Genomic DNA, 72,089 nt, shown 5'->3' with positions numbered 1-72,089 from the left:
TTAGTAGCAAGAGGATTAGCCTCCGTATTCTGTGCTTCAACCTGATGGCGACGCCAAACCATGTTGCTGGGTTTTTTTTGCTGCGTAGTTTTCCTCGTCTGAGGGTCTGCGTTTTTCCTGCAGGCCGAGGAGGAGTGCCCTACAGAAGAGCAAATTCCGCATAGCGGAGGGAGATTCTCATATTCGAGAAATACCCATTGTTTCTGGTCATCAGTATCAACTCTTAGTCTATCCTGCAGCTCTAGAGATAACTCTACATCAATTAGCACCCTTGCATAGTGCCCAAATTCCCCATTAACAGTGTTTTTGTCAAATCTAATGGGAGTACCAACAGCTCTAGCAATACTAGCAATGATTCTGGTATCCCAGAATTCCCAAGGTAAATTATAAAACCTTACCCAGACTTGTGCCGACGTGGATTTGTGAAGATCCGGATTGAACCCTGGGGTCCAGGGTGAGAACCTGATAACTCCTGGCCTTAACGAAATGGTTCCCTGACTCCAGATAGCCTGCAGTGCTTGTTCATCCGGCATGACAATTTGATAGAAGCCCTTGCCCAGCGAAATTAATTTCCAGTCCATATTTCGCTTCCAGAATAGATTCAGTTTCTGCTTTAGATCAGAATGCTTCCATGGCATTTCGCCCTTGCTTAGCGATACCCGCCCAATCATTGAGTATTGGACCTCTTTGATTCTTTCCTCATATAACTTCTGTGAAATTCTAATTTCTTTGAATCCTCCCTCCTCGGTGACTTTCGGCAGAGAGGCGCTGGGAGCTGTCGTGGTCGAGGGAATAGTTGTCGCAGCGATGGATTTCTTTAGCACATCCGCAAAAGAAGTTGAGGGCTTTGCAGGATTTATTGCGGTGAGTTTTGTGAATGATTTCCTGTCAAATAGATGGGCGATAGCGCAGTCCGCAATCTCGCCGGCAATCGTCATCGTGAGGGTCGATGTCAGGCTAGGTCATCATCTTCATCTGGTACCAACTATATCATAAAATTAATTTTATTTATGTGTCATGTGTGGTTTTTGTATTGGTTATTGCTGTTAATTTTGCAACACATTTAATTTTTCATTCAATATGGGTTGGATTTTATCTAATTTGATAGATTAGGTGCCAAATGTGACCAAATAATAACTCAGAGGCCAAATGCACAAATTTTAAATAGGTCAATGGCCAAAAAATGCTTTAAGCCCTCAAAAAAATTAAAAAAATAAAAACTACAAATTTAAATCAGTAATTATGATTAAACCTTAATTAAAGTTTTACCTTAATGAAATTTAAAATTGTTGTGTAGGGTTGGTGGTATATAATTGGAAGAGAGATTTGTTTTAAAATAAGGGGAGGCATGTGTCTCACGTGCAGCGGTATAACAGCGAAAACTGCCGCACCCGCCGGCAGACTATCGCCATCGAAGACCGACAAAAGTAGCCGCGTGGTTGGGTGACGCGTATACTATACTCTCTTCTCTCTCTCTCCCCTATTTTGCTCCGCTGACATGGCGGTCAACTATCCCCACATGTCCCCTCTTTTCTTCCCCTTCTACGTGTACTGGGCCCCCACTTTGTCCCCCTTCTCCACTACATTTCTTCATCACCCTCTTGTTTTTTTTCTTTCTAGGATAAAATAAATTTGTACTCTGAAATTGTTTTGTAAATAGAATAATTTTAATCTGCATTACCGACAAATTCAATTAGGGTCAAAATGATTAGGCTAAATTTTTATTAGCCGTGTGTGGTGCAATTTTGGGAGATAAATAGGAAGGTCGGAGTAGTTAAAAATTATTTATAAAGGAGGGGTTGTTTTTTAACTCTGGTTAAGAAACGTAACCATTCCGGTGTTTGGAGCGCCGGAATGGATGACAACCCGTCGCTTTGCGCAGTGGAACAGTGACCATTCCGGCGCCACACGCGCCGGAATGGTTACTGTTCCAAAAAGTATTCCACTGTGCAAGTTTGATTTGCACAGTGGTACCCATTCCGGCGTATAGTGTGCCGGAATGGTATCAACTACACCTATCTCCCTATTTATCCTTCAAATCTACCACAAACAAAGGTTTAATCCTAACGTTTTTAAGTGTAGATTTGGTTTTAAAAGTATAAAGTGGACTAAATTTAACTAATATCAATTTTAGTTTTAATTTGATTGTTATTTAATCATTATATTGAGTTTTTAAAATATTAATTATATCTAATATATTTAACATTACTAATACAATTATAAAAAAAATCTGTTAGAATGCTCACAATTAAATTTGTGGCATATAAGGAGTGTTTGTTCCTATTTATCTCGGAAGAAGACTTTTAGATGTTTAGTTAGTAATTTGATGTTTGTATTTTATACTTAAAAAGTAGCCTTTTATAAAAATTAGGGAATCCCTATTTTTTGGAAAAATAGATTTTTTCAATAGCAAACAACAAACCATAACCGCAAACATCAACAACAAACAGTAGGTAAAACAAACGGATCCTAAATTACTCATAATTTTTTTAATAAAAATAGTTTTTTAAATTTTTTGGTAATTTATGCTAAAATTGCCTTGTTTGTACGGATTAAATTTACACTATTTCATATGTTATCACTAAGTTTGCACTTTTTCAAAAACGTTATAAGTTAAATTTGACCATTATCTTGCCATTATTTGAAGATCTCTTAAATTATAATAAAAAGTAAATTGTACAATTTGGTTCTTCATCTTCTTATTTAGGTATTCAGTCTAGTATAATAATTGGATAAATTACACCCATGGTCACTAAACTTTACTCATTTTAACATTAGAGTTACTGAATTTCAATTCTTAACGATATTATTACTGAAATTTACACTTTAACAACAATAACTTTGAAGCATTAAGCAGCTATCTATATTAAAAAAATGTAAAATTCTATAATAATTAAAGTTCAGTGTCCATAATATTAAAATAAGTAAAGTTTCAGTGGCCGCGACTGTAATTTACCCCAAATTTACAAGTAAGTGTTCAACTTTTTCTTCTCCTTTAATGATAATCCTAAATTCTTCTATTTCTCTTCTTCCTTATTTTCAAAAGATATTTACTATAAAACCACATTTTTTATTTTCCAAAATTACATTATTTGGAGCTTTCTCTCTCTAAAAATTCACTCTCTTTCCTAACTAAACAAATGACCTCAAAACAAAAAATTTCAAGAATTAAAGTTCATTAAAATATAATTAAATCTTCGAATTTTTTAGTTTTTGAGATATTGAGTGACCATCAGTATTAAAATAAGTGTAAAGTTCAATAGTCGTATAATTAAAAATTAAAATTTATTAGTCACAATGTTAAAATAAGTAAAGTTCAGTGGCCGCGGCTGTAATTTACCCCAAATTTACAAGTAAGAGTTCAACTTTTTCTTCTCCTTTAAAGATAATCCTGAATTCGTACGTTATCTTCTATTTATCTCTTCCTTCCTTCTATTTCTCTTCTTCCTTAACGTGGGCCCCACTCTTACATGGGCATATGACGTGGCATCATCTTCTTCCCCTATATAAACCCCCCTCTCCCCCCAACCCATCCAAACCACCATTAAAATCCTCTTTTTATTCTTCCATCCCTTTCTGAAACTTTTCAAATCATCACTTATTAAAATTCGTCACCGAGACAGAAAAAAAATTACTTATGGCGGTGGAGAATGCTCTTTCGTCGCCGTTGGGTCCTCCGGCGAGCGATAAAGATGCGAAAGCGCTGCAATTCATAGAAGAAATGACTAGAAATGCCGAGATTGTTCAAGAGAAAGTGTTGGCTGAAATCCTGAGCCGGAACAAAAACGTAGAGTACTTGAAAAGATTCAAACTCGACGGTGCTAATGATCGTAAAACTTTGAAAAGTAAGTTGCCGATTATTACGTATGAAGATCTTCAGCCGGAAATTCAACGTATTGCTAATGGTGATCGTTCTCCTATCTTGTCTGCTCATCCCATTTCTGAATTCCTCACTAGGTAATTCCCTCTTCTGAATAATAATCATACAAAGTTTCTCCGGTCCGTGTCTGTATCCGTGTCCGTTTGTAAGGTTATATTAAAAATAATGTTTGCTGTATCCGTTTCTATTTTCGTTTTCGTGCAACACAATCTACCGTTTATTCGGACCAACTGATACTAAATCACTCAGAAAATTATACTATATCACATTCCGAATGATCTAGAACCAGTTTTATCTCGAACTGTAAAAAAAATTCGAGATATAGATTGCACTTAATTAGAATAATAACAAATTCAGATCAATATATGGATATAAGATGTTTGTTGTTTGCTGTTGGGAAAAACTATTTTTTTAAAAAAATCTGTATTTCCTGCATTTGTAAGATGTTACTTTTCAAATGTAAAAGTCAAACAGTAGGGTGTTGTTTAATAAAATTGAAAATTAAGTACTAAAAAAATAAGTACTGAATTTTAAGTGCCGCATATTATAAATGCCGAATATATTGAGTGATATAATTATTATAAAAATGTTAGTTGATAATGTTTAACTTAAAATGTTAAAGTTAAATATTTTGACTTACCAAAATAAGTATTTTTTAATTTAATTTACTAATTTAAGTGGTGGAAAAATAATTGTTATCAAACGTACTTAAATTAAATAAGTGTTTAATATTTTAATTTAAATTATTAAGTGAGTTATCAAACAAGGCCTAAGTCACTAACCAATTACTTAAAACTCTTATTATCAAAGAAAAGAATTACTTAAAACTCTTATTTTTAAAGTGAAAATGCAAACTTAAGCCAGAAAATGAGAAACCAAATACCTTTAAATATTTATTCGACTCTCTTTTTCGTAGCTATTTTTATTCTTTTTTGCTCCAAATAACATATTAGAAAAAAATTGTATATATCTATTTTTATAAGAAAATGAATTAATTTATATAACAGTAAACAACTACGTGATTTTAAGAGCTTATTTATTTTTGATAATCTATAGATATTAAATGATTTTTCTTCTAAAATAGCTATTGAGTGATTTTGATAGCCGATAGATATTTTTTTAATTCAATTTTTGATAGTCGATAGATGTTACGTGATTTTTTTTTATCGTAACCGAAGACTTTATATCTATTAATTTGTTGCTAATTAATTGTTGAATTTTAATTAATACAGTTCAGGAACATCAGCAGGTGAAAGGAAGCTGATGCCAACAATAAAAGAAGAGCTGGATCGTCGCCAATTATTATATAGTCTACTCATGCCAGTCATGAACTTGTAAGTCCTTTCTTTACTAATTTATATCACATCATTTCATTAAATTCCATCCACATGCACCATGTTATATGTCAATTTTTTATAATCAATACTAATAATATTTAGAGTCCTAAAAAAGGACTAATTATAGTATACATTACCAAAAAAAAAACAATAATTAGGTTGTATCATTTTGTAAATCGTATTATCGTGTCAGAAATTAACAAAGTTATTGATATTTTTATTTATAGGTATGTGCCTGGATTAGACAAAGGGAAAGGGTTGTATTTCTTGTTTGTGAAATCTGAAACAAAAACTCAAGGTGGATTGTTGGCTCGTCCTGTACTGACTAGCTACTATAAAAGTGACCATTTCAAGACTCGTCCGTATGATCCTTACAATGTCTACACGAGTCCAAATGAGGCGATTCTTTGTGCTGATTCCTTCCAGAGTATGTACACTCAAATGCTCTGTGGCCTTCTGGATCGCCACCAGGTTCTTCGTGTTGGTGCGGTTTTTGCTTCCGGGTTGCTTCGTGCCATTAGGTTTCTTCAGCTGAATTGGGCACAACTTGCTGATGATATCGAGTTGGGAATGCTTAACAAGCGCGTTACTGACTCTTCGATTAAAGATTGTATGGCGAAAATCTTGAAACCGGATCCTGAGCTTGCGGAATTCATTCGATTTGAATGTGGGAAAGGCGAGTGGGGTGGAATAATCAAGAGAATTTGGCCTAATACTAAGTATCTTGATGTCATTGTGACTGGAGCCATGGCTCAATATATTCCTACTCTTGACTTCTATAGCGACGGATTACCGACGGCTTGCACTATGTATGCTTCATCAGAATGTTATTTTGGGTTAAACCTTAACCCTATGTGCAAACCTTCAGAGGTTTCGTATACCATCATGCCAAACATGGCCTACTTTGAGTTCCTGCCTCACCATCCCGACTCAACTCGGGACTCGCCACCAAAACTCGTTGACCTCGTCGACGTCGAGGTGGGAAAAGAGTATGAGCTCGTCATCACTACCTACGCAGGGTTATACAGATACAGAGTTGGTGACATTCTTCGAGTTACTGGTTTTCACAACTTAGCTCCCCAATTCCATTTTGTAAGGAGAAAGAACGTATTACTCAGTATTGACTCAGACAAAACCGACGAGGCCGAGCTACAAAAGGCAGTAGAGAATGCATCAGAGCTCCTCCGAGAATTCAACACAAGTGTGGTTGAGTACACGAGCTACGCAGATACAAAGACGATCCCTGGCCACTATGTGATATACTGGGAACTACTAGTGAAAGACTGGTCAAACTCGCCGAGTGAAAAGGTATTGAACCAATGTTGTCTCGCAATGGAAGAATCTTTAAACTCAGTGTATCGACAAGGCAGAGTCGCAGATAACTCGATCGGTCCACTTGTGATAAGGGTAGTGAAAAATGGTACATTTGAGGAGTTAATGGATTATGCAATATCAAGAGGGGCATCAATAAATCAATACAAGGTACCAAGATGTGTGAATTATACACCAATTATGGAATTGCTCGATTCAAGAGTAGTTTCTTCGCATTTTAGTCCGTCTTTGCCTAAGTGGACTCCAGAAAGAAGAAGATGATGGCCAAACAAAAAAAAAAAAATAAGACCAATATGTAAAAAAATTAGAACTTTTTTATGATATATATATTTTTTTTGGATTTGGGGATTTTAGTAGGTTTTGGGAAAAGGGTTAGTTTGATTTAGGATATATAAGTAGTTTTTGGTGTAATGTTTAACCAAGTGGAAATGATGTGGACCTTGAAGATGTTTGATCTAATTAGATGTTTCTTTCAATATAATGGAAACAAAACATAAAGAGTTTTTTGTGTGTACTTTTTATCATTAATCTTTTTGTTGTTTTTTATAGGCTTAGTACATCATTTGTCCACTGAATTTGTCTTATTGGTCCTTTAACTTTTAAAATATTCCGATAGTCCCCTCAATTTTCATAAGATATTCAGTTAGACCCATAAACTTGCGTAAAATGTAATCAATGGATCACTGGATGCAAAAAAGTAAGTTAAATGCCGAAGATGTATTCCACCAATATTAGAATGTTATTACATAATTCAAAAATGGATTAAAAAGAAAGTTATCACTTGTTCAATTATGAAACTTGTCTTCTCTAGTATTAGAACCGCATACCCTGATCTTGATCATTTTACTTTTTTTAAGACGTGTGCAATATATCTTCCACATTTAACTTACTTTTTTGCAATAGAGTGATCAATTGATTATATTTTGTGCAAGTTCAGGGGGCTAACTGAATGTTTTATTTCAAGTTGAGGGGACTATCAAGATACTTTGAAAGTTCAAGGGACCAATCAACCTTTTTGGACAAGTTCAGGGGGCAAATGATATATTAAGCATTTTTTATATTATTCTTTTATTGTATTTAGTTGTTACGGAATAAGCAAGTTCAAAAAATTAGTGAGACATTTGCAAAATGCAGGGAGCTAATCTACTTTTATGGACAAGTTTAAAGAGCTGATGATATAAATTAAGCAAGTTTAACGAGCTGGTAAGACACTAACAAAGTTTAGAGAGTCAATATAATTTTATGGAGAAGTTTAAGGCTCTAATGATGTATTAGGCCTTTAAATTAAGTCTCAAGTTGGATCCATAATATAAATAAATAAATAAAAAGTCTTCATCAAAAAATATTTGGTCAAATTTAAACCAATTGATCAGATTCAAATTAATACAATAGTATACTAACATTTAATTAGTGTCATCATTAATATATTACTCCAACTTAATTAATTACCTGCCGACGTAATGAGTAGCAAATAAACATTTCCCCACCTGAAATTATGGGTCAACAATATTAATCTTATTTAGGTTTTGATAATGGCATTATTGGCTTCCTAACTAGAGTTTCACACCAAAATTTTTTTTTTTATTTTTTTTTTTTTTTGGGTAAGATAGAGTAGCCTAAGGGCTACAAAGGGCACAACCTAGAGAAGGAGATGCCCAGGACATCTTGGAGGAGGATTTCATGAATTATATTGGGGGATTGATCAAGGATATGCAATCCCAACGTGAGATCATAGGTAAGGTTAGCCAAACGGTCCGTACTTCTGTTTCTTTCACGGTATGTGTGGGATATTACCACCATCCAATCTCGGTTCAGCAGCTCCTTAATGGCGTCAATCAAGTTACAAAACTCATTTGGACTGAGATCCTCTCCCTCCACAAGGCTGATCGTAGTTTGGCTATCAGATTCCACCTCCACAAATCTTAGACCCTTAGACCAAGCAAGCGGGAGACCTTCGTAAATTCCCCAAAGCTCGGCCTTAGTGATTGAACAAGATCCAATATTTTTGGCAAAGCCTGTGATCCACCTGTCATTGTGGTCTCGGATCAAACTACCCGCAGAACCACGGAGAGAAATTTATATTTAGTTGATGGATAAAATACACTTGTGGTCAATTTTACCATTACTTTCTTTATGGGTGTATAAACTTCAAAATGGGATATAAAACGTTTTCGTTTAGTAAAATAAAGTTTTTGTGTAAGTTTCTATTCAAATTGGATGAAATTTCATCGATTGGAAAAATTCAGGAGTTAAATGTGATTAAATAATAGATTAGAGACATATGATAAAATTTAGGTTAAGTCAAGGGCTCAATAACACTTTAAACCGTAAAATAAAAGTCCTTTAACCTTTAACCATTTTTTGTAACTGGTAATCATTTATTGTAGAGCTGATAGAATTAATATTCTAAATAATTTTTATTTAACTTTTCGTTTGAGATCATTTAGGTGGTGGAGATTGAGGTGGGGTTGGTTGCCGTTGTGGTTGAGGTTTAATAACCTCTTCCTACCTCTTCCTACCTCCGGTGAAGATTTCCAATCGGCGGCGAATGGATATTTCTAATCTCGAGTTTTAACTCCTCAAGAGAAATAGCGAATTCTTTTATATTTGCATTGTACCTTTCATTCTGCTCCATGAGAGCTTCTGAATCCCTTCATAGAAGAGTCTATCTCTTCAAATCTTTTATCGTTGGATTCCATCGTTTCTTACTGTGGGCGGGGTTGAATCATTTTCAAGAAGAAGTCTCCAAATGGAAAACGACTTGGCTCTGATACCAACTGATACGGATTAATATCGAAATGATGGTTTTGATCTTAAACCACACAAAAATTTCTTCTCCAGCTAAACTAGAAGGAGTTAATCCAAAGGTTTTACAGACTAAATCGTAGGAATAATGAAATCCACACGTTAAAAGTATGAAAACTTTAACAAACTTCAATATGAAGTTAATAGTTTTTTATTTTATAAAAAGTTAAAGATAAAGAAAGAAATGAATTTATAGCATCTCATGATCTAATTGGTAAATTACAGAAAAGGGTAAATATATACAATAAATGATAGAAACTTAAGGGATAAAATATGATTGACTCTAAAAGTATTACTCATGGCACTGTGAACAGTACTATGCAGGCGGCATGTCAGGTTTGTCCCCTTGGGTAGCAAGTAAGCCACGTCCAGTACGGATCGAGTTATGGTCTCCTTGAGGAGCAAGTAAACCGAAGCTAAATGATACTGAAGCAATTAGGCATATGGAGCCGAAGAGACTTCCCCTAGGTTGACCCAAACAACTTCAAGGAAGAGGAACCGAACTAATCCTACTGAGCTGTTACTTCTCTGTTCGAACTTGGGTTTTTATGAAGGATGTCCTCATCAGTTATGATTCTTTTTTGCCCTGTGTAGTTGTTTTCATCGTTCGTGGATCTTATATTAGTTTTAGCTTATATTCGTGTAAAGTTTTATTTCTTACTTTTTTTTATCTAATTTTCATAAAAAGAAAAAAATAGTTAAATCAAACCGACTTTTAATGTGTGGAATTATAATTAGAGAATTTCTTTTAAAGGTCTAATTAGAAGGAAAATTATTAGAAGCATCTACTTCTCCATGTCAAATGAAATATCTTCCATACGTATTTTTCCATGGATCCACACATATTATAAGAGGTTCCATTATTTTAATTATTAAGCAGGGTCATAATATACTTGTCCGAATGTAAATTGAATGTCCTCCAAATGACATAGAAGACCGAATGCTTAGGCTTGGTTGCTCCTTTTCGTGCTCCTGTTTGCCTTTTCACTTTAAAATGAAGAGTTTTAGGTGTGATCTCCTGTTTGCTTTTTACACCTGAAAAACAACATTAGGTGTTTGGTTAGTTACCTCTTGTTTACCTTTTACACCTGAAAAACAGTCTTTTACAAAAACAAAGAATCTCTACTTTTTGGAAAAGCAATTTTTTCCAACAGCAAACAGCAAGAAGCAACAGCAAATAACAAACCGTAATAATAAACAACAAACAACAACAGCAAACAGTAGATAAAACAAACAAGCCAATATAAGAACTCTAGACGAGACTTTATGAAACGGCTTAGGTATTAAATTAAAGGGTAATTAATTTATTAGTCCTTATATTTTGACAAAACACGCCGTTTAGTCCCTGTATTTTTAAAAACACACGGTAAAGTCCCTAACCTTTTTCTCGATGAACTGTTTAGTCCCTAACATTTTTCTCGGTGAACTGGTTAGTCCCTGCCGTTAGACTCTCATGAAGATTCTGTTAGTCAATTTGGATTTGCGTTCTTCTTTTCCTTTATTTTCCTTTCCTTTAAACTGTACTGCATCTTAAATCAACTTTTAGTATCTTTCTTCTTGATTTTCTTCTTAATCGTTCAAATTTATAAGTATTGGGTCTGTTCTTTTTCTTATTCTTCATACAAATAACTTCTTCTTCTAAATTGGATTTCCTCTTCTGAAATTTGAAGGTAAATAGTAAAGGGTAATTTAGTCATTTCCGAATTCATAAACGGTAAAAAATCTAACAAACAGACGGAATGACTAAACAGTTCACTGAGAAAAAGATTAGGGACCTTACCATGTGTTTTTAAAAATACAGAGACTAAACAGTGTGTTTTGTTAAAATATAGGGACTAATAAATTAATTACCCTAAATTAAAAAGTGGTTCATAAACTTGTTGGGAGAAATTATAAGACTTTTGGACTTTGAAGTTATGAAATGACTTTACTGGCAAAATAAGTCTCTCAACTCAATGAGTATTTATTTACAATTTTCATTATTCCCTTTTTGCTTTATGTTTGTACATTGAATTTGAACATTCCTCCATTTTTTTTTTATATAAGTATGTCTCAAAGAAATTCATAGATTCTATGTAATTATTATCTCCCAACTTACAAAATTAAAGTTTATCATTATGGGCCTGTTTTCGTACTATTAAAGTTTATCAAGCAGAGGTGGCAAACATACCCAAAGCCCGATTACACAATACAAAATCGATACGTAATTTTAGTGTTTAGGTTTATCTTAGTAATAATATTTTATTTTTGGATTAACACAAAACTGACACGCAAGTTTTTGGATTGGATTAGGGTTGATATGGTAACCCAAAAATGACACGAAATAACACGAATATTTAAAATTATTATTATATTCTCTCATGTTTTTATGTCACTTTATTAATAAGGATAATAAAATTATAATTACTCTTGCAAATATAATTTAAACCTTCTAAGTTGTTATAAACATATTATATGACCTCTAACATGATATTAGCGAACTTTTCGATGGGTAATATTAACATATTAATCTAAAAATGATACTAAGTATTTAAAAATAATATCATATCTTCTTATATTTTTAAAAGTTATCATTAATATATATGCATAACATAATTGTATGTAATCCGAAAACACGACACAAAATCGACACTGATCCGAATAGATTAACACGATTGTGACACGAAAGTTTTTGGATTGGGTTTAGATTTACTCGTTTTAACACGAACCCGAAATGACACGATTCGAACACGATAATTACCAGGTCTATAATAAAATAGGGTCAATCTGGCGGATATATGACCCTTGAGGATTAATATTACTCAAAGATTAATTGGATTTATATTTTTATATTTTTTATTTGTGATAAACAAATTTTTATGTGTAAACAAAAAAAATTATATTAATGAAATTAATATATTTATCATATTATTTAAAAATAATATAAAATAATTTTATATAAAAAATATGTATATTTATAATATATATGTGTAAAAACAATATTTCAACAACAAAATTACTAAAATAATAGAAAAAATTAAAAAAAATAACAATAATAATAATGTTCATAACTAATATAATTTATATAAAACTTTGAAACAATGGCCTTAAAATCTTTATTATATTATGTAAAACAAAAAGAAAACTCAATTAAACAAAAACATTTACCCAATAATAATCATTATAATCCATATGATTATTGTATAAATAATGATAATTTTAAAAGAAAATAAAGAATAATTTGAATTTCTCCAACTATGAAGTAGGTTGTTGATGCATTAAATGCAAGATGATTAGATTAACCACCACAGGCTCTTTAATTTAATTCATGTGGTTTGCAAATTGCAAGCCATAAATACACATACAATATCATAACCAAGAAAATAAGATTGTTCTTGTCTCTTCCATTTTAAGCAAAATAATCACATAAATGGTCAAATTTATTAATTAATAATTTAAGCCTAAGTTTTATAATAATAGAATTTGTCTATTTCATTAGCTGTTTCACAAAATTTAAAGAAATAGAGGAACCCACAAAAACAACAATCTTTATATCAAGTACTTTAACTTATAATTTGTCTCAATTTGGGTTCCACTAGGGACCATCTTTCCAATTTCCAGCTTCTTCTTTTTATACCTAATTAATCTTTGATTAGTTTAATTAGTCTATCCATGAGAGTTAATTAGAATTATTATCTATTGTGGTTAATTAGTGGGGGCACTTGGCTAATTTTGGATCGACGGGCTTGGCGCAGTGGTACGGGACTCGCAAGGGCATTTTATTGCTGCTATAGTGGATGGACTTATGGACGTTCGGGAAGGAGAGGCCTTCGCCTTGCTATAGGCGATGGACTAGGCAACAGATTGGGGCATATCAGTTATCGTCTTTGAAATAGACCCTAAATTGACATGTGGTGCAGACTATTGAGAATTCGGCGATTTAATTGATAGATGCAAACCTTTCCTCAACAATAACGACGGTTTCTCAGTCCGTTTTCTCAAATGACAAGTAAATAGTTTGGCCCATGCATTAGCAAGGTCGGCTTATCAAGGTGCTAGTCTGGCAAGTTTTGATGTAATTCTGAGCTTTATTTCGTTTTCTATATTGAACTTTGCCGTGCTACAACTCATTATTTCAAAAAAAAAAAAAGAATTATTACCTATTGTGGTTAGTTAACTTTTAATTATAGTTTAATGTGGTTAATTAGATTTTTAATGGTTTTTTTGTTGCCGTTAAAGTCACAACGGCTATATAAAAGCATTGACTCTTCCGTGTTCTTCACTTCACAATTCTTCATATAATTCCAACTTCTTGTTTCAATTACTAGTTTGTAATATGGTATCAGAACAATTTTTCACAATCCCAGAGATTTAATCTTTGAATCGTTCATTGTTCCTACTTTTACATTCTTTCATTTTTCTTCTTCTTTTGATTCGATTTTTCTATTTTGGTTTGCGGTCTTTCATTCCATAGAACTATGTCTTGCATCAGAGCAGTAATTGGAGAGAATGACAATAATAGGAATTAGAGGAATAATACAAATACAAATCAAATTTTTCCAAATCCTAATCAAGAAGGAAACCAACAAAATCACAGAGTAGTAAGGAGAATTGCAATTTTGTTAATATTACTCAAAATCCATCTAGTCCTTTCTTTATACATCTAAGAGAAAACTCTAGCTTAGTGTTGGTCACACAACCACTTAATAGTATGACTTATTTTTCCTAGAGTCGATCAATAAAAAGTTCTTTACTAGTGAAGAATAAGTACTGTTTTGTGGATGGATCGTTGTCGGCCTCTGTAATTCTAGTGAAGAATCAACTTGTGTGGCATCGATACTGTAGGGTTACAGATACAATCAGAAGGTTATTTCTTGGTTGAAATATTCTCTTTCTCCGTCTATTGCTTAGTCAATTATCTGGTTTGAAATAGTAGCAAAATTTTGGAAAAACTTGAAGAATCGCTTCTCGTAGGGTGATGCTTTACATATTGCTGAATTATATAATGAACTTTTGATAACTACACAAAGAGATTTATCTATGACTGATTACTACATGAAATTGGAAATAATCTGGGAGGAATTTATCAATTTTTTTATAAGTTTCCTTCTTGTACTTGTATGAATGAAAGTGCGGAAAATTGTAAAGCAATCGAGACTGTTAAGGCTTATCAAGATCAGGATTTCATTATTAAATTTTTGAGAGGACTCAATACAAACTTTAGAATAATGAAATCGCAGATACTTATGATGGAGCCTTTAATTTTAGTAATTCAACATGAGATACAACTTGAATTTGCACAAGTTCATTCGATTCTAGCAGAATCGTATATAAACTTTACTAAAGGACAAAGGTTTGGCAATACTCAAGCTTATGAAAAGAAACATTATGGGTAAAAAGGGAGCTCATTGTTATTTTGTGAAAAAGAAGGTCACATTGTGGATCAATTCTTTAAAAAGCATGGCTATCTATCCAATTTTAAGTTTAATTAAGGTTTGTTGCTAGCATAGTTGCAGAAGAAGAGCCTTCTATGCAACATAAGTTTATTATTGTCACTCTAAAACCGTATGCCAAACTTATGAATCTTATTCATCAATTGGATAAGTAGTCATCTGCGAATTCTCTAGATTCAACCACTAACAACATTGCTTCGCATCAGTCTACTAACACTTTAAAGAATGCTTTTGAAATAGAGAAATCAAGTATCAATACTTTTGTTAACAATTTAAATTCGTTACAGCCTATTTGAAAGATTTTCATTGTAATTTTCTTACTACTAAATAAGGTGGTTGTTGTTCACCAACTGTGAAGTATATCCATTATCTTCTATTGTTTGTTTTCACAAATTTTTTGGTGTGCATAAGTCATATTATTTTAATCTATGAATTTTGTCTGAGCCTAAGACATGCAATCAAGTTTTGAAGGAATCTTATTGGAGGGAAGCAATGGAGGCAAACATACAAGCATTGAGACAAAACAATACATGGTTTTTAGTTGACCTTCCACCAAGAAAAGTTCATATTAGTTCAAATGGGTCTTTAAGACCAAACTTAAGTCAGATAGAAGTTTGGAAAGGTACAAAGTCAAACTTAGTAGCCAAGAGTTATGCATAAACAAAAGGCATCGATTATAGGTATACTTTCTCTCCTGTTGTGAAAATGACCACAATAAGACTTTTATTGGTTATTGCAGCTATTCAACAGAGGATTTATCAATTGGATGTCAATAACACATTTCTCCATGGTGATTTGGAAGAGGAAGTTTACATGGTATTACCTCCAGGTTTCAAAGCAACTGTTCCTACAAAAGTTTGTAAGCTAATAAAGTCACTTTATAGGTTAAAGAAAGATAGTAGAAAATGGAATGTCAATCTGTCAATCTAACTTCATCTCTGATTTCATATGGTTATCAACAGTCCCCATTTTACAACTCTTTATTTACCAAAAGGCCTAATTCGAAGATTACATGTCTTTTGGTATATGTGGATGATGTGATATTAAAAGGGAATGACATTATAGAAATATAAGTAGTTAAAAACTTTTTAGATGGAAAGTTCGCATTAAGGATTTAGGAAATTTGAAGTTCTTTTTAAGTATTGAAGTTGCTGTTGAAACACCTTTCTACATAATTTTGATTTGACAAAATTGTTTAAGTATAAATTAGAATACATATTCTAAACACACTAAGTTTAAATGCGTTGATTTATTCTACTAATGTGTTTGTTCAATGTTGAGTATAAATGTTATAAGTCATAAGGATTGGAAGGCCCAAGCCCAATACGGAAGCCAAGGCCCAAGTCAAACAACTCAGTTCACTCGGCCCGCGTATATCAAGACGTTGTCGTTTTGGACAAAAATGCAACTCAGCAAACGGAAGGATCTAGAAGACCTTCAGGAACAACTTCACAATGAAGCTGCTAAGTAGTCTCGACAAAGCGTACAAGACAGCAGACCGGTAGAGGAAAACTTCCAGACAAAGTGTTTCCTCTTTTAGCAAAGTTCAGACGACACAGTATGCTGTCCAGTTGACTTTACCATAAAAGGAGAGACCATCTGCTGTGCTGACCGAGGACAGAAGATACACGATTGTGATTGGCCAAGAGCTCTGTGCAAGTCAGGATGACAATGACACATAGTCGTTTCCCTCCAACGGTTATTTTGAAATTCGAAATGACCGAATGGCCAGACGTCTCTATAAATAGTGCCATCACAAGCTTCACTAAACACAGAACTTGATCAAGCCATTACGCTGTCCAAATCTCTACAAGTTCTGCAAGCAAGAAGCAAAGCAAAGTTCTTACACTACAAAGTCTATTCATTTGTGTAAAAGTCTAGAGTGATTGTTTTTCAATCATCTAAGGTGTTCTAGCAATTGTTGTTTAGGACAAAATCTTTATCATTTCTAGAAGTAGAAAGGAGAGGCTGAGTACTCAGTTTTAAGTACTCAGCGGAGAGATTAGGATTGAGTAGAAGTATAGAGGAAGGTACTCTTGTCATACTCAATTGCTGATATTGTAAAAGGTTTGAGGCTCTACCTTTAAAGAGCTCAGTAGAGGATTTGAAATCTCGGAGGTGTTCCGGGGACAGGACGTAGGCTTAGAAGAAGCCGAACCTGGATAAATCTGCTGAGTGAAGTATTTCTAAACCTTAACTCCTTATTCATATTGCTTGCTTAAAACAAACTAAAACTGACCAAGTAAAAGAGGTCAAGCTGAGTTGTGCGCTACCAACGAGAAGGTTCAGGAATAGACTCTAAGTGCTATTTCCTGACCTAAGCAACGAAGCTGTCCTAGTCACTAGTTGACTAAGCCAGTGTCTTGCTGAGTGGTAAGCGCCGCTGTTAGATAAACTTTTCTTAAAGAAAAGAAATCTGCCAAAATTATTTTAAAAATGTAAAATAGTTCCTAACCCCCCCTTGGAACTATATTTGCAACCTTACAAGGGACCAACAAGTGGTATCAGAGCCTAAAAGCTCACTACTAAAGGTCTAACAACCTTGAGTTGATCCATACCATGGGCGAAAACAGCACTCGGTTTCTCCCTGGAAACCTGACAACTCAGATATTACCTGAGGGGCTGTCCATTACCAGGCCTCCCCTATTCTTCGGGTCAAACTATACCTTTTGGAAGAATAGGATGAAAAACTTCATTCAAGCTACAAACATGAGTGCCTGGCTATCCATAGTCCAAGGCCCGTTTGTACCTGTGAAAGTTGTTGCTGGCCAGTCAGTTGTTAAAGCTGAGGTTGAATGGACAGAGGATGATCTTAAGAAGCTTCAAAACCATGCTTCGGCTATCAATATGCTTCACTGTGCGCTCGATGCTGCAGAATATGACAAAATCTCAGGTTGTGAGTCGGCACAAGAGATCTGGAAAAAGCTGGAAGTCACCTACGAGGGAACAAACAAAGTAAAAGAATCCAAGGTAAATCAGCAGATGAGACTGTACGAGCTGTTCGAGATGAACAATGATGAGGGCATTTCAGACATGAATGCAAGGTTCACCAACATCATTAATGAGCTCAAGAGACTTGGGAAAATCTTCACTGAGGAAGAACAAGTCAAAAAGATACTCAGGAGTCTTCCAAAAGACTGGCAAGCAAAGAAGACAGCAGTTGAGGAAGCTCAGGATTTAACCACCTACAAATATGACGAACTCATCGGTTCATTGCTGACCCATGAGATATCAATGAAGAACTTTGAGGTGAAGGAAAAATCTGATGACAAGAAGCAGAAGTCACTTGTCATGAAGGCTGACTCCACTGACGGGAGTTCAACTGATGATGAGGAGATGGCTATGTTTACAAGAAAGATGAATAGGCTGTTCAGGAAGAACGACAAATATTCCAAAAAGCCTTACAAAAAGTTTGATAAGTATAAGGCTGACTCAAGCGACAGTAAATACAGAAAGGACAGCTCAAAGCCCATTACATGCTTTGAGTGCCACCAAGATGGCCATATTAAGTCAAACTGCCCCACGCTGAGGAAAGACAAGAAAAGTGGGAAGAAGGCAATGGTGGCTACTTGGAGTGACAGTGATGAATCTTCATCAACAGAAACTGAGGCCACCGAGTCAGCGAAGATATGCTTTATGGCTGACGAACTTGCTGAGCCATGCATTTCTGAGCATGCTGACCAATCTGATGAGTCAGATAATGAAGAGCAATCTAATGAGGTAATCTCACTCTCTCAACTCAGAAATGAAATGGGTAACGCCCTAAGTGATCTCTATACACTTGTTAAAAAGTGTAATAGGAAGATTAAAGCACTCAGCCGGCGCTGTGATGAAGTAGAAGAGGTCAAACTGAGTGACCTCAGATACCTTCTTCAAGACAACTCAATTTTGCATGAAAATATGAAAATCATTCATGAGTCTGTCTCTGAAGTCCAGTCAGTTTCAAAGAAACTGAGGAAGGATGTCACAACCATTCAGAACCAATTAAAGGTTCCAAACAAAAACAATTTTCCGCTGAGAACTCAGTATCAAGGTACACAGTACCAAGGTACTCAGCAGAGAAGAAATCCCCAGCGAAAAGTCCAATGTGATTTTTGTGGGAAGTTAGGACACACTACTAAAGTGTACTGACACGCTCAGCACTGGGGTGCTGACAAGTCAGTAAAAAATCTTAAACAGAAGGTCAGTTGTGACTTCTGTGGAAAGAATGGCCATACTGTCCATGTATGCCGCCATAAAATAAAATATGATGCTATACCTGTTGCACCTAACAAGTCAGGACCCAAAAAGAATTGGGTACCTAAAGGAAACTGATTACAATGCAGGTAAGCCTGAGATGTGCCGAGAAGTCAAAAATGTGGTATATTGACAGCGCATGCTCAAGGCATATGACGGGAGATGAAACTCAATTCATCACGTTCGAACGTAAACGAGGAGGAAGCGTAAGTTTTGGAGACAACAAAAAGGGTAAAATAGTAGGATCAGCACCGTTGGAGGTAATCCCACTATTGAATCTGTCTCCCTAGTCAGCGGACTCAAATATAACTTACTCAGCGTAGCTCAGCTATGTGATAATGGAAGAAAAGTTATATTTGACGAAACTGGATGTAAAATATATGAGGGAAAATCAAATGAGTTAATTTTAACTGCCCCTCGGATAGACAATGTCTTTATGCTAAACCTCGAAAAGAAGTTTTCAAAAACTGTATGCTTAGTCACAAAGGAAGAAAATTCCTGGCTATGGCACAGGAGACTTGGTCATGTAAGCATGGACCTCCTGGCCAAATTAGCAAGAAAGCAATTGGTTGAGGGACTGCCTGAACTTAAATTTCAAAAAGATCAATTATGCCATGCCTGCCAAGCTGGAAAACAAACCAAGCAATCTTTTCAAAGTAAAAACATTGTCTCAACTAAGCGTCCGTTAGAAATGCTACACTTGGATCTCTTTGGTCCAGTCCAGCCGCTGAGTCTGGGTGGAAGAAGGTTTTCCTTGGTTATTGTAGATGATTTCTCTCGGTACACATGGGTTATCCTGCTGACCAGTAAGGATGAGACCTTTGAGACATTTTCAAACTTGGTTAGAAAAATTGAAAATGAGAAAGACCTAAAATTAGCTCATATCCGTAGTGATAATGGTGGAGAATTCAAGAACCAGAAGTTTGTTGAATTCTGTGAAGCCAGCGGCATTGACCACAATTTCTCTGCTCCTAGAACGCCTCAGCAAAATGGGGTTGTTGAAAGGAAGAACAGAACTCTGGTTGAGATTGCTAGGACAATGCTGGATGAGCATAGGCTTCCAAAGTATTTTTGGGGAGAAGCTGTCAACACAGCATGCTATATTCTGAATAGGGCTTTAGTTAGACCTATACTTAAGAAAACCCCATATGAACTTTGGAAAGGACGAAAGCCCAACATTGGATACTTTCGTGCCTTTGGCTGTAGGTGTTTTATTTTAAATACCAAAGATAGCTTAGCCAAATTTGATTCAAAAGCTGATGAGGCTATCTTTCTAGGCTACTCAACAAACAGTAAAGCATACAGAGTTTTTAATAAGAGAACTCAAGTATTAGAAGAATCTATACATGTGCAATTCGATGAAACTAACCCTGCAGGAAGATACCAGCCGCTGACAGAAGATGAACCAAACTCAGCACCTGCTGATCAAGAACCAGCTACTGAGTCCTTCATAAAACGGCTGACCAAGAGTAAGAGTGAACCTAAAATTACTTTCACTGACCTATCTACTTCTGCAGAGAATGTTGAAACACAGATAGAACAAGACACAAGTCTACCAAAGGAGATAAGAGTCCCAAGAGGGCATTCAGAAAATGCAATTCTTGACTCAGCTGGAAATACGCTGATGACAAGAAATCAATTAAGGAAGTATCTCGGCAATGTAGCTTTTGTCTCAGTACTTGAGCCGAAGAACTTTGCCGAAGCTGAGGATGACGAATTCTGGATGAATGCCATGCAAGAGGAACTCAATCAGTTCAGGAGGAATAATGTATGGGAGCTAGTGCCACATCCTAGGAGCCAAAAGACCATTGGAACGAGATGGGTCTTCAGGAACAAGCTAGATGAGCAAGGAAACGTAGTCAGAAACAAGGCAAGACTTGTAGCTCAGGGCTACAGTCAACAAGAAGGTATTGACTATGGTGAGACCTTTGCCCCAGTGGCAAGGCTAGAAGCTATTAGGATTTTATGTGCATATGCATCTTACATGAACTTTAAACTGTTTCAAATGGATGTCAAAAGTGCCTTTCTTAATGGAGTAATAGACGAGGAGGTCTATGTAAATCAGCCTCCAGGGTTTGAGGATTCTAAGTTCCCAAACCACGTTTACAAACTCAAAAAGGCTCTGTATGGACTCAAGCAAGCACCACGTGCTTGGTATGAGAGGCTGGCTAACTTTTTACTGACTAGAGGTTACGTCAGGGGTCAAGCTGATACAACCTTATTCATTAAGAGAAAGGGTAAAGATACCCTGCTGGCTCAAATATATGTAGATGATATTATATTTGGTGCTACTAATGAATCTATGTGCAAGGAATTTAGCAAACAGATGCAGACTGAATTCGAAATGTCAATGATGGGAGAACTCAACTTCTTCCTCGGACTTCAAATTAAGCAAGGAAAGAATGGCATATTCATAAGTCAAGCTAAATATGCCAAGGAGATATTGAAGAAATATGAACTGGAACATTGTAAGCCAATATCCACTCCTATGGGCACTGACACTGTCCTTTGTGCTGATGAAAATGGTAAGTCAGTAGACAGCAAGTTATACCGAGGTATGATTGTCTCTTTACTTTACTTAACAGCAAGTAGACCGGACATTCAGTTCTCAGTATGTTATTGTGCTAGATATCAAGCTAACCCTAAGGAATCCCATTACATAGCTGTAAAAAGGATCCTTAGATATTTGCAAAGCTCAGTAAATGCAGGTCTGTGGTATCCAAATACTCATGACTTTACACTCATCGGATACACTGACGCTGACTATGGACGAGACAAGCTGGAAAGAAAAAGCACCTCTGGAGGATGCCAATTCCTAGGAAGCTGTCTTGTATCTTGGTTCAGCAAGAAGCAGGCGTCAGTAGCCCTGTCCACAACTGAAGCTGAGTACATTGCTGCTGGAAGCTGTGTTGCTCAAGTCCTTTGGATTAAGCAACAGCTTGAAGATTATGGTGTTCAAACAAAGACAATTGAAGTCAAATGCGACAACAAGAGTGCAATTGACCTCTCAAAGAACCCAGTTCAACACAGCAGGATGAAACATGTCAGCATAAGACATCACTTCATCAGAGATCATGTACTCAAGAAAGAAATCAAGCTGACTTATGTGCCAACAGACGAGTAGCTTGTTGATATTTTTACAAAGCCTCTAGCACGAGAGCAATTTAGCATACTGAGAGAAGCAATTGGTATGTTTAATCCTCTTCAGTAAATTCCTGTGCTAAATGAATATTGAATGCTGAGTGAATTACATGCTGAATGATTTATTGTTTGCTGAGTATCTCTTGAAATTGACTGAATATACAATACTGAGTAAACTTGCACACTGAGTAAATTAGTTTAGAACTTGAACTTAAAATCATCCTTAAATAATGCACTGACCTCTCAGAATATCAAACGCTTGACATTCTAAATACTGAGTGATTAATCCGTTAGCATAATTTCCAAGCACGCGTATAACCTAGGATGACGTATTCGCCGTAATGTGTCATAAATGCCAGGATCCCTGTCGGTACATGATCCCAAGGCAACTGACACATGGATTTGGTTAAGATCCACACCGTTCAACTCGTCTATAAATCATGGGAAATTCCCCATCTTTTACTCCTTACGCTCAACAAATCTTTAAGGCTACGAAATCACCCAAATTTCTCTCTCTCAAATACCTCTATTCTCTCCATCTTAGAAGCATGACTAAGCTATCCTTCAACGTCTCCAGTGCCGGCCAAAATAAGTCCAGCTCCGATGAACCTTCACGAAACCCTTCCACCTCTAGCAAGGGTAAAACTGATCAAAACTCTGAAAAAGAGAAAGCTGTGAAAATACGAACCTACTCCAAAGTCTTCGAAAGTGTTCTCGAATGGAAAGTTGAGCCCTCCAGATGGGTTTCTGAGCACTTCGTCCAACATGAACAACCGTTTGCCGAATGGATTGCAAAGAACGAATGGACTGGGTTGTTCTTCGTCAGAGATGAAACGTATCCTGACCTGGTAAGGGAGTTTTACCACAATCTCATGGTTGCCAATGACTCCCCTGACTATCTAAGCACTAAAGTAAAAGGAAAGACGATCTTCATCAACCCTCTGTACTTGGGAAATCTCCTCCAACTTAAAACTGAGGGAGTGAGGTTGAGGAAGTCTGGAGATCAGGACAAGACCGACTACATCCATACTTTCTGCAAACCTGAGCGTCACTCAGGCGAGATCTCAGCATCTTCAATGGGACAGCACCAAAAGATGGCTCACTACCTGCTGAGCTACTTCATTTACCCTAAGATAAACTGCACGACCTCAGCAACGAACTTTGAACAGTGCTTCATATGGCACATGCTGACGTACACCCCCATCAACATGCCCGTCTTCCTAGTTGCTGGGTTCCTACGCAGCACGGGTACAATGAGGTTGGGATCAATCATTACCAGGATCCTCATCGACCACAATATTGACCTTGAAGGTGAGGAATCTTTCAGAGGAACCGAAATCACAGCGGCCTCGCTGAGGGCACTGAAATATGGGCAGCCTTTGAAGAAAGGAAAAGCTGCTACTACTGCTGGCCAAGCTGATCAGACTGAGGAGACTATAGCTAAGCCTAAGAAAGGGCAAAGAACTAAGGCCCCAGCTTCTCGCAAGAGAAAATCTGCTGAGACACCTAATGTTGTGTCTCCAGCAAAGAGGCAGAGGTCAGCTGGAAAGTCAGCTGAGAAGAGAAGCAGGCAAGATAAGCCTAACACTGAGGCAGCTGCTGAGCTCCCTCAGAAGAAGCAGAAGTCTTCAACACTGGCCCCTCTCGACGTCATACCGACGGATTTTATTGTACCGGGTGATTCTCACTTCACTCAATGTCAAGGCACTGATGCTGAGGGAACTGAGGTCCAGTTAGATGACCACTTCATCTCCCAAGTTGAGGAAGAACTTGATGGAGATAATACTAAGGAAGAAGAAGAAGATGATGAAACCAGCGGTCAGAATGACGCTGAGGTGTCTGAAGAATATGCCAGCGAAATTGAAGCTGAGGACGCTGACACTGGGTTAGCAGGTGGTGCTGTGCAGACTGACACTGAGTTGGCTGCGGGAGTTGAACAAGTTGAAGAGCAAGCTGACCAGATTCAGACTGAGCAAAAGGAACCTTCTCCTACTCACTCAATAGAACATGCTCATCATACCACTCCACCACGTAGAAGGCGAAAACTGGTTAAGGCCAGTGAGGTAATAGTCAGTGACCCTCCTGTGCAACCACTATCCATTCCTCAACTTGTCCTCTCCAAGACAACAAAGGATCCTTCTACCATCCAATTAAAAATTTTCAAACGGCCCACAACTTCCTCTACTACAACGCCGTTGGAAAAACAAGCCTCTGTTTCTTCTTAACAGGAACATGCCGAGCATAACACCTCAACCACTTCTACAAGTCAGGTTGAACCAAGCACTGCCCATGCTGTTTCCTCAAGCATAATGCTGACTCCTCATCCCTCTGCCGTCAGCACAGACAGTGTTCGGGTTATGACTTCCATCATCAATAACCTCTCTGCTGATCAATCAAACTTACCTCCAACTCAAGTGCAGATTGAGCCAAGTCATCCAGTCACTGACCAGGGTATTCCTTTCACCCCACTTTCTTCTGGTCATACTGATGTACATCGGGATACCACTGAGTCCGGCAAAAAGCTCATTGACTCAGTGCAAGCACTCATCCACGATCTTCAACATTCCGCTTCGCTTGCTGCTGGTTCTTCAATTCCTACCGCAACTCAGCTCTCTCAAGTCACTCTACTTCTCAACGAAGTCAAGGGACTCAAGGATTTGCTGAATGTCGTCCTGTCATTACAAGCCCAGCAAGCTAAGCAGGATTCCATTGCTAAGTTGGCAGAGATACAGCTGTCAACAATTCAACATCTGAACTCACTCCATCAGCAAGTTCAGAAGTTATCTGCTGTGAACACTGACTATGCCACTTCCTTAGAACTCAAGATGCTCTTTGCTCAGCTTCATACTGAGCAACTTAAGACAAATGAGCAAATGGTATCCTATAGTCAGTGCTCAGTCGAGCAAATTAGTGAGGCCATTCGGCTCCTTAATCTCAACAAGCAAGAGATGGATACTGACTCGATGAAGCAAAATGAGTTGCTATCTCTTGCACAACAATCCTTCACTCACATCCGTCATAACAATATCCAGCGTCATCATTATGACTCAGCACTCTTAAAAACCTTCCACCAAGTCTTTGCTGGTCTCACTGAAGCTCTCATTTGGCAAGCCAAAGCACAAGCCTTCAGTGTGAATATGCTCAGTGCTGCTGATCTTCATATACCAGTCGAAGTATCCGCTGATGGCGTTGGCATTTTTTATGGGCTAAATGAAAGTGCTGACAAACTCAAAGAGCTTTCACAAGAACTGACTCGCGCTGTCTTAACCGATGCGTTTAAGCTCCCTGAAGTTGACAAAACGGGGGAGAAAGCGCAAGCTGCTAGAGCTCAGCATGAGCAACGTCAGTACAAGAGAAGTCAGTCACAGGGCAAGAAAAAGAAATAGTTAGGCTAGGTCTTAATTTTTGCTAATTTATTTTTGCTGTGCAACTGCTGACTTCTATCAATATATCATACTTCGTTTATATCAGCTATGCTTAACACTTATAATATTTATTGACTAAATGATATGCTGATAACATGTTTGACATCATACTATGATCTTATGAAACATTCTGATAAAGAACTCATTGAACAATAATTTGCTCAGCGCGCTCTGTCACTATACATTACTTTCGCTGAATTCTGAGTAAAACAGAATATGACCCATAAGCTGACCTATACCTGAAATCTGATCTTAGACTTATTCAGTTAAACCTTAGAATGTTTAGAATAAAACTAAGTCCGTAGTTCAGTCCTTACGGGGGAGTTCACTTAATTAAAAAGGTCAACTATCATGGGGGAGCTCATACTGAGTTCCTTGCTTAACAGTTTTGCCAACATCAAAATGGGGGAGTTTGTTGAAACACCTTTCTACATAATTTTGATTTGACAAAATTGTTTAAGTATAAATTAGAATACATATTCTAAACACACTAAGTTTAAATGCGTTGATTTATTCTACTAATGTGTTTGTTCAATGTTGAGTATAAATGTTATAAGTCATAAGGATTGGAAGGCCCAAGCCCAATACGGAAGCCAAGGCCCAAGTCAAACAACTCAGTTCACTCGGCCCGCGTATGTCAAGACGTTGTCGTTTTGGACAAAAATGCAACTCAGCAAACGGAAGGATCTAGAAGACCTTCAGGAACAACTTCACAATGAAGCTGCTGAGTAGTCTCGACAAAGCGTACAAGACAGCAGACCGGCAGAGGAAAACTTCCAGATAAAGTGTTTCCTCTTTTAGCAAAGTTCAGACGACACAGTATGCTGTCCAGTTGACTTTACCATAAAAGGAGAGACCATCTGCTGTGCTGACCGAGGACAGAAGATACACGATTGTGATTGGCCAAGAGCTCTGTGCAAGTCAGGATGACAACGACACATAGCCGTTTCCCTCCAACGGTTATTTCGAAATTCGAAATGACCGAATGGCCAGACGTCTCTATAAATAGTGCCATCACAAGCTTCACTAAACACAGAACTTGATCAAGCCATTACGCTGTCCAAATCTCTACAAGTTCTGCAAGCAAGAAGCAAAGCAAAGTTCTTACACTACAAAGTCTATTCATTTGTGTAAAAGTCTAGAGTGATTGTTTTTCAATCATCTAAGGTGTTCTAGCAATTGTTGTTTAGGACAAAATCTTTATCATTTCTAGAAGTAGAAAGGAGAGGCTGAGTACTCGGTTTTAAGTACTCAGCGGAGAGATTAGGATTGAGTAAAAGTATAGAGGAAGGTACTCTTGTCATACTCAATTGCTGATATTGTAAAAGGTTTGAGGCTCTACCTTTAAAGAGCTCAGTAGAGGATTTGAAATCTCGGAGGTGTTCCGGGGACAAGACGTAGGCTTAGAAGAAGCCGAACCTGGATAAATCTGCTGAGTGAAGTATTTCTAAACCTTAACTCCTTATTCATATTGCTTGCTTAAAACAAACTAAAACTGACCAAGTAAAAGAGGTCAAGCTGAGTTGTGCGCTACCAACGAGAAGGTTCAGGAATAGACTCTAAGTGTTATTTCCTGACCTAAGCAACGAAGCTGTCCTAGTCACTAGTTGACTAAGCCAGTGTCTTGCTGAGTGGTAAGCGCCGCTGTTAGATAAACTTTTCTTAAAGAAAAGAAATCTGCCAAAATTATTTTAAAAAGGTAAAATAGTTCCTAACCCCCCCTTGGAACTATATTTGCAACCTTACAAGGGACCAACAGTTGCAAGGAGTAAAGCAGACATATTGTTGAATTAAAGGAAGTATGCTTTAGAATTGCTTTCAAATGCTGGATTTCTAGCTTTTAAACGAGTCGCAATACTAATGGATTCTTCTGTTCGATTGTAAAAAACAACTAGGGTTTTGCTTAATGATAGAACATCATCTAGGAGGTTAATTGGGCGGTTGATTTATTTGACAATAACAAGACTTGATATTACTTTATTGTAAATTAGTTAAGTCAGTTGCTTAAGTCACCAATAGATGTACATTTACAAGAAGCTATGAAGGTTGTTCATTTTTTTTTAAAGTTGTGCACAATGAACTTACATTAAAACAAAGGATAATTACATTAGAGACAAAGGAAAACCTCTAACCCATCCCACCTCAATGTGATTCGAACCCATGACTTATACATTCATAGGTAAGCTCTAAACTAATAGGCTAAGAGCTTCACCACCTATGAAGGTTCTTGATTATGTTAAAAGAAGTCATGCACATGGTTTGTTTTTCTCTTTTTCTTCTACAATGCAACTAAGAGGTTTTAGTGATTCAGATTAGATAGGGCACCCTGATACAAGGCATTTTGTTACTATATATGCCATTTTTCTTGGAGATTCATTAGCCTTGTGGAAGAGTAAAAATCAGTCAGTTGTTTCTCGAAGTTCAACTGAAGCAGAATATAGAGCATTAGCTTTTACTTCCTCTGAAATACAATGGCTAGTATATTTATTATCATCCAATAGTACAATGACAAATCAACAGTTTATTTGACTCGCAATTTTTGTTTTCCATGAAAAGTCCAAGAACATTAAAATTGATGGTCACTTCTTGCGAGAAATTATGCAAAATGGTATTGTTCGTTTGTTGGCAATCAAAACACGTCAACAACTAGCAGACATTCTAATAAAGCCTCTACTTGCTAAGCATTTTACAAAAATGATAAAGATGCTAGGATTGTTAAACTTACACAGTCCGGCTTGAGGGGGTAGAGTTAATTAGGATTCTTATAGTTAACTTTTAATTATAGTTTACTATGGTTAACTAGCTTTTTAATTGTTTTCCCTTGTTGTCATTAGAGTCACAACTACTATATAAAAAGCCTTGACTTTTGTTCTTCAATTGATAAGTAGAAGATAAAAGAATCAACTTGAAAGATAAGCTCTTAATAAGTTCATTACAAAAAAATCATAAGTTCATCTTAAAAATCAAAATGTTATAGCTGAAAATGTGATAACTACTGAGAATGATCCTACAATCACCATCAAATCAACTTGAGAATTCAGAATTCAGTTTTTATGTTTCCACGTGTCTTTAAAATCTTTAAGACGAGCTTGTGCATATAATTCCAAATTCTTCTTTCAATTCTTAGATTATATTACTATCCCTAAGAAGCTTCTGCCGGTAATTAAGAATGTTTCTCCTTACATAAAAGTTTAGTATTATTATGTAGAGGTGGTTAGAATGTATTTTAGTACAATCGTGATATGCTATTTATATATTGTATTCTAATAGTTTGTCTTTCCACTTGTTTCACACACTTTAATACCAAATGTTACGGGACCATGTCAGAGCCGGGCAAAAATCTTGTATGGCGCCTAGAACTCCTCGAATCCTCGATCAGCCAATTTCTACTGAAGGGGTTATCCCCTTTAAGCCTCAAGTATTCCGTCAATTCATTTGTCGGTAATCTGTCCTGGAGGGACTCCCTGTGATTAAACTTCACCTTACAAATGACTCATATTATGGGCTAACTCTATAGCCCAATGTGTCCATAAGGGTTCTACGGAGACATCCGCCCCCTTTACGAAGGTCGGATCCCGACTCTCCTAGTCCTTAGTGGACTAGGCTGGATCGCTTAAACCAGTATCGACAACTAGTCCAAGGGTTGACAGAGACCCAATGCCAAAATATTCATGTCCTTTTATAGTGTTTTTTATGTCAATTCGAAAGTCACGGCTAGCGTATGTTGATATGTCTTTTTCACCACTACATAAGCTCCAACAACTTTTGCATTCTTCAAAATATATATATATATATATATATATATATATATATATATATATATATATATATCCCTTGCAATGTGTATCAAGTTGAATATATTTTAAAGTGTGCCAAATAGTACAAGAAATTATGGAAAAAAGTAATAGTTGCTTCTAAAAATGTGATGAGACAAAAAGAAGTTCTAATCTTATAAACAGTAGAGCACATTACACATGAGTGATGAGTGATGAGTCCCAAGTAATTTCTGTCTTCCAATTGAAAAACGTGAAAAATGTGATTTTATTTCTTAATTTTTATTTTGCAAGCAGTTCTATTATATTTCATGAAAAACGTGATTTTTTTTTTTTTAAGACTCATGGCTTCCATGTGTTTCTTTCATCCTTTACAACGATGATTCAGGGAAGAAATAATGAAAAAAATGAGTATAATTATTGATTAGAAATTTTGGTTGTCAAATATGATTTCAATCAATAATTACTGTCTACTCACAATCTGTATCAGATTTGACATTAGTGAGGGAATTGAAATATCTATTCCTAATGCTTTGCCACATAAAAATATAGTTTTCAACACGTTTTCATCGATTTTATTCCTTAGTATTTTGTTCAGTTCCGCTACGAATTTCCTCATAAGTTAAAGAATGAAGAGGGAAAAGGAGAATTTCATTAGTTAATATATAGTTTAATATTTTTGTCACCGGCTGAACTTGTCTCCTTTTGTTGCCGGTCAAGTGGACCTTAATAACTATGTAAAATTTGGTCATTCATCGTTAGATATAGGCTTATTAGAATCATAAGGTGGAGATTCAGAACATCCGAATGCTTATATTTAATAAGTTTAGATCTAACGGTGAATGATCAAATTCACTTGGTTATTAAGGTCAATGTGAATATTACTGATTTGCTGCTTAGCCTTTTTATTTAGTAGTCAATATATCAACTTATTAATTCAACAAGTTCAACACTTTGTGCTCTTTATGTATCTACGTGGCATTTTATGTACATCTACGTGACATTGATTAGCTCTCACAACTCACCTTGTAGATCCTATCAGTCACTCATAAGGATGCAAGTGGGGTGGAGATTCCTCGTCTCCGTCGGTGACCCTCCTGACGGAGATGGGGAATCACCGATAAGAATCCTCATAGGACGGGGATGTAGATAATTTTACCCCCCATGACGGGGATGGGGTGGGGATTGGAATGGTATCCCCGCCCCCGAATCCCTGACGAATCCCCAATTATTCCTCATTATAATTAAAATTATACTTTAAATATTATAATTTATAACATTTAACTTAAATTAAATAGAATTATTTTCAAATAAAAAATTAAACGGAATAAATAAAATATTAGCAAAGACTAAATGAATATTTTTCCCAACCTAATATCTCTGTCATTCTTTAAAACAAAACCTAGAATTAGAAAGGAAAAGAGAAAAGAAATATATACTGATTTTTTTTAGGCTTAAAGAACTTTTTCCCCTGACCTATCCAAAATTTGTGTATTTGGCCCCTAATCTATTATTTAGTCATATTTGGCCCATAACCTATCAAATTAGATAAAATCCAACCCATATTGAATGAAAAATTAACAGTGTTAGAAAATTAACAGCAGTAACCAATACAAAAATGACACATGACACATAAATAAAATTAATTTTCACTCTATCGGAACACTAGAAAAAGTTTTTAGGATTGTTTTTACTGTGTAAATAGTTACTGCTGTCATCTCTAGCTGAAAATTAATTTTATTTATGTGTCATGTGTCGTTTTTGTATTGGTGACTGCTGTTAATTTTCCATTTAATATTTGATAGGTCGGGGGGCAAATGTAACCAAATAATAGATCAGGGCCAAATGCATAAATTTTGGATAGGTCAAGGGCCAAAAAGTGCTTTAAGCCTTTTTTTTAATATAAATGGTCGTAGGATGGGTAGAACTATAAATGAGGCGAGCTGCTCATGAGCGACTTGGTGGTCGGCTCGATAAAAGCTCGACTCGACTCGGCTTGATCTATAAACGAGCCGCTCGTGAGCACAATTTACTGGCTCGGTTCGTAAACGAGCCGAGCTTGAGCAGGTCAAAGCTCGGCTTAAAAGCTCGCGAGCAGACTCGATTAAAACATTTATGTACAAATTTTAGTTTTGTGTTATTTCACAAATATCTAAATTTAATATCATTTCATTTGCTATTAGATGAGTTCGTTCACAAACATAATAAATGAGTAATAGATGAACTATTTGTAAGCATCTTGTTCATTTATTTACGAACTTTGCTTGTGAGCTTGTTTATGTACACAATTAAAGAGTTATTTGCGAGCAAACTTCATAAATACAATTAACGATTTACTCACAAAAAATTCATGGTTAAATAATTTTCTTAATGAACCAAGTTCAAAGAGGATTTTGGGCTCAAAGCTCGGTCCGAGCTCGTTTATTTTCTAATGAGTTGAGCCGAGCTTGAGCAAGCCAAAGCTCGGTCCGAGCTCGAGCTCGTTAATTTTATAGCAAGCCGAGCTTGAGTAGGCCAAAGCTCCGCTCGGCTTGATTACAATCCTAGGGACGGGGATGTGGAATAGAGAAAAATTATTTTTAAACGGGGATGGGATTCCCCCCGAGATGGGGATGGGATGGGGGACAAATATGTTCCTGTCTAACTCGCGAGGACGGGGACGGAGATGGAAAAAATGCATTCCTCGTCTCGCCCCGCCCCGTTTGCATCCATAGTCACTCAACTCATCAAATATAACATTTCATGCTTTTTTATGTGCCTACATATTATTAGCTCCATCAACTCAATTTGTGGATCCTATCAACCCCTCAACTCAATAAATGTAACACCTCAAGCCCATTAAGTTGATATGTCTGTTTTGAGAGACAAAGTAATGAAGGAAATGTTCATATCAAGCGTATTGGAATAGATACAAAGTGTGTTTTGAGAGATGTACTCAATTTTTGAGTTGAGAAGCTGATATGTTGGCTACTAAATAAAGAACTCTGTATGACAAAATGAGACAAATTCAGGAACAGGGTGGAGGGCTGATAGGTTGGCCACTAAGTAAATAGCGCTATGTGATAAAATAAGACAAGTTCAGAGAGCGGGTGAAGGCAATAAAACGGAGCTCAAAAGTATGAGTTTTGTTACTTGTTTGGTTTTGAAAAATAAGCTAGTAGTAAGGATTGTTATTGCTAATTGGTTTGAATTACAAGACTAATATACTTGATACGATTATATATGATGTATATGGGATAATTTGACAAGTTAATCTTATCTTGTTCCATTTTTTTTTTTTTGGTAAATAGTGACGACAACAATATAAATAAAATACATGAATTTGTAAATTACATAAATCATATGCTTAAATTTGTAAATTTTAAACTACATACATGCGTTCATAAATCGGTCAAACTACATGCATCTTTTTTGTACTTTCCCTTATACTAATAATATAATAAAAATAATAATCGTATCTATTGTTTCTGTAAATCGTATTGTCAGTTCTGAAATTAGCAACATTATTACTGCTGTCATTCCAAAAAAATCCACTTAACCTCAAAAGAGTGAAATTTATTATAAGCTTTAAGTGCACAATCGTTAATATTTGTTATTACTAATAGACAATAAATATTATTAATAAAAGTTGCTTATAAATTTTACCAAACAATTTTTTTTTACCTTCTATTTGGAATTTGGAATTGAAAGAGCAAAATAGCTCCAAAGAAAAAATAGAAATAACAGACACTAAGGCGTTCGGTTAACCGATCCATTAAGCAAAAAAATTAACCGAACCGTTATCAACGGTTTTTTAACCATCCAAACCGAAACCGGTCCATATCAATCGGTTAACTATTAATTTCGGTTAGGTTTTTCGGTTAACGGTTTTTAACCAATTCTCACCAGTTAACCAAAAATCAACGGTTAACCATAATTTTTACCAAAACCTAAAATTTTAAACAATATTAAAATACACATTTCAAAAATTCAAACGAAACGAATTCATATAAAAGTTCAAATTCAAACATAAGTACCGAACTAAAAAACAATCCATCAAATTTACATTTAAAACATGAAGAAATGTAAATAATATTTCGTTAAAGTGCTTATTACAACATTAATCCATCAAGTTTACATATAGGAATACTCTATATAAGAATAACCTCCAATTTGTTATAAAAAATTTCGGTCCCAACTTGGGCCGGTTATAAATAAGAATAACCTCCCAAATGTTAATTGTTATACATAATCCAAGTCCCATCTTTAGAAACTATACCTCTATATAGGAATAATTATGTAAATAATGTATATATGTATTAAGGATTTAAACAAAATTTATTAAAAAATTTAAAAATTATTGAGATTAAATATGAGTTGGCACACAAATTCCAACTTTAACTATAAATTCTTACCATTTTCCCATAAAACTCTTTTCTTTATGTATTGGAAACTAAACTAAAAACTCTTCCAATTCTTTAGGTATTGGAAATAAAACTCGTAGACTTGATATGCTAAACATTAATTTGTTTTATTAATCTATTCTATTGTACATTGTGTATATAAACCAATTTCAAGCGACCCCATTTCATAAACTTTAAGTGTTGATTTTTTTTTTTTGGGTACCAAACTCTATATAAGAATAACCTCCCAATTGTTATACAAATTGTCCGGTCCCAAACGTATTCCTATATAGAGGTTTTACTGTATTAATATAGGTTATAATCTATGTTAAAGACTTTTTTTTTAATCTTATAATCTATGTTATATAATTATATATTAATTTTTTAAAAAAAATTGGTTATATTTATTAAACGGTTCGGTTAACCGTTAACTGCGGTTTTTGAAACTCTAACCCGAAACCGAAACCGAAACCGGTAACTATATATTTTTTAAACCATTAAGAAAACCACCGGTTCGGTTAACCGCTTTTTCCGGTTCGGATTATCGGTTTTCGGTTTGGTTACCGGTTTGATCGGTTTTTTTTCCCACCTCTAGGAAAAGGAATCAAGAAAGGGAAACTAAAGGAAAGGAAATGAATAACCATTAATTCTCCTATGTGTTTAGATATGTTTAGGAAAGGGAATGAGGTAAAGGGCATGGGGTAATGACTTAACCTAAAGTGGGGTAATGGCTTAACCTAAAGTGGGGTAAAGGGAATGAGTTTTTTTTTTTTTTTAAACAAACAAGAACAAAGGGAATGAAACCCTCCCATTCTCATTCCTATTCCTAAAGACCCCAAACCATAAGTATATGAAATAGGGAAAATTACATAGAAATTCATCTTTTAAAAACTATTTACAACTATATCAAATTATAATTTTGGATTATATCAAACTAGTAAAATCGGTACTTTTAATATATTTTAAGAATTAGAATTTATAAATTAGAAGTCTATAATATATTTTCTACAGTTTATAATTTATGAATTGGAGTCTTGATTTTTTAAATTATGATATAAAATCATAAAGCCCACATATAACAGGGTTGTTCACAAGGGACATCTCCACTTGGTTTGGGCTAGCAAAGCCCACCATAATGGGCTTAAACTTGTTGTCAGTTTATTTGCGAGTAATGTTGGATAAAAGTTTCGAGCCTTTTTATAGAATTAAGTTGAAAATGAAGAATATTTTCAAGGGAAAATTACACGGAAATTCATGTTTTAAAAACTATTTGCAATTATGTCAAGTCATAGTTTTTTAGATTATATCAAGGAAAAATTACACAGAAATTCATATTTTAAAAACTATTTATAACTATGTCAATTCATAATTTTAGATTATGTCAAACTAGTAAAATTAGTACTTTTAATATATTTTAAGGATTAGAATTTATAAATTAGAAGTCTGCAATATATTTTCTAAGTTTTATGATTTATGAATTGGAGTCTATAATTTTTAAATTATGGTGTAAAATCATAATATATAGAAAATAATGACATATTAAGAATTAAGTTTAGTGATATGACTTAGTTGTAATTTTGTACTTAATTATGATATTCCTGTATTTCACCCTTATATCAAACTAGTAAAATCAGTACTTTTAATATATTTCAAGGATTAGAATTTATAAATTAGAAGTTTAGAATATATTTTCTAGTGTTTATGATTTATGAATTGGAGTCTAAATTTTTAAATTATAGTGTAAAATTATAATATATAAAGAATAATGATATATTAAGAATTAAATTTGGTAACATGACTTAATTATAATTTTGTACTCAGGGACGGAGCCAGGGGTTAGGGGAGGGTCTCCCGACCCTCTGGCCCGCCAGAAACCACCACCAGGGGTGTTTTCCACCCCTGGTATGGAGGTTTACTGCCATGGCAGGAGCCCTTCCAGCCATGGCAGAGGTTGAAGAAGAGGGGTTCCCTCTTCTTCATTCTCTTTTAATTTTTTTTATTTCACTTAAATCTAGAACGACGTCGTTTCATTAAAGTCCAAAACGACGTCGTTTTGGACTTAAATGAAACAAAAAAAAAATTAAAAGAGAACAGATTCGCAAACTTGAAGCCCAACACCAACATTTCACATCATTTTCCTTCTTGAATAGCAGATCCACACGATCTGAGTTGGGTGAAAAAAAATACCCAAATCACTCCATTCTTTCTTCTAAATTTCAATTGTCCATCTATTCTTCTTTTAATCAACCAATTTCCAAATAAGTTTTGTATTTTATTTATTCTAGGTTTAGTTTTATAATTTCTAAATTAGGGTTTATTATTATGGGATTATTATTAATATATTGTTTACTTAAATATTATTTAGTAATTACAATTAATTTAGGGTTTAATTTAGGGATTTGTATGTTGGAGATTAATTTCGTTTATTACGTTGAGAAAAGAATTTTTATCGGTGTCGAAAATGAAGCAATTGTACAAAATTTTCAGAATATGACAACTCGGAGGAGTAAATTGTTACATGTTAGACATTAATTTTCTTAGTGTAAATACACAAATACTTTTTACTCTCATTTTATGATATAATTTATCTATTATATTGTTCATTTTATTTTTATGAATATGTTGAAGTAGCATTTAATTTTTTTTTTGTCTACGGTCCAGCCTCCGTCCAATAGATCCTGGCTACTTAACTATGTTATTCATGTATTTGACCCTATTTTTAATATTAAACCAATAAAAAAATAATAAAAACAGTTTTTTCACTTTTTTTAATAAAAAATGCATGATGATTTAGTCCCATTTGATAACTCACCTGATCAGTAAATTAAAATATGAAATAATTATTTAATTTAAATATATTTGGTAACTGCGATTTCCAACCACTTAAATTATTCAATTAAATTAAAAATAATTCATTTTGATAAATAAAAATATTTAATTCAAAATTTTAAGTTAAATATTATCAATTTTCATATTTTTTATTCATTATTTATTTATTTATTGGAAATATATTCGGTATCCATTTTTAGTATTTATCAGACAATTATATTATTTAATAATTTCAAAACTTAAACTTCAATATTTATTCTTTTAGAAATTAATCTTACAGCGTGATTAATTATAACTTTAACCCTCAAGCGGGTATCCTTTGTATTACTACCATTGTCACTGTGGTTTGGATTTTTATGGAAGGCTAGAAATGATTCATTTTTTGAAGGTAAATTCCCAAACATTTTTAATATGCTTCGTTTGCTTTCAAAATTCATTCGAGAGACTAATGAGATCAGTAGGGATTGTGCTTTCAATTCAACAGTGAATCAACATGTTTTTGGTCAATCACATATTGCAAGCAGAGTTCCAAAGCCCCAAATATTATAGAGGTGTGTTGGTTTCCTCTCCCCCTAATTAGATGAAAGTCAACCCAGACGGGTTTGTGTTAGGGATGTCTAAAATGGCTAGGGCAGAAGGCGTTTTCGAAAATCATCAAGGCTTTCCCTGGGGCTCTTTTGCGTTCTCTCTTCCATCAACTGCTTTCAAGACTGAACTTCAGGGCGCCATATGTACTATTGGAACGGGTTGGGATCGAAGATGGTTAAATCTATAGCTGGAAGTAGATTCAATTTATATGGTTAATTTGTTCAAATCAAAATCTGTTTCGGTGTCTTAGAGGTTACAACCTTTTTGGAGGAAATGTGTCCCTCTCTGCTCAAAATTGCAACTTGTCATCACTCATATTCTTCGAAAAGGTAATAGGGTGGCAGATGTCCTTGCTCGGCTCAGTGTCACTACTAACGACACAATTTGGTGGAACTCGACATCCTACTTTTGCAGTTATTTTATTACAAACAATTGTTGTATAGACCTCAATTCCGTTTTTGCTAATTGTCAATGTTAGGTTATACTCGAATCTTTGGTTCCTGGAATGGAATGGAATGAAATAGAATAGTTATTCTTTAGGGATAGAGTACGAGAGAATAGAATAGCTATTGCTTAGAAATAAATATTCTAATGTTTGGTTGAAAGAATGAGATAAATTGAAATAACTAGTTTTGTGCGTCAAAAAACATTTTACTCTCAAATGTAATTTTTTAGTTATTTTAAAATTTTAATTATGACAATAAATTATGCAAATATATATTAGTTCAGAGTAAATATAAAAAACGGTAAAAAAATGCTAAAAACACAAAAAATAAAAATACGAAATAAAAGTGAAAAAAGGTGAAGACGCGAAAAACATATAAACAAGTTAACATAAAAAAAACACTTAAAAAAACAGAAAAAAATATTCAAATCATTAAAGTGCAAAAATATGTAGAATTTGATAAACATGAAAAACTATAAAAACGCAAAAATAGAAAAAATATAGAAAAAATCGATAAAAATATGAAAATGCAAAAAACACGGAAAATGTGGAATGTTTAGAAAACACGAAAACTTGAAAAATGTGGAAGACAAGAAAACGTGAAAAAAACACAAAAAAACGTGAAAGTTGTTAAAAACTCAAAAATATGCGAAAAAGCACGAAAAAACAAAAAGTGAAAAAATGCGAAGACCACGAAAACGTAAAGAAATGTTAACAAGAAAACGTGAAAAATGTGAAAAATACAAAAACGTTAAAATACGAAAATCTGAAAAAACGTGTAAAACACGAAAATGTGAAAATGTAAAAAAAAAAACGTTAAAAACATAAAAATATGAAAAAAAAATGTTAAAAACACTAAAACATGGAAAATGAGTTTTTAATGTTTTTTCATGTTTTCGCATTTTTTCATTTCGTGTTTTTCTCATCTGTTCCCGTTTTCGTACTTTTTGTGTTTTGTACCGTTTTTTTTTTTTTTTTTGTGTTTTCACATTTTTATTTTTTTCATGTTTTTTTGTTGTTTTTTTCATATTTTCATGTTTATCACATTTTGTTTTTTCGTATTTTGCCACTTTTTCGTATCACGTTTTTGTGTTTTTTGTTTTTTTGCGTTTTTTCATGTTTTATGTGTTGCTACGTTTTCGCATCATGTTTTTTGTGTTTTCATATTTTTCACATTTTTTACGTTTTTTCCATTTTTCACTTTTTTTTAGGATATAAATTATGGATTTGTCAAAATTTATAAAATTTAAGAAATTGGCTTCATGGTAATTTTTGAAATAGATAATGATATTAATTAGGAATAGGTATTCCTAGTTTGAATCAAGTAATCCCTATTTCTTCATTTGTGGAATACACATTCTATGAAATAGCTATTCCACAAAAAAAAAAAAAAATCGAACCAAATGTTGGAATAGGAATTTCTCCAGAATAGTTATTCTATTCCCTTTCTATTTCATGAAGCAAACGAGCCTGTAGGGGTAAAATTGCTCTTAAAAACCAATGTTAGATGACAATTTTAAAAGTTAGGAATAAAATTATTTCTAATTATTAATGTTAGAAGCATTTTTGTACTTTATCCCAATGTATAATTATAATTAATTGAAAATTCAATATGTCAAATCAAAAGATCAGAAACTTAATTAACAAAAATAAATAATATCAGAGCTCATAATGTTTTTTTTTTCCCAAATACTCTAGTTTTAAAAGGGATAAAATACAAGAATATATATATCATTATCGATCAAGAGTATTTTATCTCTAACCCGTTATAATTAAAGGTCTAATATTAGCAGTATGAACTAATATCACACATTATTCCTTTTCATTTGTAGGTCATGTTTGTCAGCGATCATAATAAAAACCATTATATTGTTCTAACTAGATTTTGTTTCAATTAGTTTTTTTAAACATGTTATTAAAGCCCTCTTAGATCAAGTGGTAAACAGCTCGAATCTAGGCAAACCCATTTATTAATAGAATTTCAAGACGTAGCAAGATAAGTTAGCGATATACACGCTTCAAGTTCAAAGGTATTCATGTGTGAAGGTATGTCAAAGATTATAATAAAAACTATTACTTAACTTTAACTATTACAATAAACTTCCGGTACAATTGGTTCTTTGATAATGTTATCATTTATGAGCAATCGATCAAAGACATAACGTATATAGATATGACAATGTATGAATCTCATATTGTTCGAATTCTTATCGCACGGTATGCATGTATGACAAAAGAATTATCGAGATTTTTAGCACTTCATTGCTAAATTTATTATGAAATCATAAAAAACATAAAAACTCTTGCTTTTGTAACCAAATGATATCCTACTTATGAAACCTCTGGATTGTGGTGAAGTGGCAAAGACTCGCATACTTCTAGAAACAAAAATGATGTCATTTTTTTAAGCCTTTTTTTCTTTAAAATATTAACTCTCTCTTCTCAAGCCTTTGAATTTTTTAAGAAAAGAAACTTTTTGGGGGTTTCTGCAAGTGAAGAAGTGGCCAAATCCGGTCTTAGAAAGACTGTTTGCGACGAATGTGCCTTTGGACAAGTCGGTTGTGGAAAAATGAATAATAAAGATAGGTTTTCAGAAAAAAAAAGAAGTTTTGTTTTGAGATCATTAATGCTCAGTTTTATTTTAAAGTACTTGTTTTTAGTAAAACGAAAACATCAGTCATTTCTTAGTCGCAGACGAAAACTTCAATCCATTTCAAGTACCAGTTTAATAAAAAGTAAAAGCACGTGAGTTTTTCTAGACTCTAGTCCAGAATTTTTTTAATAATATTTGAAATTAACTTAGATTGCCTGAGTTAGGATCCTCAATTACATCATTTATAAGACTTAAAATTTATCTTGGCTGACACCCATAAAAATATATTTGTTTTTACATCCTATTAAAAATTACTTTTTTTATTGGAAAACTTACCTTCACATTTGAAAAATTATCTAAAATTATATCAAGTCCTAATTCTAAATTAGATCAAAAATAAAGTAGGCATTCAATAAAAAAAAATTAATAAAGTAAGCATAGTTTAACCCCGTTACTTTTTACTCAAAACTTTTTACTACCGGAAAAGTATTTATATGCTAATATTGGGCCTAAGATAGCAGTACAAGCCCATTCCAAAACCCAACATAACCAGCTGGGTTACGATGGGCTCAAAGATACATAGGCCCATAAGAGATAAAGACGGTATTAGGGAAATTCACCCCAGGCGCATAATAGCAGAAACTGGACCCTTTTTATTGCAGCGTATACTCGACGGTGGCCCAGATTTAGAGGCTTCTACTCACTGTTAACCGCTTTTATTTTTTCATCTTCTCCTCCTTCGCTTCTTTCTCTCTCAAAAACTGACCTCCGTTTTGCTTCTTTCCGGAGAATACGAGAGATTTTCAGAGCACGAGTTCAAGGTAACTTCTCTTCAACCATTGCTTACCTTTTTTCTTTCTTCCTTATTTCCTTGTGTATTTTCTCGAGAAAGTTGCGGTAAGGCAAATAATTATCGGAAAATTGTGTGTTTAGAGAGGATAGGAGACATATTTTTGTTTTTGCACCTCCGTTTTGCTTCTTCTCCGTGCCTTGTTTTTTTGAACGAGAAGAGAAGGAATGGATTTGTTTCTTTTATTTTCTGGTTTTTTTTTTGTTACCTTGAATTCCTTGCTTAAGTTAACTTTAGGTTATTGCTATAGTTTCTGTTACGCAAAGGTGTGCATTCTTTCATTGTTTACTCTTGCTCTACAATGGACCAATTTATTTTTATTTTTATATTAGTTTTAACCGTGGTAACTGGAAAAATGGTAATGTGCATTCAGTATTGCAGATGCATAATTTCAGAAATCAAAGAATGGTATTTTTTAAGAAAATTATTGTTAAAGATAGGAAATTTTCTGCATTATACTCTTATTCACTATTAGGTTTCCTGTTTGTAGAGTTTATCCACATTTGTTTCTAGGAAGTATAGGGCAACTAGGTCTGTAGTATGAAAATGTAATTAATTGCTTTCCATAACAGAGTCCAAGTTTGTTGACGTCACAGATTAATGGAACTACTTTTGGTCAGAGAGGATTGCATATTAGTTTGCTAGTTTAAACTTTGTGTTCGATTTTAACTTCTTAGAAATGAACGGAGCTACCAGGTACGATTAGATACGATTCATGAAGATTTCGAGTCGTATCTATGGTACGACTCGAAACCTTCATGAATCGGCCGAGTCACCCGATTCGGTCTATTCATGGCACCATTTGAAAAAAAAAAATCAATTTTTAAAAACTGGATAAACGTACACAGAATTGTGTTTACAGATGACTCTTGAACTTTTATAAAACAAAAAAAAACTGCAGAAGATATGAAATTATGAGTTATGAAATTGAAAAGGTTTATGACTCTTCACTGTAGAATTATTAAATTATGATGAGTTATGAAATTATGAGTTATAAACGTACACAAAATTATGTTTCAAATAATTTATGACTCTTCACTTCTCTGAAGTTATGAAATTGAAAAGGTTTCCAGATGACTCTTCAACGTTTATGAAAAGGTTATATGCATTGTTTCCAGATGACTCTTCATTGAAGATGATGTCGATTTTTCATTGAATATTGAAAAGGTTTTATGAAATTGGATTGTTTGGCAATTAGTTTTCAGATGACTCTTCATTGAAGAGGTTTCCAGATGACTCTTCATTGAAGAGGTTTCCAGATGACTCTTCATTGAAGATGATGTTGATGCATTGTTTGGCAATTAGTTTTGTTAGGATTGCATTAAATTTGAATTTTAACTTAAGTATTTAGATGATAACTTGATATAATTTCTATTTGGATATTAAAATTGCATTTTTAAAAATATGGTTAATATTTTATTTTTTATAATATTTTGAATTTGATCCGAATCTTACGATTCGGTTCGATTCACGAGTCCCGATTCACAAATGAGATTTTGAGTCACGAGTCGAATCGCGATTTAACGACTATGTGCCACATTGTTAATGGCCTTAGCATTTTTAAGAAGTTCTTTCATGGTTGTTAAAGGAAATAACTATATTTTCGAAAGCATAGACATGACATGGGAAGACAAAGCACTAATGCAGATGTTTCCATAAGAAGGTTCTTAAAAAGAATACAATCTCAGAAATGCTTTTTGTTATAATAGTTTATACTAGTATTTATTTGCTAAGTTTTGTTATAGAAATGGCCTTTTTCATTTGAAACTTTTCCTATCTGAGCTTAGTGTCTTTTGCATATCTTCGTTATGCATTTGTACACAACTTATTTTGATGTTGCATAATAGGACTTTTTTTTTTTTATGCTAAAGCATCAAGTTAAGGGGGTGTTGGTTGGCCAAAACCATGCTATGGAATTGGAACGGGAATCATCAATTCCCTTTCTTCATGTTTGTTTAAATAATATCTAAAAGGGAATAGGAATCTAATTCCATATCACACGGGAATCGGCCATTCCCTCCTTAATAGCAAGGAATCAATTTGATTCCTGATTTATCTTTCCATTTCTCTCCCACTTTTCCATTCTCTCGTTTGGGGTTTTTTTTTTCAAGAAATAAAATAATTTTCTAATGATTATTTAAAGCACTAAACGAAATATATCTTTAAACTTTTATAATTTAGTAATTTTGAAAGGGTAATTCCAGTGATAAAAATGATGATATGATCATCCAATAAACAAAAAGAAAATTGATAGCACTATATTTTTGTACCTATGTAAATCACTAAGAAATATAAACTAAAATTATATTATAGAACGTTGAAGTTTTTTTTAATGAATTTTTTTTATAAGGATATTATATAATATATTATTATTATCTAATACTTTTTTTTATTTCGTCCCTTTTCGATTCCGATTTTGAAATTTGAACCAAACACTTCCAATAATTGGATTCCGATTCCAGATTAACCAAACAAAAGAAATAACTAATTATTCCTATTCTGATTCCGTTACATTCTGATTCCGAAGTTTGAATCAAACGACCCCTAAGTGTTGTGTATTAGATAAATAATGATAATTTGAATTCTAATGAAGCTTTACGTGCTAGTAATGTGAATGAAAATTGACCACTACCCTTGTTCATTTTTTTCCTACTGTAATTATTGGAATGCCTTCATATATGGTTGTATAATTTGTACTGCTTGATTTATCCAAAGATAACTAGTTTGGTTAGTCTTTTGAGATGTATTCCTCTCTTCCTCTTGGAAGTCATTATGTTGTTTCATCAACTTCCTAAAATGAAAAATGTCCAATTTGTGTTGCAGGTGTATGGACTGTTGTTGGTGCAACAGCATCCTGACTGGTGGTTATTAAACCAACTGTGGCTATTTTTTGTACAGCCGATGCTGGAGAAAAACATTTTAAGTCAAAGAACATATTTTTGAATTCATTTGGTATTTTTGGCTATATATACAAGGGCGGTGGCATATTGACTGGATGACCCGTGTTATGTCAGTCATAATAGCCACAGAGAAAGTTTAAGTCCCTCCAATTTATAATAGTCAGTGTAGTAAACTGTTTAGTAGACAGTGGGCTTATATTGCTGTTGCCCTTAATGTTCAAGGCTGAGCTCATGGGTACTTCTCCTTCACAAGCTAGTTGTTCTGGAAGCTATTCATGCCAAAAACAAAGTACGCCTGAAGAACCACTTGAATGTGGTACTGGTACAGCATGTAAAAGTACGAAACCAAATGATGCAGAAACTATACAGTCTGGACCAGATGATTCAGAATGTAAACAGGGTGCTAGTGAAGCATTACAACCATGTTCTCTCACTGAAAATTTGGACCCACCGCCTGAAGATACAAGCAAGAGTACATGCCAAAAACAAAGTACGCCTGAAGAACCACTTGAATGTGGTACTGGTACAGCATGTAAAAGTACGAAACCAAATGATGCAGAAACTATACAGTCTGGACCAGATGATTCAGAATGTAAACAGGGTGCTAGTGAAGCATTACAACCATGTTCTCTCACTGAAAATTTGGACCCACCGCCTGAAGATACAAGCAAGAGTACATGCCAAAAACAAAGTACGCCTGAAGAACCACTTGAATGTGGTACTGGTACAGCATGTAAAAGTACGAAACCAAATGATGCAGAAACTATACAGTCTGGACCAGATGATTCAGAATGTAAACAGGGTGCTAGTGAAGCATTACAACCATGTTCTCTCACTGAAAATTTGGACCCACCGCCTGAAGATACAAGCAAGAGTAGTTTGCTGAATAGTAGTTTGAGGCCTGAACCAAATTCAAAAGACCAGAAACTTGAGTTTGTTTCAGAGAATACAAATACTCAACCTTGTGTTGGAAGTGAAAATGTTAGCCCATCAAAAGGAAAAAACTCACTTGATTCTGGAATTGTACAAAATGGTATTGCTTTAGAAACCGTCAATGAAACTTTGCAACCATTTCCTGAAGGTGCGACTGAGAATTCTGCAATTATACAAAATGGTATTGCTTTAGAAACCGTCAATGAAACTTTGCAACCATTTCCTGAAGGTGCGACTGAGAAATCTGGTGCTTTCAGTGAACAGTCAGAAGAACAACCAAAGTCAGGCCAGGAACTTGTACATAATGAATCAGCTAAAACCAGCACAGCAATTTACAGTTCTCTTGCCACTGGGCATTTGGAGGAACCTCATGTTCTAGCTGGCAAGAGTTATCCTGTCAAACAGTTAGGTCTACCTCCTGACAGTGAGATCAATGAGATACTGGAACCAGATACTCATGACATATATAAACACCGGAACCTTAATCAATCAGAATCGCCATCTAAAGATGCAGCTGATAATGCTGGCAGGTTGGCAAGCCGGGTTAAAAGAACTACAAAATCGCCAAAAAGAAAATATATCTTAAGATCTTTAATTAGTACCGATAGAGTTCTGAGGTCAAGATCACAAGAAAAACCAAAAGCTCCCGAGTCCAGTGCAAATGTGGTTAATGTTAACTCTACAGAGAAAACAAGGAAAAAAAAGAAAAACAAACAACAGAAGAGAATTGAAGTTGATGAATATTCAAGAATCAAGGCACGATTAAGGTATTTGTTGAGCAAGATCTGCTATGAGCAAAGCCTCATCACAGCTTATTCTAGTGATGGTTGGAAAGGTCTAAGGTGCGTACTGTCTTAATGTCTTCCCTTTGATGAAAACCTTTTCATTTGAATCAAATGCTTCCACTCTGAACTTCAGTACAATATTTAGCAGTGGCTTTTTTTCTGTTAGGTCTACCTAGAAACGTATTTATTTATTTATTTTTGTAATTTCCTTAGCTGAATAATCCAAGTTGATTAAGTAGGATGAAACATATTTTTAAATGAGATATATAAGTTGTTTAGGTGTTAGAGCATCTATAGTGGTAAGTAACAAACTTTGTTACTTACCACCTCCACCTAAGCAAAAGTAACGCCCTTAAATAACACACCACCAGAAAGGTTTGTCACTTCCAATTTTAGTAGGTCCACTTGTCATAAGACACTATACATTCATTGTTATGTGCCCGCGAATAGGATCTCGTCACAGGTCTGTTCACTGGAAAATTCCCTTGATTTCCCTTGTTGCTCCTGTTCTTCGTAGAACCTATTTTGAAAACTCAGTAGCTATTTGTAAGAGATCGCTTAACTCCTTGTATTGGTTTTTAGTCTGTCAAAAATTATTCCCCTCTTTATTCAATAAAGATCCCCTTTTAAAGAGGTACAATGATTCCCGATCACATAAAGTATCCTTCCCCAAATAGGATTCTAAAGGATAAATACTAAAGATGTTCCTAAATAACAAAAGACTCCTAATAAAAACACATTAATTTTCCTAAACAATAAATAATAAAAGACTCCCAAATACTAAAGAGACTTAAATAATAAAAAAACCCTAATTAATATAAACTAAAAGAAGACGATCGTAACATTCATTCAATTAACATATAACTAATAATTTTTACCAAACACAATAATTTATTCAATACTTATTATTAATTCTATAAAAAATATTTATCCAACAAAATAGTATGAAAAAAAAAACGACCTGAGGGACTAAAATAAAAAAATATAATATGAAAAAAATATTGAAATGAAATAAAAAAATAGATTGAGTGACTAAAAACTAAAAATAGTATGAAAAAATTAGATTGAGGGATTAAAATAAACTTTTAAGGGACTAAAAAAGTTCTGAGGGACTAATTCTAAATAATCTGGAGAGAAAATGGTTGTTACCTATTTTAGTTACAAACTAAATTAGGTAACAACCCCTCTAGTGGGTCGGTAACAACTCTTTCAAAGAAGTAACAAAGAGATTACCCCCACTAGAGATGCTCGTAGGACTTTCTTTGTCAGTCTAGCGTACTCGTACTGCTTTGCTCTTCATAGACCTAGCTGCACTACATTAACCAGTTTCTAGGTTTCCCATCAGATAGTTTAGTCTGGCGGCAGCAAGTCCCTCTGCTTTCTCACGTTAAGATTGTAGGAAGAGGATCACTATATTGATGAAGGCATACAAGTAGGTAGTTATCCCAATAGTAATGGGTTAAATGAACCCATGGCCATTGAAATTTCTGTTTTATAACATATTAGTAACGTAACTTCAATTTATAACAACAAATATTCAAATTTTTAATTATTTAACCCCAAAATCATCAAGGACAGATATTGGCCAATCACCTAGCTGAAAATTAGCCGAAAATGCTTTCTGAAAGTAAAAACTATGTCACATTCAGATGATTCGGAATTTTTAATTTCAGTTGCCAGCTCATCTCTCTATTTAAGCTTTAACAAATAAATACACTGAATTAAAATCCATAAAATCTCTCTAATCGAAGTTTTGTTTGAAGTTAAAGTCAATGCTAACTGCATAATCTTTCTCAGACAAAATGTTTCGATTTCGTGAAATAGAGTTGTGACCAGTTTCAAATTCAGTCAAAGTTTCCATAAGAGAGATTCTGTGAATTTTAATTCAGTTTAGATTTTTTTTAAGCTTATGCTAAGTGAGATTACTAGTTTCAGTCAGATGACCTGGAATGTGAGTTTGGATGACATGACAAGTGTTTATGCTGAGGTGGCATTTCTAGCGGGTGATTGCCGAATTCTTTTCATGATGATTTTGGGTGCAAACAATGAAGAACTGATTATTGTGTTGTTGAGAACTTAAGTCATATAACTTATTGTTTTAAAGTAAAAGCTTTGATGATCATGAGTGTAACTAACCCCAATAGTAATAGTTGATGGAGCGGTAATTCAGTGATCTTTAACCAATTATGATCGGTGCATCTGAGCTTTCCTGTTATTCAAATGCAATTGGAATGTATTAGATGCAAGACTAATATTAGATCGAAAACTAATGTATCTGAGTTAGGCTCTGTTCTTTTTGACTGAATTTAAGTAAACTGAACTAAATGTTACTGAACTGAATGCTGAATAAATATAATTATAATAAATAATAAATAATGATGAATTATATATAAATAATATTAAATTTTAAATTTTATATATATTATAATAAATAATAATAAATTATATATAAATAATTATAATTATAATAAATAATGATAAATTACTGAACATTGAACTGAATGCTAAAACTGAATGCTACTGAACTGATATTACTGATACTGAAATTAAGTGACAAATAATGCTATCTATTATATTATCTATTCATGCCAGTTGCTCGATCTTTGAAATTCAGAAGATGACATATCAAATGTGTTTATGAAGTCAACTAATTTGAAAAAGGAATAAAACATATAAGAAGATTTGGTCAAATAGGAACAAAAGAAAAACCTTCCCTGAAATCAGATCCTCCAAGTTATAAGTTATAGGATTGAGATTATATCATTATAAATAGATATTTGTTCAGAGAATGATTCTTAGGAATGCCTATCTATAGGATGTAAGTTAGGCCAGTACTGATAGTTGTTGTGACCTCCGGCTCCTTGTAGCCTTGAGATTATAGATGCTACGGCCTATTAAGCTTTAGAGTTTGAAATTGCAGCAAATCCTTAGATCTTCTTATCAACTCTCCTTCTCTCCAGACTAGGCATTCTCGGGTGCGTATCGGGATTATAGATCTGTAAGTTGCAGGATTTGATCAAATCCTTTTAATAGTTCAAGTACTTATGGCTGTCTATGTTGATATATCTACTGTAATTAGGATAGGCATTCTTTCAGCCTAACTTTAGATGTGTGCATCTTGAAAGTAAGTTTTCTTAATCTAGTTGCTTGCTGCTCAAAATGTATGTTTTTAGCTCTTGTATTTAAGTTCTAGAATATCTTATTAGGTGGTGCACCTATCAATAGTGTTTTTGCCCCTGTACTTCGCCATTTCACAATTCTGTTGGCTATTGTATGGTATGCTTAGGGAAGAAAGTTTCAGTTTAACCTAACAAATGGAATGGTAAAAATGAGGGTTGATGTAGAATGGATAGTCACAGAACTAATCAGCAATTCAGCATGCATAGCATGGGACTGATTTCTTGAGATTCAGAGACTTGACACTATGAACTGGGAGAACAAAGTTGGCACAAAAAAAAAATTAGACGTGGAATGATCAATTGCAGAAAACAAGTTACTAGATGTGCATGGTAGGCACTACAAGACCGCAATTGAGTAGGTTGAATGATTGTTTGTAGGACCCCATGTGTTCGAGTTGAAAACCTCTCTACAATTTGTCTACGGAGTGATAGATGTTCAAAGTCTGAATCACCATCTTGAAATTCCATTCCAAGGAACTATTTTCAAATCCCTAGAAATTCAAAAGGAGAGAACTCAATAGTGAAAGCATGATATTTTCTTATATTTGAACAACTCTAGGTGTCACTGATGTTCTTGGATATTGGCTAACTTGCAAAGAACTAGGAGAATAAATCTTATTTAATTGAATGTGACATACTATTACAGCAAATAACAGAACTCTAAATTATCTGTGCTTTTACTACTAAAATAGGTAACTCCACATAACGAAGCACACAAACAATGTATTTTGACTCGAACATCAAGTACAATAGTTAGAAGAAGGACATCAAGTTTTTTTTGCAATCTTGTTGGGATGTAAATCCAAAACCCTCTCTTTTATGTATGCATGTGTGTCTTTGTTTTATTTTATTGTATGTAAAACGAATTTTCATAATAAACAGCTCATCTACAATGTTCCATTGACCATTTCTATTTTTTTGCAGCCTGGAAAAAATAAAGCCAGAGCAAGAGCTGCAAAGAGCAACATCTGCAATTCTTCGACGAAAATTGGAAATAAGAAATCTATTTCAACGTATTGATTCACTATGTGCTGAAGGAAGGTTCTCAGAGTCATTATTTGATTCTGAAGGACTGATAAGCAGTGAGGATGTAGGAGAAATCTTTTTTTTTTTTTTTTAATTTTAATTTGAGCTCCCCTGTTAATTAAATTCTTGCTTGCATCCATTGTTAGAAATGTAATTTTTATTTTTCAGGATACTATCTTTTTCTTGTGTTTTCTTTTTGTTCATGGATCTGAATTGGAAATATTAATTCTTAGACAAATGATTCTTTCATGGCAGATATTTTGTGCAAAATGTGGGTCCAAAGACTTGGCTGCTAATAATGATATCATACTTTGTGATGGTGTTTGTGACCGAGGGTTCCATCAGTTCTGTTTAGTACCGCCATTGTTAAACGAAGACAGTAATTCCTTTGTGCTTTGCTTGATAGCAACAAGTTGAATAATGATTGTTAACCGAGAACCAAATTTATGCTTCTCTGACCTTTTTCCTTCTTTCTTTTCCTCCTGTGACATGCAGTTCCTCCAGATGATGAGGGTTGGTTATGCCCTGGATGTGATTGCAGAGTTGATTCCATTCACTTGCTTAATGAATCTCAAGGAACTAAGGTTTCTTTTAACGACAGCTGGAAGGTTAACGCAGTCTCCATCTTTGCTTAATTTTTAGCAAACTCGTTGACTTTGTGATTCCTATTATTCATGTTTTGCTAATGCAGAAGGTTTTCCCCGAGGCTGCAGCAACTGGACAAAATCCAGATCAGAACCAAGGTCTTTCTTCAGATGATTCTGATGATAATGATTTTGACCCAGACCGTCCAGAAATTGATGAAGAAAGCCAAGGAGATGAATCAAGTTCTAATGACTCAGACTTCACTTCTGATGAATTAGAGGCTGCACCTGGCAACAAACAGCACTTAGGGATTTCGTCTGATGATTCAGAGGATGACGACTATAATCCTGATGCTCCACAGCCTGATGATAATGTGAAGGAAGGAAGTTCAAGTTCTGATTTTACATCCGACTCCGATGATCTTACTGTTTTTGATACCTATAAGGTTTCTGGAGAAGTTGAAAGCTGTAAGTCTATTCTTCAAGGAGATTCTGTTAGAGAAAATTCTTGTAGTGGTAGAAAGAATCAATCTCTGGGCAGTGAGTTGTTGTCCACATCAGAGCCAAGTGCTGCCCAGGATACGTCTTTGCCCATTTCTGCAAAAAGAACTGTGGAAAGATTGGACTACAAAAAACTGTATGATGTGAGTTCTTTTCCATCTTATATCTTGATTGGGGCTCTATACACCAGTAATATGACTCGCCTTATTTTCCTTTTACATATAACCATATCAAGAATGAGCCACTTGTTTTAATATGGTTAAGATCCTAATATTCTGTTCAAAATATGTTTTATCTACTTAATCTCGAGAGAGGAAGATGTTGTTCTTTTTAGCATATATGTGAATGACGGCCTCTGTAGTTTCCTTATTTTGTTGATCTTCCTATTTGTGAAGGAAACATATGGAAATGTTTCATCTGATACGAGTAACGATGAAGATTACTTCGATGCCCTTGGACCACTGGATAATACAAAAGCTGCTTCAGGATCAGCAAATGGAAAAATTTCTGCAAGGAAGATTGCAAACCGAGCGCAGAAGGATTCGAAGTACATTCCTAAGAGAAGTCGTCGAAAATCTAACTCTGAAAATGCAAGCGGAGTGTCGTTTGAAGTGCATGAAGGCTCTCTACCATCTAGTTCCTCTGGTAAAAGAGTTAAGAAGGTACACAAAAGACTTGGAGAAGCTGCGACTCAGGTATTTGTTTGGATTTAATATGTTTGTAGTAGCTGCTGTATTTGTTTGATATCTTTTGTTGAATAATAACACAACCATAACAAGAAAGAATGGGATGGAGAAAAAAACCATGCAAATCCGTTTTGTGAAAGCATCAGATTTTAGGGTAAAATGCACCAATCAGTTTGACGAACTCACTGGAATTTTATTGAATTTCATTTTCTTTCAATAAATTCAATGAACTTCGCATTTAATTTCAATAAAGTCATTCCTGCCATTTTTTTTACAAAAACTCAACTGGAACTTTGACGTGGCATAGAAGACAATTGACTATGTGTCAACTTGCATCAATGCTGGCCATGTTGACTTTTATGGCTGACGTGGCAGAAATGAGGCAGCACACACATCCTAAGCCACATCTTTTTAAAAATTACGTTCTTGTTCGTTATGGTGTTTTAGTTGTCATATAGTCAATGAGTTTTTTTTTTTTATACACAAATTGGCCGGAATGACTTCATCGAAATCAAATATGAAACTCAGTGAGTTTATTGAAAAAATGAAGTTCAATGACCTTTGTGAAATAGATACCAAGTTTCAGTGACTGTGGTGCAATTGAATGTCAGGTGCCGTTTGGTTCATGGAATTGAGTGAAATAGAATAGTTATTCCAAACGAATAGAATAGGAAAGAATAGAATAGATACCTTATGAATAACTATTCCTATATTTGGTTGATAGAGATGGAATAAATAATTTTTCGCAAAAAGCATCATTAGGCCCATGAACTTTCATTTTTTGGTTCGTTAAGCTATTGATCTTTTATTTGGATACATTAAGCCACTGATCATTTATTTTTTGTTTCATTAAGCCCTTAATGACCAAATTAGTAAGTTGTGAACATCTAATTCTGTTAAAAAGTCGTTATTAGCTTCATCGGCATTTGAAATTATTAAAAAAATATATTTTATATAGTTTGAATTAAGGTTTTTACGGTTTTCCTATAGCCACATTACACATCCAAAACTGCTTTCAAACAGTGAAAAAAAAAAAATTCGAATGCAGGTGGAATGAATAACAGTCTGTTAACCGAATTAGATGTTCACAACTTACTAATTTGGTCATCAAGGGCTTAATGAGACAAAATATAAATGATCAGGTCCTTAAAAGATTAAGGGCTTAATGAACCAAAAAATGAAAGATCAGGGACCTAATGTTGCTTTTTGCCATAAATTTTTTTATTCAAAAGACAACATTACCCTCGAATGTAATTTTTTTTTCTTTTAAAATTTTAATTATTACCATCAATTATTTAAGTATTTAATATATATTATCTATTTCATTAATCCAAATGTAATTTTGTAAATGAGAAAAATATAGTCCTAGGTTGAAATAAGGAATAGCTATTCCACAAAAACATGAATACACATTCCATGGAATAGCTATTCCATCCAAAATTTTCAATCAAATGTGGGAATAACTATTCTATTCCTCCCCCATTCCAGAATTGGTAAGTTGATACTTCTATTAGCCCATGGCAGAAATCGAAGATTATTTAGAACATCAATCTAGATGTGGCCCAAGGAACTATGAAGAGTACAAATTTAGGGGTATGAACGAGTCAAACTGAGATCGAACCTGTGTAGGCTCGTTAATGTCCCGAGCTGAGCTTTGACCGAGCCGAGTTTTAACTAGATTCATCATACATGCATAAAATAAGTGGCATAGGAGACAAAAATAAAATAAAATAAAAGCTATAACATTCTTCAAGAATAGTAGTTGCCATTGGTGGCCGGAGAAGATAAACTCATAGAATGCTGATGTTCTTGTTGCTGATCCCGAGGTCGAGTCGAACTTTAACCGAGCTAAGCTCGAATAGTTTGCGAACTACCCCGACTCTTAATACCACAATGATGTAAAAGAATCTCATGTCACTCGAGCACAGAAATTATAAAGTCACATATTATGAAGAGGAAATGATTTTTTTTAACTATTTATATATATACAACAAAAAAATAAACATACATCCTTTTATTTTTAAAAATTTATAGACATCCATCCATATAGTTTAATTATTTACACGTTTGTCCATGTTTCTGTTTCCTATATTTGTTACAAATTTGCTTCCAGCATTCTGGTTTAGTTTCCATTTTCGTGTGATGTACACAATCATAGTAAAGTTGATGGTCATTTTGATTTGCAGGGACTCTACAAATTGTTCAAGGAAAATCAGTATCCTAACAGAGCTGCAAAAGAAAGTCTCGCAAAGGAGTTAGGAATTACTTTCCAGCAGGTCTTACCGTTTCTTGTTGCCGATTGCAAACTTTGCGCTCCCTCTTTTTAAATCCTCTCGTTTCAAATTCTGCAAGTGTTTGATCGGAAAGTTATTGTATTTGGCAGGTTAATAAGTGGTTTGACAATGCTCGGTGGAGCTTCAACCATCCATCACCTATGGATGCAAGGTCGGTCAGAAAAAAGGCAGAAAAGGGTTCCGCTGTGCCTAAATCATCGAATAACAAGTCGCTTGAGCCTGAGCATGATGAAACAGTTGGTAAAGGTGCAACATCTAATGGAGGAGCTCAAAGCGAGGAAGCACCTAAGGCCGTTGTTTCCCCAATGGAAACTCACGACGTAGATGCAAAAGACGCCGATCCAGGCAGTCAGGAAATTACTATACCACAATCCAAAACCACCCCAAGACCTAGGAAGAGAAAGCATTCGTCGGAGGATCAGCCAGATGCTCCGGAATCAACAATGATGGAAACCGAAAAGCTCCCAGCTACTGATTTATCTAACGAGAAAGGTGAGAAAGCTCAAGCAAGTAGACGAGTAACAAGAAGGAAATCAATCGGGTGACGATACAATTAGATTCGTTTTATAGCCACAGTAAGCAGTTAAGTTATGATGTCTGGAAATTGTCTGCCAGCATTGTTTTGAGGGATAAACCATTGTTGTAACTTTTGAAAAATCCCCAATTTTCCATCTCCATTGAGTTGCACAGTTTAGTTTCATTTCTTCTTAAAGATGCTATAGGAGAATCATCAAATCTTTCATCTATCTGTGAATTTTTTTTAAAATTTTTTGGTCCAATATGACCTCTTTGGGAAAAAAAATCTAATTTAATCTTGTTATTTTCAATGTGTTTTTTTGAATGTCTTGTTAATTATTATGGTCATTGATTGGTTGAATGGTACCACTTTTCACTAGTGAATAGAGGGTTCTGGTTCAATTCTAGGGCTTTTGAAATAAAAAAAAAATTACTAGCAAATTGTGATTTGTTCGAATTTAGAGGAAATTACGATTATAAAGATGATTAAAACTCATAAATTGAGTGGTTTTGGTATTATTAGGACTAGAGTTAGAATGATTAATATTGACAATGTGGGGAAAGGATTGAAGCTTAGTAATGGGAGGATGCTACATAATGGAAATCAAAATCACATAGATCTTAATGACCATACATTGGTCATTCACCATTAAATCTAAGCTTATTGGAATTTTAAGGTGGAGATTCAAAGCATCTTGCGGCTTAGATTTAATAAATCTAGATCTAACAGTGAATGATCAAATTCACTTGGTCATTAAAGTTCATGTGAATATTCATGTATTTAGTTAGGGCGATTAATTTTATGTCAGATTACGGAGATTGATGTGTTTTACTCCATTTCTTTGAAAAAAAAAAATTGAAGTTACTCATATTTGGGTAATTTTAGTCCTGAAACGGTGATAAATTTCAGGTAGTTTTAACAACTTATTTTACAAGAGAGCATGCTTTTCATGTCTAAGAATCTCTATGCTTAATTCGTTTTCACACTTTAATAACATAAAAATCATCATATTTACGATTTTTAATATTATAGCCATTAAATTTCAATTAAGATTTGCTTTCAAAATGAAAATGTTTAGAAATTAAAGTTGTTTATGATCATTTTTTATTATGGAATCAAAATTTTTATTTTTTAAAATCACAGGATTTTGTGATTTCTCTCTCCTAACCAAACAACACCTAGATGACTTCAAAACAAAAAATTTAAAGAATTAAAGTTGTTTAGAATATTATCGATTCTTGAAATTTTATATTTTAAGGTCCATCAACCGTCATTTTAAAGCATTAATTGAAATTTAATTGTCATAATATTAGAAAATGTAAAGTTTAGCATTTTAAAGTTTTGTGATTATAAGTATGAGTAAAGTTCATTGGCTGTGGGTGTAATTTACCCTTTAATGAGGGACTTTATTGAAACAATTCAACACTAATATTATCATCCCCAAACTTCCTAATGATGAATATCTTAATGATTTAGACCCATCGTGTTGAATAGTTTTATAAATCATTTCAAAAGTTTTAGCGGTGCTTTCAAAGTGCGGCCTTATCTCAGTGTCGGAAATGGAGTCACCACTTGGACTAGGTCTAGGAATATTATGAAAATTTCTTACAGAAAATCTACCTAATTTCAAACAATTAAGTACGCATGTAGAACATCAATATCCCCCGACAGGAAATATTAAGCAACCCTAAAATGTCTACTGAATCTGATGGCTTCCTACTCGACACTCCACCATATTGTCTTGTGCATTATTGAATCTTTTAAATCTATGTGAAAGTGTGTGCATATTATAGTGTGTCAATTAACATTTTAGGATTAAATCTCTTATTATTACCGAACTTTTAGCATGTTATGTTTTTGGTTTAGAAGATATAAAAATAAAATAAAGTAGAATGAGTCCTCAAAATACACACTGAATGAATCTCCAAAATACATTGGGCCCAAATACACCGGTTCCAGAAAGTTCTCCCATTCGAACAAGATCTAGAAGAGTTGTTCAACTTTCTACTAGATATTCACCAAATGAATATATCCTAGTCACCGATAGAGAAGAACTAGAAAACTTTGAAAAGGCCATCAATGACAAACACAAAAATAAGTGGATCGGCGTCATGTAAGATGAGATGAAATCCTTGCATGAGAATAAAACTTTCAAGCTAGTGAAGTTGTTTGAAGGCATAAGGCTTTGAAGAACAGATAGATATTCAGAATCAAGAATGAAGAAGCTAATTCACAACCTATATTCAAAGCTCGATTTGTTGTGAAGGGATACAGTAAAAAAGTATAGACTTTGATGAGATTTTCTCACTGGTGGCGAAGATTACATCCATTCGTACTGTACTAGAATTAGTAGTAAATCATGACTTGGAGGTTGAGAAAATAGATGAAAAACGGTCTTTCTTCATGGTGATTTGGAAAAAGAAATACACAAGTAGTAACCAGATGGTTTCCAGAAAAAAGAAAAAGAAGATTACGTATGTAAGCTAGAGAAGAGTTTGTATAAATGTTTTGAAAATCAGATGAGAAGTCGAACCGGTTTGATAACTTGACCAAAGGTCAATGAGTTCAATCAGTTGACTCGAATTAGTTGAACCGGATGATATTATAAATAATATATATATGTAATAAAATTTTCTCCAATTAAATATAAAAATTCAAATATCAAAAACTAAAAAATTAATTTGATACAAAAGTTAACACAAATCACACTTGTTCCATAGTTCACCGATCTGACCAAATGACCTATGATCCAACTATAAATCCGGTTTAATGTCCGGTCAGGTTCTGATAACATTGATTAAAACAATGACATACTTGCAATTTTGTTTGCTAAACAGAATTTGAATCATACATGTAATCCGATCATCCAAAAGGAGGCTTAATGTGTAAAAAAAAAAAAAATCAATAGCTTAATATCTCCGTTTAAAAAACAAGGTTTAATGTGTTCAAAAATAATTAGTCATGGACTTAATATATAATCAAATTTTATATTCAAAACCAATTTTCATTATCAAAAGTCTAATATAACCGAAAATAAAAGATTAAATCATCCAAATTAGAGATTAAAGACTTAATGAATCAAATGGTAGGAGATCAATCAAGAGCCTCCACTTGCTTTTTCCATTTTTTTTTTTTCCTTATTCCTTGTTCATAACATGATACCATATAAAGAAGTTGTTGAAAACGAAGCTAAATAAAACAAAATAATCAAGCAAAGGTCGAACACCAAAGGTTTGTTAACGAAGTTCGGCAATTTTGAATTGCCTACGTCTCCGGAAGCGATGAACAGTTTATTTCTTATTGATCGTGTAAAAGAGATACAGTTTACATGTATTTATAGTGTGTAATAAAATTACTCAAATACCCCTTGTACCATACCGCGGGGGCCGCACCCCCGGCCCACTAATCCTAGCTTGTCAATGTCGTTCCAAGATGGGCTTATCCCGTCGTTCCGCTCCACTCCGGGATAAGCCCGTTGGATATTATGAGCCATATCCAACATAAGTTATCTTTTTCTTATTTTTTTATTCTTTTCTTTAAAAAGTATAGAAATTTGGATTAACAAGGAAAAACACTTAAAACTTAGCAAAGCAACAAAACAGAATAACAGAAAAAATTGCTCCTAAATAAGAGAAAATTTAACAAAAAAAAAAACTCAGCATCAAACACAGAAACAATTCATATTATTGAAATTAAATTGATAGAAAAGAAAAATAGATTTACAACCATCAGGGCTAGAATTAGAAAAGATGAAAAAAGGTATTCCAAGTTTGGATTGTATCTTCTTTTTTGTTTAATGAAAGTTCGGATTGTAACTTAGGATATTAGTTAGTAATGGCTGCTGCACTGTGGGTATTCCGTTCCATGATCAAGCCCCAATCTTAAAAATCAACCGGAAGTTGACTTTCAACAGAGCTTTTTCCAATTGAAATAAATTCAAGACCTCAAACTTCAAACTGAAGCTCTTTGGTAATACTACTGTATTTACCTGTAGTTTCAAAATAACACATTGGGATTTCTACACCTGGACACAATGTGGCCACTCGCTTGAACTGTTTCAACAAAAATAAACGAAGAGGAAATATAGCTGCCATTAGTAATTCAATTATGTCAACTATATATATTTCATACGAAAAATGATAATCATATCAAAAAAGATTGTGTCAAATCGAAAGGATTGTGCCAAGTAAGTTATCTACATAAATCGTATTGAAAACTAACAGCTCTAATTACAATTTAGTGACAATATGTGAGTTGTTTCCCCCCAAAAACCTGTAATATGTAAGGATAATGGTCATATTTGCCAATAAGACTGTTGCGAAAAATCAATTTTACTCTTATCTCGTAGTGAAAATTTTAGCATAACTTTACTCACAATAGAAATTTTAGTTCAAATTTACTCTTTTCCAAATAAATACTGATTAAAATTAGCAATCAAATTTCTTAGAAAATGATAAATTGAGCTATTATTTCGATTTATACGATGATGATAAAATTGAACTTTTTCATTAACTTCAAGAGCAATACTTAATTCTTTATTACCAAAATTAAGGGGTAAGTTACGAAATATCTATGATTGATGGAGTAATTTCCCTCTTAACATTATAAATGGTATACTTGAAAGTCATTTTGTTCATCGTGTTTACACATTGCATATTATTTGATTCAAAAATCAAGAGTTACGCATATTTTGTGATTTCAAAATATTTATGTTTTTTTATTAAAAGTTCTTCACACTTTTATGAATGCCAACATGACAAAGAATGCCTACTTGAAACGGAACTTTGACTCCAAATATACAATAGAGAAACTATTAAAAGGATTTATGACTTAGAGTTGCCATTGGCCTTCAATTATGGTTCATTGTTCTGACTTCTGATAAGCTCAAGGTTCTCCAAAATGCATAAAAGGTTGTCAACCACATTCAGATTCTCCTAAGATGGGTTGTTCTATTTCGTAATTAGTGTTTATATGGCTAAATTGGCTTTCTTCTATGCTTCCAATATGAAGAACGAAATAAATATGAATACTGGCAAAATATAAAATCCAAGATGACAAAAAGGAATACCTTATGCTGAGTGTATTTATCTCTTATTGCTTTCAAATTGCTACCCTTTTTATTTAAATGGAGGTCATGAATGGTAAGAACACATTCCTTCAAGTCAGATGGCCTGTAACCTGAACAACGTTGCAACGAGGCATTCTGCAAATATGCAAAATAATGTTACGAAGAGGATAAGACTACAAATTAGTGAAGTTGCATTTAATATCCTGCAACTTATTCACTTCTTGACTAAAGCAATTTTGTACACTTTCATATGGTGCATTCATGACTCCAAACTATGACGCTACTAACATTACATTACGGTTCCTAAATTTCATTTCGTAACATAAAATTCTTTGAACTTTACAGTGAAGACTAAATCAATACAAATCCATTTAAAAATTTAACGAAATGATGACATGGATAAGTTTGACTATATTATTGGCTTTAATCTAGAGTAATTATGATGAATTACATATGTCAAGATCATTGTTTCGTTAATTTTGCAAAGTATTTACCTTAGTTTCCTATGTTTTATCATCATCTCTTCCAAGAACAAAACCCCCAAATTTTGGATTATTTATTACATCCACATAAGCATAATAACAAAGACCCTGAGCACAATCGGATTTATATCCTTGTTCTTTTGGGGGTAAATAGTAATAGAATAAATTTCTTACCCACGGATGCTCTTTTGCTTGGATGGTGAATCTTGAGAGGAAAACAGCCGATGCAGCAATTAACGATGATGAGAAGCGGAGACATTCATAATCTAACAGACTTAACTCCGCAAGATAGCAACTCAAGAACTCAAATTGCAAATTTGTAGACTGTAAAGTACATGCATATTGAGTTAGCGGAAATACACGTGAAAGCACGGATATATTATATAATTACACATATAAACTTATCACTATTTATATTTGTTTATAATTGGAAGTGGATCCATCATACACCTAAACTTGTGAACTTCAGACATCCTTGTTCGCAGACATAGTATGAAATATGTATAGGTGAAAGTTTAAATAGACAAGTTCATATCGATTTTGAAGTCTATTAAATCAATAAGATCGTCTAAGATCCAAACTTGACAAGTGTAAGATGTGGAATGACAAAATAAATAAAATAAAATAATAAATATAGGTGTAGTTACGTATTAAATCTAGTACTCTCTCCATTCTTATATATAAATGACTTTTGTTAAAATCACAACAACCAAGAAACACTTAATTAAGCTATTTAAAGATAAAAACTACCCTCAGTTGCTCCCTTAAAAAATGTGTCCATTATAGCGACTAAGGATAATAAGATTGTAAACATTTCAAAAAAAAAAAACTATAAGATTGTAAAAAAGAGATGAAATAATAAAAAAAAGTGTCAAATATTTAAGAATTTTCTTATGACTCTAAAACGTCATTTATAAGAATGGAAGGAATAATAAACATTTGGAATTCAGAGGAAAAAAAACTTGCTTACTTCACAATTCTCCTGAGCAGCTTTTGTTAAAATCCTGGATTTTCAACGTACATTTTTTTTTGTTAGTTGCTTCGAAAAAATAGTATACAGGAGAGAAATAGATTCTCAAATGGAAATCTAGTAATGATTTATCTGTATTCTTGCCTGAGAAAATTCTTTATTGTGGGAGTGCCCATTTCATACTTCAAGAATTCAAGAACATCTTTCTCCATACTTGCTAACTGCAAAGACAAAATAGAATATAAATCAATCTCTTAGTTTAGTTTACTTTAGTTTCCAAGATCTCAGGAGGGGAGAAAACAAAACAGATTTTCTCAATAGATTTCTGAAACAAAAAAATCTAGACTCCTTTCAGAAAAAAAAAAACAAAAACAAAAAAAAAAACTAGACTCAGTATTTAGGGTTTTAAAATGGGTTAATTTGGTGATATTATTGGGCAATGTCGCACACTTTTATCATCTCAAAACGGTTACACTATCCGTTTCATTAGAAGACAAGCAAACGGTTTAGCTCATGCTTTTGCTAGAGCGACCTCTCAAGTTGCTAGTCAGTGTTACTTTGATAATATCCCTAGTGGGTTTTCCCTTTCTGTATTAAACTTTTGCCGGCTTTTGACTCATTAATGATATTTTGCTTCAAAAAAAAAAGGGTTATCATGTAACAAGCAGCATATGATTTATATATTCAACGTTATATATAACATAAATGTAATCAAAATAATAATAGTGTGAAACAATGGCGGAGCCAAAACCGAAACTTCGGAGGAGCTCCAATGTGTATAATTTTTTTTTAAATACTAATAAATATATTTATAAAAATAAAATAAACACTATAAAATATATATCCTATCATAAATGCTAGTAAATGGTATTTGTTTACCTATAATGAGAATTAATATATTTCTATCTAAAAACTTTAAACAATTCATTTTCTATCACCATCATATACTTAATTACACCAAAATTAAATCAAAGGAGCCTAGTTCAATTAGTACACTCTGAAATGAGAGATGGAGGTTGTGGATTTGACTTCTTAAAAAATTAATAAAAAATTACACCAAAATTAAATTACTATAAATATTAAAAGTTATAATACATCTTCATGTCAAAGTTGCATAGTAGAATTTGTATTCAAAGCTCGCGAATTCGCGTTCTGTTGATCTCTTAATATTTTCTTAACAAAAACTGCACCAATTAATCCATGAAATTCAATTGAAAATTAAAAAAGGAATTAAAATGAAAGAAAGCTAGAAAATGAAAAGGTAAATAGGAAATATATATAAATACATATTCAATAATCCTTCCTAATAGTAAGGAATTAATTGATTGAATTAAAAAATATACCAACCGTGAGATTTCTCAAAAAAAATAACACTTTTTTAATTATATATTTATTGGTTGCATGCAATTCGTCTAACGAAAAGTTTCTCGAAGAAGAGAAGCCATGGTTGGGGACTCTCAGCCGAGGCAGCGCAGGTACGGTTCCCTTCAAAAACCACCCTTTTAGGGGTTTCAGGTTGGCCGGAGGGTCAGTCGATCCTCCGTGACCCTTTCTGATTGCTCGTGTCAAACGAGTCAAGTCAAACAGATTGTTATGTCAGAAATTAACAGCCATACTCATATTGGTTTAATACATTTTTTCCAATTCCTGAGGATAGACACTGACCTCTTCCTTCTTGTAAGTATTATCTGTTATGTAGCAGAAGTCTTCAACATTTGGAGGACTGATCTCTTCATACTTCCTATATGAACAAACCAAGAAATACATCCAATAATATGAACAATCTCCAAAAGAAAAGAAAGAGAGAGAGAGAGTTGTTAATTGTTAGCTACTTACGAGGCAATATGCATACAAGAAACACCAAGAAGCTGCAGCTTGTTCCTGCTCAGAGCTTGTGAAGAAAGGTATCTATCAACATATGATACAGTGAGATAAAGGGTATCAGAGACAAGCTTGTATTCTTCTGCAACCTCAACCAACCAGTCCACTAGAATTTCTCGCATTCTCACTGAAATATCAGTCTGTACTGCAGTGATGTAATTTGGCAAGCATCTTCTTTTTTCTTCCATCTAAATAACCACCCATCATTTTTAAGTCTATGAGAATTCTATATCCCTATATATATGTTGAAATGCTCAAATTGAAATGTCAGAAGTACGCTACTGAATCTATAGAAGACGGAAAAAAAAACAGAGTATATATTCCAATTATTATTCTGTTTGGATGGGAAGATTACGGAGAGGATAGGTACTGAAACAGTTTTTTGAATTTCATTTATTTCTCGAGACTCACATCTTGAACAGCATCAAAAATCTAACTAAGCAAAACCAGCTAATAATAATTTTCTAGAGCAGAATAAAGATACAGTAGGTGATCCTCATTAAAATTTAGGGCTAATTTGCAAATTCTTAAATTCTTTTGTTCTAATTCATTTCTCAATAGATATCAGCTTAGCTCAAACAACACAGAATTAATGAATTTATACCTCCAACGAATGAAGATACCCATACATAGATGATGAGTAAGAAGGTTTCATCAAATCCATATCCTGTGTCGACATCGGCGAGCTGTCTACATCATTTTGATTTTCATCCCTTGCCTTTACTCTGAAATTTATCTGCTGACTGGTCTCCACGTCCGAATTATGAGTAGACTCAGTATTCGACGAGTTCTCCGGATCCTCCGGACTCATCTTCTTCATTTCATGTACATTCTTCTCCCTGGCATCAACGCCCAAGCTCTGGATCAACTCAACGGTCGACGAATCGCCCTCTTTCAGTATGCATTCTTGGATCTTCAGGAAATCGGAATTCCTAGTAGAATTAATACAAGGTAAGTTAGTAAGTTCACCAAGCGGAACCCGCTTCTTAGAGTGTTGCAGAGAATGAGTAGCGGTAGAAGCACGCTTCTTGGATGATGAGAGAGTGAGATTAACGCGATTCTCATTCTCACCCATCTGGTTTTAATCGAAGTTTTAATTATGAGATCAAATTGTGACCAGAAATTAGGGTTTTCAACCAGAGATAGAGAAACGTATAAAAGGGAGGGAATGGAGGAAGAGAATGGCGGATGCCGCCTCTTTCAGCGTTTGAAAAATGTATATTACCGCCCAAATGATTCACTTTTGGACCGGTTTCTTTGGGCCGGTCAATTAATTGGTTGGATTTTGTTTAGGATTTTTAAATAGATTTTTAGGCTAAACTTAGAGGTTTGACACCTCTGATCATTATGATCAACACATATTTGAAAGAGTTTATTAGATTTAAAAATCTAATTTTGATAAAATGCTTTTTTTTCATTTCTTTTAAATGATTTACTATGTTCTTATTTGTCATTTTACACAAATAGCTATTAGTAATCAGCTAAGTTTTACCAAACAAATTTACACAATCAACTAGTCCAAACAGCTAGTCAAATCAGCTAACAAAAAAGGTAATAAGCTAACAACTAATGTAATAAGCTATTGGCCCTGTTTGGTAAAGAGCGTTTTGAGATAAAAAGAACGGTTTTGACCAATTTTAGAGGTTTGACCACTGAAATCGCTGATTGGAGTGTTTGGTGGAGAGAGTTTTGGGATGAAAACGTTAATTTAGAAAAAGCTCCTTTTAGGAGCTTTTTCAATTAGCGTTTTGCAATATTAAAATTAATGGACTTCTTTAACCCTAATAGATAGACTCCCTCTTCTCCTGCGCCAAAATTAATGCCCTTAATCATCTTTTTGCACAAACCGCTATTATCAATCAACTAATTTTTACCAAACATGTCTACACAAACAGCTAGTCAAATCAGCTAATGTAATCAGCTAACAGCTAATTCCCAAACAGGGCCATTAGCTAACAACTATCAGCTATTTGCCAAACAGGACTAAAGTGTACTTCCATTTTTTTTAAGAAAACACGAAACAAACGGAACATAAATTATCCTTGGAAGAGAAACGTCCAGGTTATCATTAAGCAGGTATTGATTCAAAGACAATGACGCTAGAGGAGTAGACAGAGTAAACACCTTAAGAGAAAACTCATATCTCATTCTCACCAAATCGTCAACAATCATATTACTTTCATAATACACATGGAAAACCTGAGTTTGACTAAAATTAGAAATAACTCTAACAATGGCAAGAACTTTGTTACTTTATACAATATTTTTGTTTTTTTTGTTCTATTTATGATAGTTAAATAATTACGAGTTTAATTAATGGAAGTAGTCTACTTCCATTAATTACATTCACAATTGTTTAACTATCACAAATAAAACAAAAATAAACATTAGTCCAAAATCATCTTAGAAAGCGAAACACACAAATTATCATCAAGCATGCATTGAGCTAAAGAACCCGAAGGTGTAGATAGAATAGACACCCAAAGGGAAACTTATGTGTCATCCTCGATAAACCATCAGTAACCCAATCACGATATGCATGGAAGACCTGAGTTTGATTAAAATTAATAAGAACTCTAACGATAGCAAAAACCCTAATACTTTATATAACATCTTTATTTTTTATTTTTTTTAAGTATGTATGGTAGTTAAATAATTATGAGTATAATTAATGGACGTACTTTAAAGTCTACTTCCATTAATTACACTCATAATAGTTTAATTTTGGTTTCATTTATGATTCTTTTGTCCGAAAATCATAAATAAATTCGTTGAGGGTGGTTTGTCGTCAAGTGGAAAATAAAGAAGAAAAAATATATATTTCTGACAAAAAATTTAATTACTTACCATTCACGTGGTGCTTTTGAACGGATGTGTTTATTTGTTTCCATATTGATAACTTGTGAAAAATTCCTTGATCGGAACACTTCCTTGTGAGACGCCGTTGGGATCGGCCAGGAACACTCCGATGTCTAAGTCAGTAATATTCTTAAGAGAATAAATTATAATCACAAAAGTAAGGTTAGAATAATGTGTGTACCTTTGATCCCATGAAGATGGGATATTTATATGCAATTCTGTAACAATCGCATTAATTCCATTTATTATCCTTGAATGTGGGTTTTGATGTTACTTTAGTTATACTCGATGGTTTCAGTATTAATGGAGTTGTTAGTATCATCAATATCGGAGGTTTCTCCTTGATAACGGTTTAGTGACTCCTGCATTAATTATCATTAATTCCATATTAATCATGCATAAATCCCATGTATGAGGGAGCATGCACGAGTGTACGTACTAGTGTTGGGAAGACTGAAGAGTTCCCTATTACGATTGGAGTGCATCAAGGTTCCGCACTAAGCCCATTTCTTTTTGCCATCGTTATGGATGAACTAACAAGTTCACTTCAAGATGGTATACCATGATGCATGCTGTTTGCAGATGATATTGTGTTGGTTGATGAGATGAAAGAAGGAGTGGAGAGGAAGTTGGAACTATGGAGACAAACTCTAGAATCTAGAGGCTTTAAGTTGAGCCGAAGTAAGACAGAATATTTGGAGTGTAAGTTTAGCGGCCATAGAAGTAGGGAGGCAGGGACAATCACCCTAGATGATAGAGTTGTTCAGGCCTCGGATTGCTTCCGGTATTTAGGATCTATTATCCAAATGGATGGAGAAGTAGATGGAGATGTTGCTCATAGGATTAAAGCTGGGTGGTCGAAGTGGATGAGTGATACGGGTTTCCTTTGTGACCCCGACATGCCTAATAGATTGAAGGGAAAATTCTACTGGACGGCAATTAGACCAGCATTGTTATATGGTACGGAGTGTTGGGCAGTGAAACACTGCCACATCCATAAGATGTCATTAGCGGAGATGCGTATGTTGAGATGAATGTGTGGTCATACGAGAAAGGATCGGGTGAGTAATGAAATAATTAGGACAGAAGTAGGGGTCACATCTATTGAGAATAAAATGAGAGAAAACCGACTAAGGTGGTTCGGCCATATGAGACGTAGAGCGCTTGATGCACCGGTTAGGAGAACCGAAGAGTGGCAAAGGGATGTAGTGGTGAGGGGTAGGGGAAGACCTAAGCAAACTTGGAGGAGGGTGATCGAGAGTGATATGAGTTTACTGGGTATTGAGGAAAATATGGTAGTGGATAGGACGGAGTGGAGGGAGCGAATTTGTGTCGCTGACACGGCTTAATTTCACGGTTTTATATGGTGGTTCATGTTAGCCGACCCCGAATCATTTCGGGACTAAGGCTTTGTTGTTGTTGTTGTTTCCTCATTCTAGAATAATTTGAGCTGTTATCAGAAGCTCCCTTTAAAAATCTCTTTAGGACTGTATAAAGCGTGTTTTATATTTAATGTTTTTCCATTAAACATATTTCCCCAGACCAGTAGGAATGGGACACGTCACTTAAATTTTCTAAGCATCAAATAAGCCAATGAAAGTGTTCGGGAGTGTAACTCAAAAAACTCTTTTTTCTCGACTTATCAAAATATACCAATCTTTTTGGCTTGGACTTGATAATTTCTTATTTTGTCAAGCTTCATACGTACCCTATTAATTTTTTAGGAATTAAAGCCACATAGTTCTACCGTCATTCTAGACATTCGCCATTCTAGCTTTGTTCCCCATTTTAAACATTATTCGCTTTTTTGGGTTTTGGTACTCTAGGCACTTGCCTTTTTAGCGTTTACTTATTTTCCAAACTATTTTTACTTTGTTTTTATGAAGGCGAGACTTCATTATCTTTGATGAAGACGATGCTTCATTATCTTGGATGAAGACGAGTCTTCATTGCTTTTGATGAAGAAGATTCGCCAATTGTAGCTTTATTTGGGCGTTCTTTGAGCCATTCGCAATTCGATAGGTTTTACTTTTGCCATCTAGGCATTCGCCTCGTGGGGCTTTTTTTGTTCGCCATATTTTGCATTCACCATATCGGGCTTTTTCTTAGGAGTTCTTTGCGCCATTCGCCATCTGATAGGCTTTACTTTTGTCATATAGGCATTCGCCTCGTGGGGCTTTTTTGTTTGCCATATTTTGCATTCGCCACATCGGGCTTCTTCTTAGGCGTTCTTTGCATCATTCACCATTTGATAGGCTTTACTTTTGCCATCTAGGCATTCGCCTCGTGGGACTTTTTCCTTCGTTCGCCATATTTTGCATTTTATGAAGAGTTTTGTTGTTTCTTCTTTTATTGCATGTTGAACTTGAGAATATTTTTTAAGTGTTTAAACTTATTCCACCAAATCGCATGTTTGATCTCTTGAGAAGATATTTTTAAGTGTTTAAACTTATTCCACTGAATTACACATTTGATATTTTGAGAAGATATTTTTAAGTATTTAAATTTATTCCACCGAATCACATGTTTGATCTTTTGAGAAGATATTTTTAAGTGTTTAAATTTATTCCACCGAATCACATGTTTGATCTTTTGAGAAGATATTTTTAAGTGTTTAAACTTATTCCACCGAATCACATGTTTGATCTTTTGAGAAGATACTTTTAAGTGTTTAAACTTATTCCACTGAATCACATGTTTGATCTTTTGAGAAGATACTTTTAAGTCACTACAAGAAAAACGGTAATTAGCAACCAATATTTGAGACCAGATTAAAATCGGTTGCAAAATTGCAACCAATATGGTTGCAAGTCATTGCCATAGGTTGCAAAGGAAATGATTAGATTTCTTAAATACATTTGAAACAAAAATACGGTTGCAAAATTCTCTTGGTTGCAAATATTGCAACCGGATCTGTCTCAACATATATTTTCTGGTTGCAATTATATTTGCCCTAAATTTCAATTTTACTAAACCCGAACACTTGTTTATAAACCTGATTTTCATTTCTCCAAACCAACTGTTAGCACTACAAATGAGTCGCGCCGCTATCATGAACAGTTCGATGTACGACTCGAAGTTCGGTCAAGTTCATAAATAAACTCATAAATATAATTTAATTTTGGAGGTTCTAAATCAAAATGTACATAGTTTTAAGTTAATAATATTATTTATATTTAATAGTTATAATTTGATATTTATTTTTTTATATTATAATTTGCTATATTGGATTTAAATAATATTATAATACTTATTATTTGGGTTAATAATATTTATTTATAAAAAAACTACACTATAAATTACTTAATATTAGTACCCGGCACCACTTCAAATATATCTATCTATAACTAATACAAATAAAAACTAATACTATTATTTTATAATTTGATAATATAAACGAGTAAAGTAAAGTTTTAGGGTTTTTTCAATTTTCCTTCTCTCATTTGCGCCTCCATCCACTATCTTCGTTCCTCGCCTCCATGGTCTTCTTCAGTTCTCAATCTCTCAGAGACCGCCGTAACCCTCTTCGCCTCAAGTCTCCATCACTTGCCGATCATCGTAACTCTCTTCCCCAGTTCTCCATCTCTTGCCGACCGCGAATCGCCTCAGTTCTCCACCGGTCACCTCAACTGAATTCGTAACTGCTCTAAGGTGGGTTATCTTATCTTTTTTATAGATCTATCTTAAATTAGCTTTCGAAAATTCAGTAGAAAAATTGAAGTTCTAAATTCGAACTTTAACTCTGTTTGAGCTTCTTCCTCTGTTTAGCACAAAATCTTCGTTCATTTTACATCTTAATTTTATAGAAAACTTATCTCCATGACCCAAAGAAACTGAGATTTTCTCGCATGAACTATTTGTGTCAATGGATTACGACATTTGCGCCCTATGGCAGGCCACTTGATTTTCCTCTGTGCGTTGCTAGATCTCTCAGTCAGGTACTTAACCCAGGTACCATCTCCCCCTAGATGTTGCAAGGGCTTCGACAATCAAGGCAATGTAGCAATATGGTTCTGTAATACAGAATTACATATTATTTTTAGTTTTTAGGCTTGACAATCAAGGCCAATTAGGCTAAAGTTCTCTGTCATCGAGACTATTTTAAGACTTTTTCTTTTTCCCCATTTATTTATACTAGCTCTACTTCCAAGTTTTCAAGTTTTCAGTTTCATCAATGCATATTTAAAGGAAGTCTGGAAGAAGAGATTGTTCGACACACTAACATATTTGTGATACGATTATGATTGACATTTTGAATGTGCATGTCTGTTTTGCATTTAGCTTGAATGCTCTTTATGGAAGGCACCAGATCAGGAAGGGTTTTTGTGCAGGAGCATGGGATTCTAGTGATGCCCATGCTTTTATGAACTACACCATAAAAAGGGACACAAAGTTAGATTTATGGAAATTTGGTATAAGCCTTGTACAAAGTCTTTTTTTATTTTTTTTTTTTTGCTTAAAAGGCATGGCTTGCACACTTTATCTTATGTATTGCCTTTGTTATGGAAGGTAACGAGTTAAGTGGAAGTGGAGTTGGTGCAAGCGTTAGTGCTGAACTCTACCGGAGAGGTATGTGTTGAAATATTACATATGTTTCATATAAGTTTAAACCACAGTTAATGTTATATGCACTGATATATAAGTCTTCTAAATCACAATCTTATTGGTTACTGCTATATCATACTTCGTTTCATGAATTTTATCTTATCTTTGTGGGCATCATTAAAAGCATTTTCTCTTTGAAGCAAGAGCAGTGGCATTATAGCTTTTGGACATGTTTATTTATTCTAGAGACTATTCAGTTTTAGACACAGTATATATGGCAATATGTTAGTTTTGTGTAACATGTTGTTGATATGAGGATTTTTAGTGGAATGGATTATAAGTTTTCATTTACTTATATTATATTTTTGTTTAAAATGTTGACAGGATTTAGTGAGTTTTGTGTAACATGTTAACAGGTAAAAAATATATACTAATGGATTATTAGTTTTAGTGGAATGGATTACTAGTTAAGAATGTATACAAATGTTTGTGTTCATTAAATAGAATATCGATGCATATTTTTAATTTTTTGTGTCATATTAAATGTAGGCAGGGTATCAGAACACTATTGAACAACAAGAAAAACAAGTTGAACGGACACCTACTGAACTTGAGGCAGCCATTAATCAAACAGAAGCATTCTATGTGGCTTGTGGAGGGGTTAATAGAGATGGAGGGATTTCTGGACTAGCTTCAGCTGCATCTCATATGTATGTCGCTTCCTAGAAATACAAGAGCAACTCTTTTTCTTCAAGTCCCAACATTAAAAGTGCATCTACCTCTTATGCTAATACACACTCATCTTCGGTCTATACATCTTTAAAGCAAATCCAAATCACTCCTGACCGACTTTAGGACTTCGAGAGGATTGTTTTTTTGAAAGAGGGTGGATATCGAACTCTTACTCCCCACCCTCATTTTGGTGATCACATATTATTATGAAACCTTTAGAACTTACTATTAGTTATAAATTTAGTTCAGTGTATGTATAATTTTAGTTTTTAGAAGAGTATGTATAACTTTATTGTTACTTCTAAATATATTTTGTTTATTCATTTTATATTGTTTGTTTATTACCAGAAAAATATATATAAAAAAGCTGTCCAAAAATTCACTCATTCGTAGTTGATGAAGTGAGCTTGGTTGCTAAAAATACAAATCTGGTTGCAAAAACGTATTAGAAACCGATTTAGCAACCAGATTTTTGGTTGGTAATTACTATTTTTCTTGTAGTGAGTGTTTAAACTTATTCCACCGAATCACATGTTTGATCTTTTGAGAAGATACTTTTAAGTGTTTAAACTTATTCCACCGAATCATATATCTTTGATTTTTTGAAAAGATCTTTTAAGTGTTTAAACTTATTCCACCGAATCACATGTTTGATTGTTGAGCGATTTCCGCAAGTGCACGGTTTCGCTTGTAGTAATAAAAGATATCGAACCCACATGGAACGCTTTTTATGAAAACTTATTTAAATTTAGTTTAGTTCACGTCTTAGGTTTATACTATAGAAAATCGTTTAATTAGTTTTTGTATTGGTTTGGATTAGATGAGAATAATATGTTGAACTTAGAGTGCAATTCTGTCTTGAGAATTAATTACAAGGCAGAAACTTTTGTGTTAGAATAAGAAGTATATGAAACTTACTCACATTAAGCAAAGAAAGCAACTATAACTTTGGTAAGATTATAAACATGTAACAATTTATTAATTTACACAGTTAATAGGCATTGAACTACAGACGATCTTCCTACGATCGGGCAAGATCACTACCTTAATCAAATTGGTTTTTTATGTCTGATAAGCCGAGTTACCGATCATATCATCC

At 34.0% G+C, this 72,089-nt stretch overlaps 3 protein-coding genes and 1 long non-coding RNA gene across 4 annotated transcripts; 3 read left to right on the top strand and 1 right to left on the bottom strand.

The window, feature by feature from the left end:
- Positions 1-3,526: 3,526 nt before the first annotated feature.
- Positions 3,527-7,063, top strand: LOC136226051 (probable indole-3-acetic acid-amido synthetase GH3.1). The gene is made up of 3 exons (XM_066014338.1): positions 3,527-3,957; positions 5,113-5,214; positions 5,445-7,063. Exons 1-3 carry the CDS (start codon positions 3,638-3,640, stop codon positions 6,808-6,810), a joined length of 1,788 nt encoding a protein of 595 aa, XP_065870410.1. The 5' UTR covers positions 3,527-3,637; the 3' UTR covers positions 6,811-7,063.
- A 33,810-nt stretch (positions 7,064-40,873) lies between these two features.
- On the top strand, positions 40,874-54,756 carry LOC136225980 (homeobox protein HAT3.1). The gene is made up of 9 exons (XM_066014224.1): positions 40,874-41,019; positions 43,872-45,723; positions 49,770-49,935; positions 50,127-50,250; positions 50,367-50,479; positions 50,563-51,099; positions 51,352-51,651; positions 53,829-53,918; positions 54,026-54,756. The coding sequence occupies exons 2-9, from the start codon at positions 44,162-44,164 to the stop codon at positions 54,479-54,481; spliced, it is 3,348 nt and encodes a 1,115-aa protein (XP_065870296.1). The 5' UTR covers positions 40,874-41,019; positions 43,872-44,161; the 3' UTR covers positions 54,482-54,756.
- A 3,386-nt stretch (positions 54,757-58,142) lies between these two features.
- LOC136226769 (cyclin-A3-1-like) lies at positions 58,143-64,043 on the bottom strand. The gene is made up of 8 exons (XM_066015420.1): positions 63,459-64,043; positions 62,810-63,042; positions 62,639-62,714; positions 61,118-61,194; positions 60,974-61,007; positions 60,178-60,327; positions 59,522-59,656; positions 58,143-58,505 (listed from the first exon to the last, which is right to left on the bottom strand). Exons 1-8 carry the CDS (start codon positions 63,927-63,929, stop codon positions 58,398-58,400), a joined length of 1,284 nt encoding a protein of 427 aa, XP_065871492.1. The 5' UTR covers positions 63,930-64,043; the 3' UTR covers positions 58,143-58,397.
- Positions 64,044-69,113: 5,070 nt separating this feature from the next.
- LOC136225612 (uncharacterized) lies at positions 69,114-71,320 on the top strand. Its single transcript, XR_010687188.1, has 4 exons — positions 69,114-69,364; positions 69,995-70,125; positions 70,223-70,282; positions 70,808-71,320. It is a non-coding gene; the product is annotated as an uncharacterized lncRNA (long non-coding RNA).
- The last annotated feature ends 769 nt before the right edge of the window (positions 71,321-72,089 follow it).

The sequence above is a fragment of the Euphorbia lathyris genome, chromosome 4 (assembly GCF_963576675.1).
Source record: "Euphorbia lathyris chromosome 4, ddEupLath1.1, whole genome shotgun sequence".
Lineage (NCBI taxonomy): Eukaryota > Viridiplantae > Streptophyta > Magnoliopsida > Malpighiales > Euphorbiaceae > Euphorbia > Euphorbia lathyris.
This window is presented reverse-complemented; position numbering and strand designations above follow the sequence as displayed.

Bases quoted from the DNA above. Each gene is read 5' to 3' on its own strand.
- LOC136226051 (XM_066014338.1), top strand. From the start codon at position 3,638: ATGGCGGTGGAGAATGCTCTTTCGTCGCCGTTGGGTCCTCCGGCGAGC. The intron at 3,958-5,112 runs GTAATTCCCTCT...TAATTAATACAG, and splicing joins ATTTCTGAATTCCTCACTAG to TTCAGGAACATCAGCAGGTG. The intron at 5,215-5,444 runs GTAAGTCCTTTC...TTTTATTTATAG, and splicing joins CTCATGCCAGTCATGAACTT to GTATGTGCCTGGATTAGACA.
- LOC136225980 (XM_066014224.1), top strand. From the start codon at position 44,162: ATGTTCAAGGCTGAGCTCATGGGTACTTCTCCTTCACAAGCTAGTTGT. The intron at 49,936-50,126 runs GTAGGAGAAATC...CTTTCATGGCAG, and splicing joins GACTGATAAGCAGTGAGGAT to ATATTTTGTGCAAAATGTGG. The intron at 50,251-50,366 runs GTAATTCCTTTG...TGTGACATGCAG, and splicing joins GCCATTGTTAAACGAAGACA to TTCCTCCAGATGATGAGGGT.
- LOC136226769 (XM_066015420.1), bottom strand. From the start codon at position 63,929: ATGGGTGAGAATGAGAATCGCGTTAATCTCACTCTCTCATCATCCAAG. The intron at 63,043-63,458 runs GTATAAATTCAT...GTGGTTATTTAG, and splicing joins GGTATCTTCATTCGTTGGAG to ATGGAAGAAAAAAGAAGATG. The intron at 60,328-60,973 runs GTAAGCAAGTTT...TGTACTTTACAG, and splicing joins CTGCTCAGGAGAATTGTGAA to TCTACAAATTTGCAATTTGA.